At 54.1% G+C, this 70,167-nt stretch overlaps 1 protein-coding gene across 1 annotated transcript; it reads right to left on the bottom strand.

Moving 5' to 3' along the window:
• Window positions 1-34,893: 34,893 nt before the first annotated feature.
• Window positions 34,894-46,050, bottom strand: EPHB3 (EPH receptor B3). The gene is made up of 15 exons (XM_050780232.1): window positions 45,864-46,050; window positions 44,074-44,746; window positions 41,270-41,425; window positions 40,129-40,470; window positions 39,839-39,963; window positions 39,479-39,638; window positions 39,290-39,398; window positions 38,830-38,882; window positions 37,688-37,810; window positions 37,353-37,600; window positions 36,669-36,884; window positions 36,408-36,557; window positions 36,121-36,314; window positions 35,878-36,033; window positions 34,894-35,772 (listed from the first exon to the last, which is right to left on the bottom strand). Exons 1-15 carry the CDS (start codon window positions 45,918-45,920, stop codon window positions 35,664-35,666), a joined length of 2,871 nt encoding a protein of 956 aa, XP_050636189.1. The 5' UTR covers window positions 45,921-46,050; the 3' UTR covers window positions 34,894-35,663.
• Window positions 46,051-70,167: the final 24,117 nt, after the last annotated feature.

Raw genomic sequence — 70,167 nt, 5'->3', positions numbered from 1 at the left:
CGATGCTGGGCAGGGGTTCCGGGGTGTCAAGAATAGTGGACACAGTCCATTATAGTGCAGCTGACTGACTCTTTGTCCGGGGGTGGGAACAGGTCAGAGAAAGCCTCACACAATCTACATGTGAGCAGAATGCTGCCAGATGAGTAGGAGTGCACCAGGCAAACTGCGTAGGAGCTGAGGGATTCCAGCCACAGGACTCAACCCATGAAAAGCTATGTTTGTGCAGGTGAACAAATGGTTCAGTCTTCCTAAAGGTGAAAGTTCAAGGGTAGGCAATGTGTGAGATGAGTCCAGATCATTCAGGGCCAGGAATTTGGATAACAGGAGCCAACGAAAAGTTTTAATAGGAGACTGATTTAAATAAATACTCACTTTTAAGTGATTGTAGTGACAACGTGAAGGAATCTCAAAAGCATTTTGCTGAGCAAAAGAATGCAAACTATATGATTCCATTTGTGAGAATTTCTATAGAAGAGGGAAAACTAATCTAGGGAAGAGATCAGAGGAGAGATTGCCCATGGGAAAGGGGATTGATTGAAAAGGATTCTAAGGAACATTCATGGATAATGGAAATTTTCTCTATCTTTATTGGGGTGGCTACATGGATGTAATATATTTATTAAAATTCATCAGGCCGAGTGCGGTGGCTCACACCTGTAATCCCAGCACTTTGGGAGACTGAGGAGGGCAGATCACCTGAGATTAGGAGTTCAAGACCAGCCTGGCCAACATGGTAAAACCCTGTCTCTACTAAAAATACAAAAATTAGCCGGAGGTGGTGGCGGGCATCTGTAATCCCAGCTACTCAGGAGGCTGAGGCAGGAGAATCACTTGAATCTGGGAGGGGGAGGTTGCAGTGATCTAAGATTGCACCACTGCACTCCAGCCTGGGCGACAGAGTGAGACTCCATCTCAAAAACAAAAAACAAAATATCATCAAATTGTACACTTAAAATATGTACATCTTATTGTTTTCAAGTAATGCCTCAATTTTTAAAAAGGTATCCTGGTAGATGGATGGTAGGAGAATCTAAAGGTGGGGAACCATTGGGAAGGCTGCAGGCGTCACCCAGAAGGAGGACACCATGGCCTGGCTATAGCAGATGTTGGAGCCGAGTGGGGCAGGGCTGGAGGAAGGTGCTGGTACCATCAGGAATAAGGCTGCTTAAGGGGCTGGATATGGAGGTGGGGGCGGGGGGTCAAAACAAGACTCAAGACGGCTCCTGGCTGCTGGCTTAGGTGACAGACAGTCACTGAGACAGAGACCCCAAGAGGAAGTAGTTTGGGGGAAGAAAAAGTGAGCTCAGATGTGGCAACATTGAGTTTCTTTTTGTTTTTTCTAGACAGAGTCTTGCTCTGTCACCCAGGCTGGAGTGCAGTGGGGCAATCTCGGCTCACTGCAACTTCTGCCTCCTGGATTCAAGTGATTCTCCTGCCTCAGCCTCCCTAGTAGCTGGGATTACAGGTGCCCGCCACCACGCCCAGCTAATTTTTTGTATTTTTAGTAGAGATGGGGTTTCACTATGCTGGCCAGGCTGGTCTCGAACTCCTGACCTCAGGTGATCCTCCTGCCTCCTGGAATTACAGACGTGAGCCACCGCGCCCAGTCACATCATTGAGTTTCTGATGGAGATGTTCTTTAGGCCCTTGACTATGTGGATGCAGATTTCAGGAGAGATGGGCCAGGGAGAGTTTGGCCCTCAAATCTATGGAACTAGATGGGTCATCCAAAGGAAACAAACTGAATATGACAAGGTGGTAAGAGGCAGAGAGGAAGCTGGGAACAGAGGCCTGGAGGGTGCTGACATGAGTGCTGGTCGGAGAAAAGTTTCCAGTTCCTGAAACTAGGAAGGAAAGGTGAAATATGGGAGAAGTGCTGGGCTGGAGGACGTCGTCCGAGGCCGGAGGAAGAAAGGAGGTAAATAAGGGGGAGTGGTCAGTTGTGTTTAATGCTCAAAAATGCCAAACAGGATGAGGCTCAATAAGATGTGTGGATGGATCTGAGACCCACACACACGGACGAGAGCCTGCATTCAAACTCATGTCTTGACCAGCACACTTTCTATACTTTCAAACACTGGCTCCAAAGGAACATGGAAGACGTAGAAGAGGAATCTACAAAGGCCCTTCCTCATTTTTGTTCATTCAGTCGGTGCCCTTCATCAAGCTTCCAGGTTTAAATAAGTGATGGTTCAGCTGCACAGTGGAGTACTACGAAGCTGTTTGGAATCTTGGGCTAGATGTATATATACTTCTAAAAAATGCCCGTGCCAACTGCCTGTTTTGTAAAAGGAAATGATACATCTGGGAGGATATACATCAAAATGTAGACAAGGTTAACTCTGAATGATGGGATTATGCATGAATTTTTTTTTTTTGAGATGGAGTTTCGCTCTTGTTGCCCAGGCTGCAGTGCAGTGGTACCATCTCAGCTCACCACAACCTCCGCCTCCTGGGTTCAAGCGGTTCTCCTGCCTCAACCTCCCAAGCAGATGGGACTATAGGTGCCTGCCACCACACGCAGCTAATTTTGTATTTTTAATAGAGACAAGGTTTCTCCATGTTGGTCAGGCTGGTCTCGAACTCCCAACCTCAGGTGACCCACCCACCTTGGCCTCCCAAAGTGCTGGAATTACAGGCATGAGCCACCGCGCCCGGCATATGCATGCTTTTTGAAGCTATTTTAACACTTTTACTACTCTGTATTTTCTAGTTTTTCTAGACGTAAGAAATTGAATCTAGAATGTAGAGGAATGCTTAGCTGGATGCTTGGGGCGAAGAGAATAGGGCAGAGCCCAGGGAAGATTCAGAGAGTTCCTATTGTCATAGCCATGGGGGAAGGGAACGGACTAGGTCCGGAGCCTCCAGTCAGCACTGGCCCGGCTGGATGGAGAAAGCCTTCACTGAACAGGCAAGTTTGGAGCTGACAGCAGGTGGCTCTGGGAGCACTGGGCGCCCCTGGGGAGGCACTGAAAGGGCCCTTCCCAGAGCCATCTTGACATGATCCATCCAGACCAGTGGAGGGTTGGAAAGACAACAGGCTTTCATGGGGTTTGGAGACTCCGTTTGCCCGACACGGCAAGTCCCAGATGGCCCTCTCTGCCTCTGCACATCCTGTTCTGCCTGGAATGCTCCTCTACATCACCCTTCCTGGCAAACACATTCCTAAATGTAAAGGCCCTGCTGGAATATGGCTTTCGGGGAGCAGCCTCCTGCAATGGAACAGCAGAGCACATCGCTCCCACACCACTGTCTACATGCCTTACACTCGCCACCTTCTATGTCGTTAACCTGATTTCTGTGTGTATTACTCGCTGGTGCACTGCACCAGACCATTATTGATCTAACATTCAAGAAGGCTCATGTGCCTGGTAAGCCCACGCAGGCAGGACCCCAGACTAACACAGAGGTTCTGGAGGGAATGAGGGAGTCTGAGAATGAACAAATGGGTCTGTGAATGGAAGGAGCCCCTTATGGTAACCAAACACTCCTGGTAAGTGACCCCATCCACACTCCAGGCATCAGAAGCCAAATGCAGCTGCTGGTCCCCTCCCCATTCTGGTTGCCTGCTTTGTGAGGCCTTGGGGAGCAAGTCCTGACTCAGTTTGCTACTCACAAACTAAAGACACTGGGGGGGCCAGGCACAGTGGCTGACGCCTGTAATCCCAACACTTCGGGAGGCCGAGGCGGGCGGATCACGAGGTCAGGAGATCAAGACCATCCTGGCTAACACGGTGAAACCCCATCTCTACTAAAACTACAAAAAAAAAAAAAAATTAGCCGGGCGAGGTGGCAGGCGCTTATAGTCCCAGCTACTTGGGAGGCCAAGGCAGGAGACTGGCGTAAACCTGGGAGGCAGGGCTTGCAGTGAACCGAGATATCGTGCCACTGCACTCCAGCCTGGGTGACAGAACAAGATTCTGTCTCAAAAAAAAAAAAAAAAAAGACACTGGGGAATGGAAGGGAGCACTGAGAAAAGCTAGCACCACCTGAGAGAAAGGAAGAAAAGCAGGAACTCAAACGAGATCCAGATATTGGCCCTTCCTGAAAGCGTTCTGTACCAGGCTTTGAGATTCAAGATGAAAAACACAAAGACAGAGTTTAAGAACCAAGGGCACTCTCTAAGGAGAATTGGACATTTCCACATAAGGCAACAAAATTAGGAGAAGAGAATGAAACTATCCTGATGCACAAAGCAGCTAAAAAGAACCCAGTGATTACGTGTTAGTTATGCAGAAAGCTTCCCAGAGAACTAAAATGATAACGGACAAGCCAAAGAAAGTAGAAATCAGGCCAGGTTCCAAAGGAGGGGTACACACAAAGAAATTAAAAAAAAAAAAAAAAAAAGGCTGTGGAGATAAAATCAGAAAACTTGTTCAGAAAAGAAATGGGATATAACTTGCATGAGGCGGCAAAAGAATGAGAAAAACATTTGCTAACTATAATGGGCCAAAGAAAGGGGATAAGGGGATTGCTGGCACGTTTTTCGCTGGGAAGAGAAAGCTTATAAGCAACGACACTGAAAAAGCAGAGCCTTTTAATTTTTTCTTAGCCTAAAAAGGTCAGCTGTGATCTGAAAAACTGAAAGAGGCACCACGTGGAATCACGAGCAGGCAGGAAGCCAGGGGAATAAGGAAAGAACTTGTGTATTCCCATCCACAGGCCCTGATGACTTACATGCTTAGGTACTTAAGAAATTGGCCCACATTGGAGTCCAATCACTAGCTCTCACTCTGAGGGGATTTATGGAGAACTGGTGAGGGGCCTGGAGACAAGAGACCCAGGCAGCCGGTCCCTGCCTCTTTCCAAACCTGGGGGAAAGCAGATGCCTCTACAAGTGCTGGGCCCATCCACCAAGCTGCTATAATAGAAAACTACTGGGACACGTCGTCAAAAAATCAATCTGCAAACACTAGGTCATAAGGAATTAGGTAATAACCAGCACTGCTTTCCAAAGAACACATTCTGTCAGAGTAATCCAATTTCCTTCTAGGACAGAATGATGGGCCTGGTAAATCAAGAACGGCAAGAGACACATAATCTTCCTCAACTTCAAGAGCAAGGCATTTCATTTCATCTTCCAGGAGAAGTCTCAAAAGAGAAACTGGAGAAATGAGGTCTATAGTTGGCCTTTCTGGGGTTGGGCAAATGAAAAGAGGTTGAAGGGTTAGCCCAAATGGCAGTTCTTTATGTTTTAGGTAGCATGGATGGATTCGAATGGACAGAGGTTGGGGTAGGTGGGGTACTGGGCTGGCAGTGGTTAGACGTGTCAGGGGAGGTAAGAGGGGCAGTGGTGGTAGAAATGGTGGTGATAATTGTCAGGAAGGTAGTGATACTGGTGGAGGTGGTGATGATGGCAGAGATGGCAATTGTTGGGTGAGGATGCCGGTAGTGATACTGGTGGGGGTAGCTGGTGATGGTGGTAAAGATGGAAACAGTGGTTATGGTGGAGGGGGCAGTGACGGTGCATAGTGATGACCGAGAAGCTGGGGATGATGGCTGAGGTGGAGATGATGGTGATAGAGATGTTGACGATGGTGGGTATGGAGGTGGTGATAACAGTGGAGATGGAGAGGGTGGTTGAGATGAAGACAGCGATGGTAGAGATGGAAACAGTGATGGTGGCAGAAATGGAAATGTGACAATGGTGGTGGTCGGTGGTGGTCATGGCAGCAGCAAGCCAACTCAGACTAGTGATGGTAAATCTGGGCTTCACAGCCCTCCTGCCTGGCATCTGTGATGGCCACTCACACTAGCCTGTTCTTTCTATGTCTTGGCTGAGAGAAGCGGGCACAAGATTTTGGGCCCAGCCTTATTCTGGTGGTCACTATCCAGTTAGTCCTGGGACAGTGAGCCCCTCTCGGCCCACACAGGATGACTAGATATGGGCCCTGAGAGACTTATGTGATGGGAGAATTTTCTCTAGATCCAAAGGGGTGGGCCCAACCTGAGAGTCCCCCACAGCCAAAAAGAGAAGGCTCCTGGGGCTTGGTGGAGGCAGGCTGTCTGCCTAAGCCTGGACGCTTCCGCCCCTGTTAACTGAAGGCTATTAGAGCCCCACCCCAACCCCGAAGAACTAGGAGGCTGGGAAGGGTGAGCTAAAGACCTCCCTCCAACTTGGCTTCCGTCAGGACGTGGCTGTTTCCTTGAGTGAAAATCAGATGAAAACGCCCCCTAGGTCTGTGGGCCTGTGAGCCTCAGTAGCCTTGGGGGCAGGAGAGACGGTGGGTTGCAGAGCCTGCGTTAGGCTTCGTGGAGTGTGTGGTGGAAGAGGGGGTTGCCAACATGGGCTGGACCCCCCGAAACATTCCTGAGGCTGGGAGCTCAGCTCCAGATGGAAAAACATCTCGCCTACCTCCTTGTTCTCAGCAGGGCCCCCAGCTGGCTCTGTGATATTGAGGAGGCCCTTGAGCCAATTCAGCCTCCTGACATTCCCCTGTATCCTAAAGAGTTGGCCGAGATGATCTCTCAGGTCCTTCGGCTACAGGTCCAGTTCCCTAAACGTACGTCACACCCTGAACTCTCCGCACAAGCTCATCGCAGACAGCCCACTTCACTCATCCTCTCTGCCTAGAGGGCTGGACTCCTCCCCTGCCGTGGCACCATCTCAAGGCCCAGCTCAAAGCCAGTTCTGCTGCACCCAGCAGGCAGAAGTGACTTCTCCCTCTGCTGGCCCCCCATAGCCTTTCTCTCCCCTCTGCCTTGACTTGTCAGACAGGAGGGTGCCATGCTTGGCACCTTCACCAGCTTCGTCTTGTTCATCTCCTATCCCTCACAGCAGCCAGCACAGGCCTGACAGAGAGGATGCTGCAAAGTGGCGAAGAGTGAGTGAATTTTCACGTGGAGAAACTGAGGCACCAGTGGTCAAGTGGCCAAGGCTAGAACTCAGATCTCTGGGTCCCCAGCACCTTGGCAACCATGGCACCAGGGCAGAAAAGGCTCACACCCATCTAGTTCTTGCGTAGTGTCTCCCAAACCTGTGTAATGAGCAAACCTCTTGAAAGAAAAAGCAATTCTCAAAGATCCCATCTGTGAATTCCCAGAAGTTCACAGACCCATACTGGAGCAACGCCAACGTAAGGAACTGAAGTTCTAGTCTATGAAAATGTTTAACTGCAAAGAGTTCTGTCTTTATAACTGCTAAAATATTTTAACATCACTGAAATTTACATCCAAAATTTAAAACTCTTCAGAGCACTTAGGAACTCTGAAAGTAGATACCCTAGTTTGAGAAACACTGTCCCGGCTGAGAAACTAATTCACAGGAAGGTGTGAATGACTGATACATCCTTTTCACCAAGTTGCTAGGTCCAAGGGCAATTTGCACTCTTACATATACCCTTAGAAAGAGCAATGCTTCCAGTCTGGGCAACATGGCGAGACCCTTCTACAAAAAATTTACAAATTAGCCAGGTATGGTAGTGCATGCCTGTAGTCCCAGCTACTCCAGAGGCTGAGGTGGCTGAGGCTTAAGCCCAGGAGTTCAAGGCTACATTGAGCTATGATAGCACCACTGCATTCTACCCTGGGTGACAGACTGAGACCCTGTCTCAAAAATTAAAAAAAGAAAAAGACAGCCAGGTGTGGTGGCTCACACCTGTAATCCCAGCACTTTGGGAGGCTGAGGCAGGTGGATCACGAGGGCAGGAGATTGAAATCATCTCCTGTAATCCCAGCACTTTGGGAGGCCAAGATGGGTGGATCATGAGGTCGGGAGATCGAGACCATCCTGGCCAACATGGTGAAACCGTGTCTGTACTAAAAACACAAAAAAAGTAGCCAGGCGTAGTGGCATGTGCCTGTAGTCCCAGCTACTCAGGAGGCTGAGGCAGGAAGATCGCTTGAACGCGGGAGGCGGAGGTTGCAATGAGTCGACATCGCGCCACTGCACTTCAGCCTGGGTGACAAAAAAAAATAAGACAATGCTTAATTTAACAGGCCGCTCATATAAGGTGAAATGGCAGTCCTTCTCGGGTCAGCCAGTGACTTGGGGCTCTTCAAAAGCAGCTCTGTCCATAATACCAACTCTGCTTTTCTTTTTTCTTTTTTCTTTTTTTTTGAGACGGAGTCTCGCTCTGTTGCCCAGGCTGGAGTGCAGTGGCGCGACCTCGTTTTGCTGCAAGCTCCGCCTCCCGGGTTCACGCCATTCTCCTGCCTCAACCTCCCAAGTAGCTGGGACTACAGGTGCCCGCCACCACACCTGGCTAATTTTTTGTATTTTTAGTAGAGACAGGGTTTCACCATGTTAACCAGGATGGTCTCAATCTCCTGACCTCATGATCCACCCATCTCGGCCTCCCAAAGTGCTGGGATTACAGGCATGAGCCACCACGCCCGGCCAACTCATGCTTTTCTTAAGCTGGAGGTGGATATGGAGTGGATGGGGGTGGAGAGAGGTTCTAGGTTCCAGTAACAAAAGGGATGGCTTCCCCAGACTCCCCTCCCAAACTGCCACTCTGCTTCCCAAGCAGCCCTGCTGATAGAGGGGAGATAGTCTCTCCGCAGCACTGCATAGTGCTTTTCATAGCCTTTCTTAGCCCTTGGCCCCCTTGGCCCCCCTTCCCCCACCATAGAGTGCATAGATGCTGCCTCCAGGCTGCACTCACATACACTCATCTCTACAGGAAAGAGGCATTTTTAGGGGGATGACTATTCTGTGGTTGTGTGATTTCTCTTCTCATGTTGCAAAATATCCTGTAGTGATATGGAAAGGGCAGGGGCTTTTGATTCATACAGATCTGAGTGCAAAGTCTGGCTCAACTTCTTTTTATGTGGGTGATCTCAACCAAGGTGCTCAGCCTCTCTGAATCTCACTTTTCTTATCTATAAATTTAGGGTAGCACCTTCTATTTCAAGGCTTGTTGTAAGCATTAGAGACAAAGAATTAAGTGTTCTTGGCCCACTCTTAATTAATAGCAGCAGTCATTCTATTGGCTAAGAAAGGCTATGAAAAGCCACATGTGAGGTGGTTGGAAGTGTAGCCTCCCAAGCCCCCTGGCCTGGGTCTGAATCCCAGCTTGGCCACTTTCTAGCTGTGTGACCTTGGGTAGGCAACTTAGGCCTATGCCTCCATGTCTTCATCTATGAAATGGGGATCATAATTACAGCTACCTCACAGAATTGTTAAAAGGATAAGATCAGTCAAAACATTGAAACACTTAAAGCAGTATCTAGGCTGGGCGCAGTGGCTCACACTTGTAATTCCAGCATTTTGGGAGGCCAAGGCGGGTGAATTGCCTGAGCTCAGGAGTTCACCACCAGCCTGGGCAACACGGTGAAATCCCGTCTCTACTAAAATACAAAAAGTAGCTGGGCGAGGTGGTGGGCGCCTGTAGTCCCAGCTACTCGGGAGGCTGAGGCAAGAGAATTGCTTGAACCCAGCAGGCAGAGGTTGCAGTGAGTGGAGATCATGCCACTGCACTCCAACCTGGGTGACAGAGTAAGACTCTGTCTCAAAAAAAAAAAAAAAAAAAAAAAAAAAAAAAAGAAAGTAGTGTCTAATACAGTAAAGGCTCAAAAATATCAGCCATGTTATTATCATCAATAGGCTGGGGTGGATGTGCCTATGGGATGGGGGGAGTGCAGCCACCACTGCCCAGTCCCACCTTTGCTAAGCTTAGATTGGCCTCCCATTCCCTCCCATCTGCCACCTCCTCAAACTACTGACCTTCCTGTTTTCATTTAGCACCCAGGGCTAGCCTCCCCTGCCATGGTGACCCTCATCTTCCCTGGCTCTTTCAGGAAGCTGAACCCCTTCCTCTGCCCTCCCTGAAAACTGCCATCTTCTGTCCCATGCAGCCTGTTAGCTTGTCCCTGCAGCCCGTGGGCAGCGGGCATCTCTCAGTGTCTGGCTAACTGCCATGAGACCCTAGGTAGCCAGCCCTCACCCAGAGCTACTGGGGTCATGCGATCTTCCTTGCAGCAAAAGAATGTGCACAGAGACAGGAATTCAGGTGCCTCTGTTATCTAGGGAGTAAGTTCTTCCTCAGAGCTGCCCTAAATCTCTGCTACTCATCTTGAGCTCTTCTTCCCTTCACAGTGCTTTCTTCAGCTAATGGACCTTTGGCAGACCTGTAGAGACTCAGGGTAATACAAATGAAAACATAAGTGGAAAACTCTTTTTCACTCAGTAGATTGCCCCCCACCCAAACTTATCTATATGGAAAGAGCGAGAGAAAGAGAGAGAGAGAGCGCGAATACCCAGTGGCAAGGGTGTCAGTGGGTAGGCAAACTCATAGTTTAATGGAGGCAGTGTAAATTGATAAAGCATCTTTGGAGAGAAGTCTAGTACTATCTATAAGAATTTTTTAAAAGCATACCATTAACCCACTGATGTCATTTTTTAAGAATCTATCCTGTAGAAGTACTTGTGTCATTACACAGACATTCTCACAAGGATGTTCAGTGAGCATTACCAGTGAGCATTACCTGTAATTCCAAGACTGGAGACAACATAAATGTTCAGCAGTAGAGGAATAGATAAATCAGAAATGAAATATTTATGCAAAGGAGCACTACACAACTTAAAAAAATAGGCATATATATATATATATATGCATGGAAATATTAAGATAAAAATAGCATGTTGCAGAATAAAATATATGGTTTGATCTCATTTGGCAGAGGCGCAGCCTACCCTTTCCCCTCTCCTCTCAGCTGGGTTTGGGGCTTCCTGCTAAGTTCAGGCTGGCTCAGGGCAGCCTGTACTCAGTCAAAAATGCCCAGCCCCTTCCTCCCAGCCAAATGGGTCGGTGCTCCCAGGATGGCCACGCCCAGGGAGGGAAGGACTGCTAAGGCTCCACGGTCAGGACTCCTGCCCAATGGACCCCAAAGGAAGCAGTCTCATTTTGGGAGCAGACAGACCTGGGTTCAAACCATTCCTTCATCTCATTATCACCGGCTGAATGATCTTGGGCAAGGTCCTTTACTGCTCTGACCCTCAGTTTCTCTATCTGTAAAATAGAAATAACACGGACCACACTGGGTGGTGAGAAGTCAATGAGACCATGAATCCCAAGCCAATCTCAGTAAACGCTTTCTGTTTCCCGTGAGCTCAAAGGTTTCTATTACTTTGCTTTCAAATTCCTGTAACCCACCCTCAGTGGCAGCCCTGCTCATCAGCCCTTGCTGTCCAACCTTCCCTACTCCTGCTTGGGTCTCCATGGTGGATTATTCCAGACCCACTCTTTTTTTTTTTTTTTTTTTTGAGATGGAGTCTCAATCTGTCACCCAGGCTGGAGTGCAGTGGCACGGTCTCGGCTTACTGCAACCTCTGCTTCCTGGGTTCAAGCGATTCTCCTGTCTCAGCCTGCCAAGTAGCTGGCACTATAGGCATGCGCCACCATGCCTGGCTAATTTTTGTATTTTCAGTAGAAATGGGGTTTCTCCGCGTTAGCCAGGCTGGTCTGGATCTCCTGACCTCAGGTGATCCACCCACCTCGGCCTCCCAAAGTGCTGGAATTACAGACATGAGCTACCGCGGCCAGCCCAAATCTGCTCTTGATTCCTTAGTCTGTGAAACAACACTGAGGCGTCCTGCAATACTGAGCTGAGTTGAGTAAGGCCAATGGAGAGCGTTCCCTCCCTTCAAAATATCCTGAATTTCACCTTTCCTTCCTCTTTTCCTCTTCCACCACTTCCTCCTCTCCCCTTCCTCCTCCCCACTTCCAACCTGTCTCCTTCTACTTCTTCCAACCTGCACCCTGCCTGGTTCCCACCCACTAAGCCTTCTTCAGGACTTGACTCCATCAGTCATCTCCCTTTTCTCTCCTTGGCATCTTCAACCTATCCCGCCCCTCCACCCCAACTATTTGATTAAGCTCAAGTCGGTCCCACCATAGAATACCCACTCCTCTACAGTACTTCCCATCCACCTGCCATTTTCTTTTACAGCGGAGCACCTCCTGACCGCTCCCTCCAACAATCGGAGGACCTCTGTTCGACCTCCCTCTACTGCCCACCCCCCACTTCTGGACAACAATGGAGACAGTCGCAGGCCCTTGGCAGTGCGCACCCGGCTCTACTAGGACTCTGTCCCGCGAGGCACACCTCCGCAATTCTGTCCCCTCTCCAAGAGCCACCCGAGGGCTGGCTTTCCATCTTTTTACTGACAGTGACTGAGCTTGGGAAGAAACTTGACCGTGTTCTCTCTTTTTCAGAGGAGGAAACTGAAGCTCCTCCACGTCCCTAAGTAACTTCCCCAAGGCCACACAGCGGGTGAGCAGGAGAGCAGGAGCAGGGGTTGTCTTTTATCCTGGAATCAAGTGCCTCCGGAAGTTTCCCGCTCTCCGGAACTTCTTCCCTTCCACTCTACATACACTCTTTCTCAGCCCCCAGAAAAGCCCAGCCAGGTGCATATTAGCATAAAAACGTCCCGTCCCTAATTAGTAGCTATTTCCTCTTGGGTGGGTCAGAGCCCTCGGCCAGGGTCTCTGCCTTTAGCCCCAGTCTCCCCACACTCTCCGCGCAGGGCCCAGGAGTCTCCGAGCACCTTCCCCGAGAGGGGGCGGGAGGCGCCCCCAAGGCCAGCCCCCAGCCCACCCTCTCCCGGCCCCGCCGGGGACGCCCCCTCCGGCCCCAATCCCCGCTGCCCCGAGCACGCAGCGCGAGCCTCCGGAGCGTGGGAGGGTTTGATTGACCTTGGCAAGGGGCGGCAGCGCTCTCAAAGGCCTCAGCCCCTCGCGGTCGCCCCGGCGCCGGGGCTCCAGTTTCTGCAGCCACCATCTCGGTTTCTCGCCCAGCCAGGGCTCGGGGGAGGGGTGCTCGGAGCGGCCGGGTCAGACCCCCGGCAGCAGCGCTGGGCTTCGGGACACGAGATCTGATGAGAATGTCTTCCTGCACAGGAAGCCTTCTCCGGGCTGTCCATCCGGGACCATCAGCAAACCCGGAGCACTGGGAGCCAGGGCTGGGAGGCGACGCCGGGTGGGGGTGCAGCAGCTGCAGCGAGGCCTCCGCACAGTCCTCCGCTCCCCGCTGCCCCCCTTCCGCCTGCATCCAGGGTCAGGCCGGCTCGGAGTGGGAGGGTGAGCCCACCTACCTCTGCCTCACAGAAAGAGTGGCCGCTGTGCCCTCTGCGGCCCAGGTCCGACTACCGAACTTTTCCAAGCCACCTACCTCGCTTCTACCCCTTGCCTCCTGGGAGAAACCCCACTTCCCCAAAGCTCTAGAGGCGACACCCTGGGTTCCTAGACCGCTTTGTGGTCCTTGGACAATTGCTTCCACTTTTCCCCAAGTGTAAAACGGGACATCAAGACCCTTTTCATTTGGTTGTTGTGAGGATTCACAAAGCATCCGCCGCAGTGAGCCCAGGGTCCCACCCAGCATCAACCAAAGGTTTCAGGAGCTCTGAGACTCCCTACCCCCTCAACCCATTGTTTGTAAATGTTGCCTATGTTTGCGTTTTCCTGCGAAAAGCCTTCACCCTTAGATAGGAGGGGTCAGCAATGGGTGCCAGAGCTTCAAGTGTATTTGGAGGAGAAGGAGGTAGAATTTTGGAACATAGTTCTATCCTGGAAAAATCAGAGTCCAAGATTTTCTCCAGGAAAACAAAAAGCAAATGCCTGATTGAAAGAACACAATGTTTCAATATTGTTTAATAACTGTTATTATGCCCATTTTATAGATGATGGAACTGAGGCTCAAATGACTCCCTAGAGAAGGCAGAACTGTTTAAATAATGGAGTTAGTAGTTGAGTCCAGCTCCTTTCACTCCTAACTGTGTGCTCTTTGCTGCTCTGCGCTGCCCTTGGACATGACTATTTTGTGCTATTTATAGTTTCTGAGCTGATCAGTTTTTTTCTTAGTATTGGTGAATTTTTTTTAAGGGACTCCAGCCTGTTTTAACTGCGCTCAGGGAGGATAAAGAGGAAAGTGTGTATCTGCACTTGTGCCGGGTTTCAAAATACCAGGCAGGGTGTTGGGGGAGTTGGGGATGGGTGGAGTGGTAGGGAAGGAGCCTCCAGGGAAGGCGAGATTCCACCAGCTGGAGTGGCAGGGTGTCTGGGGAAGCCGCTGGGGATCCCCTCTGGCTCTAGCCATGGAGAGCCTTAAACACGGCTCTCCCACACACCTCCCACACCCAGGATCCAGAGTCAGCCCTCAAGTGCCCAGCCACAGGCCTGCCCAACGCAGCGGGAAAGGATGCTTGGTCTGGAGGTGGCCCAGCAATAGGTCTGCTCCCCTGGGGGCATCTGCCTGGCAGCCAGGGTAGGACACACCTCTGGAAGGACAGACAGGCATTCAGAGGTTGAGACAGGGAAAGACAAAGGTGGGGAGGAAGCGCTAGAATGAGAGGGAGAGACAGGAACACAGAGAGGGAACAAGAGTGCTATTCAGAGAGTGAGAAAGAGAGGGGAGGCCGCTAGGGAGAGAGAAAAGACAGAGAAAGAGGGGCGAAAAGAGAGACAGACAGGCAAGGGGGTGGTGGGCAAGAAAGGGAGGAGAGAAGGGGGAGAGGGAGGGAGGAGTGAGAAAGCTGGGCAGGAAGGAGAGACAAAGCAGAGATGAAGAAGAAACGGGAGAAAGGGGAGAGGGAGAGGTAAAAAAGAGAAGAGGAGAGGAGAAAGGAGAAAGTAGAAAATGTAGGAGAGGCAGAGGAGGGAAGCCCAGGGGCAGGAAGGCAGAGGCAGCGCCAAGAGCTAGAGAGAGGGAAAGAGTGAGGGGCAACGAGGAGGACCGAGGGGCGGTGGGTGGGACCCTGTGCTAAGCCTTTTCTTTCTCCTTTTTGGGGTGGGCGGCGGATCTCCGCCGAGATAACCCAGTCAAGCCCCCTGCCCCCAGTCCCAGCGAGGGGCCGCAGCTGTATAAATACCGGGGGTGGGGGAGTTGGGCTGCCGCCCAGGGGTCAGCGACACCGGAGAAGGCTTTGCTGTCATTAGCTAATTGAGCCCCAGATGTTAAGAAAAGGTTACGTCCTCCTCCGGAGAGTTTTTCTTTTTAAACACTTTACACAGATTCCCCGGCCAAAAATGGCCGAGACGGGGCCGCCGCCCCCAACCTCCCCTCCCGCCCCGCCCGCGGGCCCCAGCCCCAGGGCTCCCCGAAGCCGCCAACCGCGGCTGCTGCCCCTGTAATCCAAGTGGCCTGCCCGGAGGCGCGGCCGCCAGGAGCGGCGGGGACCACCGGCGGCGGAGCCGGCCCCCAGCCCGGGCCGCAGACTGGGAGGTCAGCCCGGAGGGAGGGCGTTGGGGAGCGGGGGACCCCGGGGAGCGGGACTCTCAGGCTCTTAATCCCCCTGAAGGTTGCAGATCAAAGGCGCTTGTACGAGGCCGAGGCGGGGCGGGTGGGTCGGGGGCTGGCTCGGCCGCAGCCTTCCCCTTGCTCTGCGGGCTGGGGCTCCCGGGCCAAGGACCCCAGACCGCCAGCCCTCGGGAGATGGCTCCGGCTGCGGGGAGGACCTTGGGCCTCTCCCGCTCGGGTCTGCCTGCGGGAAGGTGGCCAAGGCGCCCCGACGGGCCTTCGTGGAACTTCCTGCTACCCGGGGCGAGGGAAGGGTGTACGTGCCTGCCTCCCCCGACCCCAGAACAGAACCGCTGCAGTGCCAGGCACTTGACAGATATTCTTTCATTTAATTCTCACTGCGATCTAGTGAGTTTTTAAAAAATTGTTATTATTAGCTCATAAACGAGGAAACAGGTTTCTAAGAGGTTAAAGCCTCTTGCCCAAGGACACACACCGCTAGAAAGTGGCAGAGCTAGAATTCCACGGGGCTCAAAGCCCCGCCCTTCCCACCTGGCTATCCCTGCAGCCCCTCCACTCTTCCCTCTTCTCTCCCACCCTCTTCCTCTGTCCTCCCAGGCTCCTTCAGTCCCACAAGAACAAGCCACCCACCTGTGGCCCTGGCGAGTGAGGCGGGGGTGGGGGGAGCAGCACAGTGCCAAGGGCGCGGCCCATGTGGCAACAGCTACAGGCTAAATGTGAAGGATGGGGCTGGGCAAGCATGTGCCTGGGTTGAATCTGTGCTGAAAGAATGTTCGTGTTCCCCCTCCCCAGAGGTGGGGCTCCCTGCTCAGAATAGAACGGAGCAAGTCAGAGCTGGAAGGGGCCTTCAAGACTGCGGGATGCAACCCTGTCTTTGAGATGAGGAAGCTGAGACCAGGAGAGGTAATGAGTCCTGCCCAAAGTCACAGAGCTAGTTGGTGAGAGCAGGAATGAGAGGCCAGGCGATCAGTGAGTGCCTGTGTGGTGCCAGGCACTGGGATGACTGCCACACTGCAAGGTGGGCACTATCCCCTCCATTCTAGAGATGTGGAAACTGAGGCTTGGAGAAGCTAAGTGTACCCAGGGTCTCCCAGGTAGAAAGTGGTAGAGCTGGTTTTGAACCCGGATCTTTCTGACTCCAAAACAACTTCCCTTTCCGCCATCCCAAGAACACTGGGCTAAGGAGTAGAGATTGGTTGAGAGAGGGTCATGCACTGAACAGCTCTAGAGACAGGAGAGAAAGGGGATGCAGGCTGAGGAGCATCCCATTCTGCAACTTGAGTAATCAGGACCCTTCTCCACAGCCTCACTGAAAGGGCCTAAATACTGAGGTCCTTCCCGAATCCCCTCTTGAGAGTATCAGTGGGAGGGGAGAAAGTGCTCTTCTGCGTTGCAAAAGTCTCCTGGGGTGGCTCTTCTGGGTTGCAAAAGTCTGGAGATACAAGAGAGGGCTTCATCCACAGGCTTCCTCTGATTCCCAACCTACAGGAGGCCACAGTTCAGCTCCAGGCAGGTGAAGGGGCCTTACAGCTTAGCTCCTTCATCCCAGAACCATACCTGGCTTCCCAGGGGCCACCAAGAATGCAGTGTCCCTCCTCCCTGTCCCTATTGGATATGCCCTCCCAGCCCAGCTCCATCCACAGACTCCTGAAGCTTCCTCCTCATACTCCTCCCGCTTCCCAGCCTTCTCCCGTAGTCCTGTCTACCTCTTCGTAGCTTCCTGCTGACTCCATTACACTCATTCATCCACAAGTGTGTTCAACACAATTTATCAGGGACCTGTACTATATGTCAACGCTGTGCCAGGCACCAAGGATACAGCTGAAAGCCAACTGTCCTTTTCGAGCTTGCAGCCTGGGGGAGGGCAGAATGAACCAAGAAAATATGTGTGTAAGTGTCTAATAACGAATTGGTAAACGGTGTGAAGGAAAGTACCTGGTGCTTTGAGAAGTCACATCAGTAAGGACACTGTGTGTATGGGATGATTATTGGGACTACAGAGGCTAAACATTACTACTACTAATAATTACCCAAAGAGTGGAGCCAAGGCACCCCACTTGCAATGGTGCCCACACACCATCTGTGAGTCCAAGATGGATCTCCAGCCTTCCCCCAACGGGGAACTGCCCAGTCTGTCCTGGAGGGTCCAGCTGATATGGGCGAAAGTAGGATGATCTGATGGTGGCCTCAATGCCAACAGTCGCCTCCATTTCCTGGGGCAGGGTTTGGGCTGGCCTGGTCCAGAGGCGGTCAGGAGGCTGAGGGAGAGGTTGTCCACCCAGGTAGCAGGACAGGGCTCAGGCTTGGGATTAGGAAGACTGGGTGCAGGGAGGGAGTGCAGCTAGAATGGGAGAAGGTGTTGTGCACTCACCTCATGGGTATTTGGCATTGTCACTCAAGGAGAAATTACTCCCAGCTCTGCTTCCAGATCCTCCTATCCACCCTCACACTGACATACATGCACTCCCTCTGGCCCTTGAGACAGGCCTGCCTGGTATGGTGAGTAGAACTTAGCGTGGGAATCAGACAGCCTTGGGCCTAAGTCCCACTTCAGCCAGTTCCTGACCGTGTGACCTCAGGCAAGGCTCCTGGTATCCCTGAGCCTCCCTCCCTTTGTGTTCTTTGAGATGACATTACCCTATCATTGCCATGTGTGGCTGTAAGCATTTGATGAATCCTAGATGGAAAGCACCAAATACAGTACCTGGCCCATGGCTGGCCATTAATAAATGACAGCTGTCACTCTGATTATATAACAGGATAATTAATATATAATGGTAATAAAAGAAACCTCACTCATGCCCTTTGGGCTCCCACCTGGTTCCCCGAGCCTCTCTGGGAGGTCACTGCCACAGCCGACCTCCTGTGAGAGGGAGTTTTACAGATCTGTGAAAAATGTCTGGGCAGCCCCAGAACCTGTTGCGATAAAGGCAGGAGAGTCTGGGAGCCCCCATGTGTGCTGCTGGGGGTGCAGACAACGCTCCTGAGCACAAGGCCCTCTGCGCACAAGGCTAACATCTGTTCCACCATACTGGGAAGGGCCTGATCCAGCTCTACAGTTTTCACAGGCTGGAGGGCTGGGCTAGAGAGGATTGGCCTAGCTGGGTCTTCTCAGCCAGCCGGGCACAGTCACAGCCACCACCACTGCTGCCAGTTCAGGCGCTGCAGGGCACAGAGCACACCTGGAACCCATTAGACCCGGCCAGGAGCTTGTTCCCTCTCAGCATAAATAGAGTCAGTGGAGTTTGTTTTGACTACTTTAAATTGTGCAGATTTTAGAGCCTGAGAATTGGAACCCCCCAATGCCCTGATGGACAAACAGACCAAGAAACAGAGGGCTAAGGCAGCAGGAAGAGTCCAAGTCCAGGCTAGTTCCTTGTCACCTTCCCTGCTTAGCTGGGCCTCTGGTCATGATCACTGCAGCCACTTTTCATGGAGTACGTGCTGTGTGCATGATGCTTTTGCTCGTGGGCCTTATCTTCCCAGCAACCATGCAAGGTAGAAATTACAGTCACTGACTTCCAGATGAGGAGGAGCAATGACTTACTTGCCCAAGGTCATATGGCCTGTAAGTGGCAGGTCTGGATTCCATACCAGACCTGCCTGATGCCAAGGCCAGAGGGGGTCTTTCCAGGAACCACCAAGGTGGGGTGGGGGAAAGAGCTCTGGGTCACTGTCAGGAACACAAGGCACACAGAGCTGCTGTTGCTCAGACCCTGACCCCAGCCCAGAGGATGGGAGTCATCGTCTGTGCTGGGCTCCTTCTCAACCAAGTCGCCAGCGCCTGACCTCAACCACCCCAGGCAGTGGTGCCCCCCAGGTCAGGGTCAGGTTGACCTTGGCAGGAGGGAGAGCCTGTGGGCCCTGGGCTGCTGCCAAGACCTCTTGAAATGAAAGGGAACCTTGTCCTGTCCCACACAGGGCTCATTCTCTGAGCACTGTCAAGCCAGCCCAGCCCTGTGGGCCAAGGCCTGATCCCTCGCGCCAGCTATTCATAGACTCACGGAAGAGCATCCGTTGCCAGGGGCAGGGCCCTTAGAAGTCCCCAAGCCCAGCCCCCAAAGTTTACATTTGTGGAAACTGAGGCCCAGGGAGAGGAGGGACTCCCTCAAGGCCACACGATGAGTTAATGGCAGAGCAGAGACTCAAATCCCATCCCTGGCTTCCTAGGCGTGAGCCTTTTCCCCAGGATCCTGGGCCTCACCCTAAACAGGCAGCTCTGCCCCACACCCTCCCTCATGGAGACATCCACAGCTGTGCTCCCTGACCCCCTTTTTGCTCCCACAGAGGGACCAGCAATAAATGCTTGTTGGAGTCTCCACTTTGAACTCTTCAATCATCCCAGCTACCCCACCAAGAGGGGGCTGCCTTGGGAGGTCATGAGTACCCCGTCCCTGGGAGTGGCCAAGCAGAGTTTGGGTGTCATCTGTCATGGGGGTTGGAGAGGGGCTTTCTGCCCCTGGGAGAGGAGTGGGGATGCCACTATCAGAGAAATGGTCTCTCTGGACCTTTCCAGCTGGCCTGACTGGGCTGCTCAGAGCCCTGGGGCAACAGGTGAGACCTAGTAAGCTTCAGGCCCAGAGGCCCAAAGGGCCACCACTGCATAATGTATGGACTCCATCCTTGAGGGACTGGTATGCAGTGGGCAAGACAAATCTGGAAAGATTCTATCTGGGAACCTGTGCGCTGCCCACTCTCCCCCAGGGGCTTCTCACGCCTCTCACCATTGAAAGCCCACACCTTCAGACAATGGCAGTTCTGGTCACTACAAGAGCCACCCAGCAAGGTCCCAGCCCTCATAGGCCTCTGATTCCATTGTCCCTTGCATCTTGGAGCATGGATCCTTGGGGACACCATCAGTGAATAGAAATCTTGGAGGTAGACAAGATTTCCTGGGAAAAGAGACCACAGCTAGAAGTTTCAAGGGGGATCAGACCAGCCTGGCCAAATTCTCCCCAGCCTGTGCCCCAGGTTTGGCCCAGCCCAATGGGTTTGTTCAAACTCAAGAGTAAGGACCTGGCCAGGTATGGTGGCTCACATATGTAATCCCAGCACTTTGGGAGACAGAGGCAGGCGGATCACCTGGGGTCAAGAGTTGGAATCCAGCCTGGCCAACATGGTGAAACCACACATCTCTACTGAAAATACAAAAATTAGCTAGGCACGGTGGCACATGCCCAGCTACTCAGAAGGCTGAGGCAGGAAAATTGCTTGAACCCAGGAGGCAGAGGTTGCAGTGGGCCAAGATTGTGCAACTGCATCCAGCCTGGGCCACAAAGCGAGACTCTATCTCACACACACACACACAAAAAAGTGGGGACCTGGAGTGGCCCGACCCAATGCCTCCCCACATACCTCCCTAGGGATTTCCAGAGAGAACCTGAGGCCTAGAGAAGAAGGTGAGCCTTTGGGGATGGGAGGGGCAGGAGAGATGGGGGAAGCTCAGGGCAGGGGAAGCGTTGGTCAAAGTCTTACAATCTAGGTATGAGAAAACATTACTACCCGGGAAATGAACACACTACTGCCCTTCGGCATCCCCTTGGAGGAACAGAACATACCACAAGCATCAGTCTCTTCTACTGGTTGAAATATCTCAGTGTACCTGAATGGGGATCTGGCTGAAACCAGGTAAGGTCTGGGCCGAAGCAGGGAGAGGAGCGCAGTATAAAGGGGTGCTGGGTGGCTCAGTCAACAGCCAAGGAACCTGGATGGGGAAGGAGTGAGGGGCAGGGATTGGGAGGGGAGACTAGAGGGGAAGGGCGCAGGAAACAGCCCGTGATGGACATTTGTGGGAGCAAAGCCAGCAGCTGGTGAGACTTGGGGGTTGGAACAGCAGTGGCAGTTAATGTTCAAGTGCTCGTTGTTGGCGGCGCTGGGCTGGATGGATCCTTCCTCCATGGCGCAGACCTTGGTGATGGCCAGCCAAAGCACATCCTAGGCCTCACGTGTCCCCTGGGGCAGTGGCCAAGTGGGGCAACACTCAGTGCAGGAAGACACCAGCCATGGCAGGAAGGATGAGTGGGTGCAGGAGAAGCAGGCTTGGAAATACTGAGGGAGTGGCTTGCAAGGGTTTCCTATGTCACCAGTTTGGGAGCTGCATCCACTTAATTAGCATCAGTAAAGGACAGAGGGGATCTCTGGATGCTGCGAACACACAAGAGGCAGACACAAAATAAACCATGGCCTTCCACTGAGAATCTGCAGGACCAGGCACTTTCCATACTGGCTTAATGGCACTTCACTCACTGGCATAATGGCCCTGCCAGAGAGCCAATATTATGCCTATTTCACAGATGCAGAAACTGAGGATCTGAGAAGTTCTATGACTTGCCCACGGCCACAGTTACTAAATGGTGGAGTCTAGACTTCTCACTGTTGTCCTACCAGCTCCAGAACAATATTCTTTCCTCTACCAAGCATTGAGAGGGACTGTGGTGGAGTGTCAGAGGGTGCCAAAGTGAGGTGGGACCTCTATAAACATCCACTTCAACCTCACGGCCCAGCATCCTGCACCCTGGGGGATGGAGACAGAGGCCCAGAGGGGTGAAATAACTTGTGTGAAGTCGCACGGTTCCCCAGGAGTTGAACCAGGCCTCAATCCATGGCAATAAAAGAGTTCTGAATTGTAGACAAGTGGGGCCCCCCTTCCCCATCGATCTGTCACAGCCATGAGGGCTGTGCTCCCGGAGTTGTGAGGCCTAATTCTCAGACCCCTCCCCCACCACACAAACACCTGTTGTTTTGGGGGGCTAGAGGCAGAACCCTCTGGGCAGGACGCTGCCCCTTGAATCAGCCTTTCCTCTCCTGAAGTCCATCTGATGGTCTGCGCGGCGCCCCCACACCGGCCCCCAAGGGACCCTGGGTCTCTGGTTTTCGTCAGGCCTGAGACGTTGGTGGGATTGATTTATGAAAGGAGCCCCTGCCCCTCCTCCCCCTGAGCCCTTGGTCCTCCTCCCCCTTCTCCTCCTCTTCCTCTTCCCACTCCTCCTCCTCCGCCTGACTGCCTGCTCAGTTTTCCACAGAGTCAGGATTTCCCTGGGGCTGGGGGCTCCAAGCCAAGAACAACAGAAGACCGGTTCCCCCACCTCTCCTGCCCCTCCCATCCCCCTCCAGCTCACTCCCCCGCCACAGCAGGTCCCCACTTAGTTGAGAGGAGGGGTTGAGAGTGGAGGTCCAGGTCCAGCCTGATCCTTAAGGAAGGGCCAGAAGGCAGTCACCTCCCAGCAGGCGCCAGGGCTGGCCACCCCCTCTGTGGCCTGAGAAGCGCCTTTCTTTCAGGGCTCCCCTGGGAAGTCCACGCTGGGGTGTGGAGACAACAGAGAGAATCCTGAGGGCTCGCTGAGGTGGGGTAGGGGGTGTTGAGAGTAGAGAACGAGACTGAGACCCACACTCGGAGGGGCAAGTCGGAGAAGATCCTAGAAATCCACGTGGTGGGGAGCAGAGAAGATTCTGGAAGCCTCCATTGGGGCGGGAGCGGGAAGGTCAGAGGCCTCTGAGACCCCACACTGGAGGCGGGTAGGAAGTAAGGTCCCCTCTGGATGCTTAGTGGGCACAGAGAAGAATAAGAAGGGGGTTCCCATCCAATCTCTGGTTCTCTCTCCATGGGGTGAGACTTGAGTTAAAGGAAAGGCTATGGGGACAGAAAGTGGGAGTGCCTGTCATGGAAACAAGGGCAGAAGCCTGCATGATGAGGGCAGTGTTTAAGGAACGGGATGCCAGACAGACCCCAGGACTGGGGTGGCAAGAGGGAAGGGTCGGACAGGAAACGAGAGGTCACGGCTTGTGTCTGAGTTCGGCTTCTCTCTGGCTCTGAGGCTTGATTTTGGCTCTTCAGTCTAGAAGAGGAGGTGTGGGGGCTGGGTGGCCAAGGAACCCTGTTTTCCTCCCTGAGAAGGGGCGCAGACACTCAGATCACTATAGACAGACAGAGAGAGCTTCTCCCTAGAAAGCTCTCCCTGGGGCTCTGCCTGTGGCCGGCCAGCTGGACAGGAATCTGGTCCTGGCCGAGGAGCCAAGTGTCCTGCGCCTGGCCACTCCCCGCTTAGTCAGTCCATCCCCAGCTGCCTCCACCGCCCCTCCATCAGCCCAGACCTCCACCCCTTCAGTGGCATGAACCTGGGTGACCCTCCAAGGTTGCCTGTCTCACACAACAGCTCCTTCGATGGGTCTCTGAAGGCCTCGTTTTCCTCCATGCATGCTCCTGCCTGGCCCTGCAGTGAACCCCTAGTGCTCCCCCCTCCCCCCCTCAGTGTGTGACCCAGGCCTATCCTCAGCTCTGACTAGAGAGGAGAGGCATTCCCCAGCAACCCTGCGAGAGGCCCCCAGAGACCCCCCTAGTTAGGACAAGGAGTGAGAACCCACTTGTTAAGGCATACCCCAAAGCCTCAGAGATTCACCCCTCCCTCCCTAGCCCCCAGCCCAGTTCATCCCTGGAGCTGCTGGCATGGGACTTAGAAGGGAAAGAGAAAAGTGAGAATGAATACTCGCTGAGCTGGGGAGCCACAGGGCCTCTTCTGCTCCATAAAAGAGCAGTGACAGGACTGTGGCAGGGTCACAGCTGGGTGGCCCTGGAAGGTGTCAGCGATGGACTGGATCCCTTCGCTCCAGGACAGGCCAGAGGGTAGCTGGGGCTCCTGGCAGCTCCCTCCTAGGTCGTGGCAGGCAGCCCACAGAGTGGCAGGAAGAACAGGGACGACTGCCCCCTTTTTCCCATCACAGTCCAAGACTGGGCTCCTCTTGGGGCCACACATCAGAGCCCTGTCCAACCCCTCCCCTGCTCAGCCAGGGCCCAACCTCCTCCACTCCCACTGTACTCTCGGCCCCAGGCCAAATCTGGCCAATTTGTTCTGAGACAGGGTTCTGGTTTCATAGCCTCATTTGAATGATTTCCAACCAGAATTCCTGCCTCCTCCTTTGCAAAGCTCTGCCCTCCCCTCCCCCCAGCCTCCCTTCTGCCTGAGCTGCCGCCTCAGCCAAGGCTGGTGTGGAAGGAGAAGGGATGACCCCCACACACACTTGAAATGACACCACTGTCCCCGCCACCCCTTCCTGGGCACTTCAGCCTCTACGCAACTTACAGTCCCCAAAGAGAGGCCCCTGCAGGCTGGCCACTTGCACTGTCTGCCTCAGGCTTGAGAATGTGGGAGCTCAGGCTCTGCTGGCTGCCCCTTTGAGTACCTCAGTCACCCTGCCTGTGCCAGGAGCAGATGATCTAGAACTGAGCCCAGTGTCCGGCCTTGACCACAGGAGAGTTTAGCTGCCACAGCAGAGCCAATCACTATCCCAGGAGCCATCCCCGCCTGCCCCTTAACACATCCTCTATTCCGCAGGAGCAGAAAAGGCTCCCTTTCAGATCCCATAGCAAGGGTATCAAGAGGAAGCTGCTCCTCATGCACAGGCAGAGCTGTGAAAAAAAAATTCCAGGCAGCCCCCAGGGTGCTGTTTCGTGCTTCCTAACACTCCTTACCAATGGGCAGATCATGCAGAGCTCCCGTTCCCCGACCTCTTTCCAGAGACTGGGTTGTGATCCACAGTTAGATCCCCATGGAGTAGGAGGTCTCTTTCTCCAGGCCCTTTGCCCAGAAGGTAGACAGAACACATTTTCTCCTTTTGTTTACAAAAGAGGAGTATGAGGCCCAGAGATATTTAGCAAATTGTCTAAGGTCACATAGCAGGACCCGACCCACAGGCCCATGTGCCCACCACACTACACCGCAGGGTCTGGGCCATGGAGGGCACTCCCACCCAGGAGGCCTGGACCTCCTCCCTGCTAGGGGCTGCTGAGCCACCATCTGCAAACCCCTCCCCTGGGAGGTGATCCTGGAGACGGGTCCAACAATCTGTTCTACATTCAGGTGTGTCATTTCCCGAGCCCTCAGGTGGGGGCTGGGGCTGGGTATGGCTCTGTTGGCACTGCTTCAGCATCTTCATTTTGCACAGAGAGCTGGGGCTCCTGGCGCAGAGCTGCATGCCGAGCCAGGAGTCCTGCCGCTGAGTCAAACCGAACAGTACCCAGGCCCTCATGCCTCTAGAGCCTCTCACCACCTCTCTCAGATCCCTGTGTGGTCCCTGTCCTCAAGGCCCTCTCTCTAAGGTACCACTCTAGTCAAGAGTCAGACACCCTGGGTTCTATCCAGGCTTTAACCCTTACCAGACATGTGACCTTAGGTAAGTTACTTCCCTGAGCCTCCGTTTTCTTGTCTGTAAAATGGAATGGCCATGCGTGGTGGTTCACACCTGTAATCCCAGCACTTTGGGAGGCCGAAGCAGGTTGATCGCTTGAGCTCAGGAGTTTGAGACCAGCCTGGGCAACATGGTGAAACACCGTCTCTACTAAAAATACAAAAAAAAGAAAAAAAAAGTAAAATTGAGTAATAAAGTCATCCTTGCAGGATTGCTGTGAAGATGAAATTACATAAAAAGTCTAGTGTAAGACAGTCTTTCTTCACCTATCCTATGTTCAAGGTCAGTACAAGCCAGTTTAGGAGGAGGAAATGCCTCCAGCAGAGCCAAAAGCCCAGGTGTTGAATATTGTCAATATCTGCAAGACCCAAGGCAAGCTTCCCAGCCTCTGTTCTTCCATCTGAAAACGTTTCAATGTGATGGAGAGAAAATGAAAGAAGGGAAGTGAAAGAAAGTAGCGGGGAGGAAAAAGGTACAAATCCCAGTTCCTGGCTCCCTTTTTTTTTTTTTTTTTTTTTTTTTTTTTTTTTGAGACAGAGTCTTGCTCTGCCACTGGGGCTGGAGTGCAGTGGCCGGATCTCAGCTCACTGCAAGCTCTGCCTCCCGGGTTTATGCCATTCTCCTGCCTCAGCCTCCCGAGTAGCTGGGACTACAGGCGCCCACCACCTCGCCCGGCTAGTTTTTTGTATTTTTAGTAGAGACGGGGTTTCACTGTGTTAGCCAGGATGGTCTCGATCTCCTGACCTCGTGATCCGCCCGTCTCAGCCTCCCAAAGTGCTGGGATTACAGGCTTGAGCCACCGCGCCCGGCCTCCTGGCTCCCTTTAATTCACACGCTCCACATCGAGGTCCAGCTGTGGGAGAAGTCCTGTTCCTGGGGATGGGCTGGGGGAGGAACCCTCTCCCCACTTCCTCCCAGGGCCATTCTGGGGTCTCCATGACTCATCCTCCACAACGAGCAACTCTTCTTTGTTTCATACAGAGCTGAGTGCCCTGCCTGCTGGCACCTGGCCCAGAGATGGAGGGTCGGGCTAGAGGGAGGGGCTCCAAGGCTAGCTCCTGCCCCCACCTGCACCCTGATGCTACTTCCTCCAGCTCTGGCCTTCGGAAATCTCCAAGGACCTGAGCCTGTGGGAGCAGGAAGCAGGAGGGGGCTTCTCAAGGAGAACGCTATGAGGCTGTGCTAATGCCCAGAGGCCATGAGGACCCTAGACCATGATGCCATCATCCCCATACCAAACTCACACTTCTTCCTAAACAGGCACAAAGTGAAACTTCCTTAGTTTATCTTCCCCTACCAAAAATGAAATCTACATATTTTATTATTTCTTGAAAGCATTTGTGCTTTCTTTGCAACATCTTGTTTTATTCTCTCAGTGACCATGTGAGGTAGATGTTACTGGTTCATTTTACAAAGGAGGAAAGTCAGAAAGGTTAAGTGAAATTGCCCAAGGTCACACAGCTCCTAGGTAGTAGAACTGAACTGAAGGCCTGCAGCTGGGCCTATCAGACTATGAACTGGGGATTGCCACCACTACTCCAGATGCCTTTGGGGGTAGGTCCTATCTTTTACCTCAGCAAGGCTTCATTGCTTCCTCCCTGCCTGAATGCTACTTCCTAAAAAGCACTTTTCTACCTGGGAATAGATATGGCTGTCCTGGCAGCCCCACAAAACACTCCTCCTCCTTTCTGTGATGCCGGTAAGTTTCCCACTCTAATCACAACCCTCCAAACCTGGCATCTGCTTGTGTCCTGGGGTTTCAGGATTAAGACTGTTAAAGAGATTATAATAGGGGAGAGAGAGAGGAGCCATCCACACATCCATTCATCCATCCTTTTACTCATCCACTCATTGATCGAACCATTCATTCATCTAGCCATCCTGCTATCTAGTCCTTCAATTATCCATCCATTCATTCATCTTTTCATCCATATGCCCATTGTCTACCCATTCATCCATCCTACCATTCATTCATCTTTCCATCCACCCATATATTTATCTACTCATCTATTCATTCACCAATTCATCTACTTATCTTGTCATTTATGCTTGTGTATTGATTTAGTTTTCATTTCTTCTTTTTTTATCCTTCTTTCTACCCATCCATTCCTCTATCTATTCATGTATTTATCTACCTACCCATCCATCCATCCATCCATCCATCCATCCATCCATCCATCCATCCATCCAAGCATTCTCTCATCCACACACCTGTTTGTCTATTCTTTCATCCATCCACCATTCATTCAACCCTCTATCCATTCACATGTCCATTTCTCTGTCCACTCATCTATCCATCATCCATTCAGCCAACTATTCATCATTCATACATGGTTTACTCCTCTAGTCATCCTTCCATTTATCTTCTGTTCTACCCATTCATTTACCCATCAATTTACCTACTTGTCCATATGTACATCAACATACACATATTTTACTCATCCATCCATCCAGGTACTATATCCTAACATCCATTATTTCATTCACCTATTAATTCATTTATGTTAAATGGAATAACCTAATAAGGTTCTTAGCACAGTGCCTGACACAGTAAGCGTTCAGTAATGGTAATTGTAGTACTTCTTATTCTAAGATTTCATTTGAGAAGCTGATGGTGTGGGAGTAGACAAACAGGAACATTTACAATGCGGTGTGGCGAGAGCTCTTGGAGAGGCGTGAACAATGCCTGCATGAGCAGCCAGGAGGCATATTCACTCATACCCACCTCAGCCTCCCCTTCTCTCCAAAACTCTCCCAGGCAATCCTGCCCACTATCTGTATTTCATCCCGGGCTTCCATGCTGTGCCTAGTGGCTCCAGATATTCAATGGCTTACGAGGCATCTCTCCTTGCAAGCCTCAAACTGAACTCATTATTCTCCTTCGCACTTACCATTCCTTCTCCTGTGCTTTCTGGATCCGCAAATGGTGCCAAAGTATGCCCTACTGCCAGTCCCCAAAATCACCCAAGCTCAGACATCTATTATCTCTCCCCTACCACACCCCATCAGTCACCAAGCATGTTGTTACTTATCTTTGCAAGATCATTCACACCTGCCACCTTGGCAGCACCTCCTCCTCACCCCATCTCCAACCAGGACCTTCTTACCCTTCACCTAGACTGTGGCATCCTTCTCTGCCTTCCTGCCACTATCTCTACATCCTCCAGTCCCTCCCACACCTGTCTCACTCCACTTCCCTAAACACTGTCCTCATGATGGCACGATCCTCAAAATCCATCAGTGACACCCGGAATATTCCTACATCACCCTATCACATTTTCTTCTCCTTCATTGGCCTGTGGGCTCCTCAAGGGGGCTCACTTATCTCCATTGCCTGGCAAAGAAGTCTCAGTGAGTATTTGTTGAGAGGCTGCATTATTTTAGTACATTTGAAGGTGAGAAACTCTGCTGAGAATGGAAGAAGGTACAACTGGGGGCTTGAGTAGTGTAGAGAAGTCTGTACCAGCTGCTGTGGGGGAATGTTCCTGGAAATTAGCAAAACAAGAAAAGGATTATTCAGTGAATGGTGGTGGGGATGTTTGGGAGTGGGTGTAATCCAGGTTGGGCTGGGAGAGAGGAGCATCTCAGAAGGTCCACAGTTGGGGAGAAGAAGGGGTTTGGGGACCAGATTTTGAAACTAGGCAGAAAGGAGGAATGGATAAGAGCCTGCAATATCTGACTTGCAATCTTGGAGGAGATGGCTACGTGATGACCAGGCTCAAAGGGTAGCCCAGTGTGCTGTCAGGAGGCCAACTAGGAATGGAGGAAGTCACGGCAGGTGAGAGGTCAGCATCTGTGTAGGAAATCCACGAGGTTGGAGCCAAGAAGAATCTGGTCAGCCAGATACCAAGTTTCAGAAGCCGGAGTGTGAGCTGACCTGGGCTTGGAAAGGCCATGGGAGGTGATGCTGGGAAGAAGGCAGGAGCAGGGAATCTAAGGGAAGACCTCTGTAGCAGAGGGGGCTTCGAAAGGAAGTGCAGGGGATGTTTGGAGAACAATGGCCAGGAGTGGTGCTGGGGTGGCTGTGGGGAAGGAGTGGCAGGATGTGTGGGAGGCAGTGGTGTCTGGCCAAAGCCAACTCCAGTACCCCTCACATTTCTGCGGACACACCCTTTCTGGTCCCTTCAGGCAAGTGCCACCTTTCTTACCTGTCCCAAGTTCAGTGCCCCAGAAGGGAGAGGGATTCAGGGACAGTTGACTCTTCCCTTTCTCCTTCTCTCTGCCAAGCCAGGACGAAGTAGGGAAGGAGGTCTCTTCAGCCCCCAGTAGTCAGGGTCAGGGCAGCCACCTCTGGGCTGATGTCACCACAGGCCTCCAGCCACATCCTGAGTCTGTTTTCATTCCTGCTTTATGAGATGGGAATAATGAATGAGAAACAGAGAGGCGCAGGGAGAGACAGCGGAGGGAGAGAGCCCCTTGCCCATCTGCCCCACCCCAAGCTAGAATCTGGGCTATGCTCCTGAAAAGTGCCTTCAGCGCCTGGGTGCCCAGCTTCCCTCTGATCTCTCTCCTCCTCTCTCTGAAAAAAAAACAAAGCTGAGGCAGCCCTTAAAATGTGTGCAACTGGGGGGCAGGAGGGGTCACTCTGAGGTGGGCAGGAAGGGCCTGAGTGTGTCACCCAAGTGGAGCACTTCTGGATTCCCCTGGACCCCCTTCCTAGGTATCCTGATGTAGGGGGAGGAACACAGAACTGGGGACAGGGTAGGTGGGATCTGGATTTTGTCTTTGCCAGGAACTGCCTCCGTGAGCTTCAGCAAGTCATTTAACCTCTCGGAGCCTTTTCTTGGAAACAGGCATAGAGTGCATCACGTATTCAGAAACCCTTGTGGACAGATGTACCTTGCAGCAGGGAAGAAGTGGAGCAAAGGGCTAAGGAAGCAGCAACAGAGAGGGTGCCCAAGGAACTCTGTGGAACCAAGAACTGCTGAGGCCAGAAGCCCAAGACTGCTCCTCTGAGCTGTGAGAAGCGGGTGGCCCCCGGCTGGGAATGACTTATGGAAAAGGGAAGACTTGGGCAATATCATATGTTCATGACCCTGTTCCTTCCTCATCCTCTGAGTTGGAATGAGGGCCCCTAGTCTGCTCTGCTCTCATCGGCCCTAGAACTTTTACACACAGCACTCCCTCGTCTCTTCTTGCTAACTGCAACACAGCCACCAAGACTGAATTCAAGAATTAGGCTCAGTGGCTCACGCCTGTAATTCCAGCACTTTGGGAGGCCAAGGCGGGTAGATCACTTGAGGTCAGGAGTTTGAGACCGGCTTGGCCAACATGGTGAAACCCTGTCTCTACTAAAAATACAAAAAAAATTTAGCCAGGCGTGGTGGCAGACTGAGGTTGCAGTGAGCTTCGATTGCGCCACTGCACTCCAGCCTGTGTGACAGAGTGAGACTCCATCTCAAAGACAGGGAGAGAGAAAAAAAAGAATCCCCTTCTTGGGCAGCCCTTTTTGACAGTATTTTGGCCTAGGTCCCTTCCTTACAGCACTTGGAAGTGCTTATCCAGGTATAGAACTTACCCCGTGGCACTTACCACATTGTATTCGTTGCTTTACATATCAGGGACCCTCTCAGCTGTGCACACCTCCAGGGAGTGGGGGCTGTAAGCTGGTTTATCCCCACATCCCCAGCTCCTTACACTGGATCTGGTCTATAGAACCCCCCCAGTGAAAGTATGTTGAATAAATGAATGAGTGGGGGAGTGAATTAAGATATGCTCAGGGTCAGACACGAAAAGATTAAAAGGACCTGGAGGGTAATGGGGGGTCCCAGCTCCCTCTGCTGGGCATCAAATAACTGGTCAGAGAGCCCCCAGCCCTGCCCAAGACTAGCTGAAATCCCTAGAACTGTGATTTAGTTCCACAACACTCAACTTGGCTTCTGTAACATTTACCTCCACCTGTAATTAGATACAATTATCTGCGTGTATATTTGAATCACATCCCTGTTCCCTACTAGACTTGAAGCTCTTTGAAGCATCGATCTTCTCTGTTCTCCCTCATCGCAGTATCCCCAGTGCCCAGCACAGTGCCTCGCACACAGGAGTTCTCTAGTATATGCTTGAAGAATGACTACTGGGGGGAAACAGTTCCATTTCTCCAAGCAGGCCCAGGATCAGTGTGCTGAGAAAAAGCCAGAAGCCATGAACCACACTTGCCCTCTCAGCAATGCACCACATTCCCATGGCCTTCAAACCACCCAGGCCCCAGCAGCCCTACCCCAGGAACTGATCCAGGGCCTGGGGTAGGCCTGCAGCAAAACGTCCAGGAGCCCCGTGAGTGGGACCTCTTTCTCTGCCCCTTTAGTTTCCTCACCCTCTTCCCTTCCAAAGAGACCTGAATGGAGTTGGTTGATTTCTCCAAGTGCCTTGGTTTATTCTGCCCCTGCTATGTGCCAAGCACCCATCAGCATTTTCCTATTTGCTTCTGTATTTTCTTCAAACCTCATACAAATAAAAAATAGCTAACATTTTTGAGCACTTCCTGGCACATAGTTTACATGTATTAACTGATGTAACAATCTCATGATATAGAAATGATAACGATACCTTTTTATCACTGAGGGCATTGAGGCAGAGAGGTATAGAAACAAAAGAGCTGGGCTTTGAACCCCGGTCTGCCCGTACATAAATAGGCAGCCCTTCCCAGGGCACTACCCACATTTTCTGGATTATAATCCAGGGTCTGGCCACTCAGGCTTACATCTAAGGACTCGTGTCCAGGTCCCTCTCCCTCACCTGCTGTCCTGGGCACCTCTCCCTGTACTCAGGGGCTGAGCACAGACTAAAGCACCTTTGCTCCCTAGCTGTTCCTACTCTCTGAGCTCAGGCATAGAGAGGGCAAGAAGTGGTTCCTCTGGGGCTATAACTGCCCCAATGGGGCAAGTGGAATGAGGGAATCAAGGGGGAGCAGCCCCTTCCTAAGACTCAACAACCCCTCACCCCCACCGGCTTCCTTTTAGCCCTAACTGGGGAGATCGAATTTTCTGCCCCCAGGAAGTGTGTAAGTAACCAAAGCTAGGCCTACTAAAATCTCATTCCCTCTCACTCCTTATCTGTCCCCAGAAGAGCCAGACAACTCCTGAGGCGCCCTCTCTCTTCTGTCTCTTCCTCTGCTTTAATCATAGCCCTCCCTCCTTGCAACCCTGCTGGGGGCTCTGGGGACTCCTCCCAGCCCTTTCCAGGGAGACACAGGTTAGTTAGGTTAAGCGGTTCGGATAGGACGTGCGCTGGGGGCGGGAGGCGCCTTCCAGGAAGGGGATGGCTTTTCTTCCCTCTCTGCATCCCTTCCCCTAGGCTCTGAGGGCGTCGGGGCTTGGAAGGTGGGGCCTAGAGGGTCAAGTAACTGAGGACGAATGACTGTGAGTGAGGGAGTAAGGACTATGGTGTGGTGTAGCTTGATAGTGTACAAGCTACACTCAGTGTAGTGTGCCCGTCAGCTGTTTCTGTGGGCCAGCGGCAGGAGAGGGCGCGCATGCAGGCGAGGATACCTGGATACAGGAGGAGCGAGGTATGCGTGGTGGCTGCACAAGGCACAGCCGACAGAGTACCTTACTTCCCCTCGACCCCTGGGCTCAAGATGTCCCTCGAGATCCTCGGCCTGGGGCGCACAATCCAAGAGTTTCCCTGATTGTCTGGCTCCCAGGGCCCCTCTCGCCTTGGCGCTGAACGACCAAGATCTTGCCCTCCCTGCGGACCCAGTAGAGGGCGATGTCATACCTCTGCGGGTGAAGCCCCCACCCCAGCATCTCCGCGCCCTAAACCGAGACTCCAACTATAAAAGTCAAGGCGAGGGCATAGGATGGCGAGGGCGGCTTCGCAGGACTCAGGGGCCACGGATCCCTCCCCAGCCCCTAGCTTCCAGAGTAGGAAGTGGACCCTTGAGCAGTTGTTCAGCGCGCCCCCTCCGCTTTATTTGCGCCTGCAGCCGGGGTATGCCGAGCGGCTGTGCAGGAGGCCATTCGGCACCGCGTCCCCTCCCCCGGCCGCCCGCCACACCTCGCCCCGTTGACAGCTCCGGCGCCTAGTCCAAGGGCCACCTCGGGCCCCCGCATCGCCCGCCCCCGCCGAGCCCCTCCCCTACTGGGGGAGGAAGGAGGCCTACGCCGAGAGTCTGCGTCCCCTCCTCTCCCCTCCCCTCCCCGCGTCCTCTCCGGGGGACGCCTAGAGCGTAGCAGTGCGGGGCGCCCCTCCCCCGGGCCGGCTGCGGCGGCGCGGCTGGGCTCCGTGGGGGGAATACTAAGGAGCGGGCGCCGCCGAGCAGCCCCAGCGCGGGAGCGCGCGGTGAGGGACAGGGGCGGCCTGTGGAGCCCGCGCCGCCGCCAGCTGTGCGGGGGCCTCTCCCAGGCTCTTCCGATCGCCGCCGGCTTCCGCGGCCGGGAGTGCGCCACGCAGCAGACCCTGCAACCTTCGCCGGCGGCCTCCTCCACGCGGCCTCCCTGGGCCTCCACCCCGGAGCCTGAAATCACGGTCGCATGCTTCCAGGCCTGCGGCTCCGCCGACCCCTAGGTGCAACCTCTCGCTTAGATTTCCCCTGGGAAGCTCTGCGCTGCCTGGACGTGTCCAGGGAGAGGTGCGGGGCCGCGACACGTGAACCTCTCATCTACGTGGCGCGGTGTCTGTTCATGCCTCTGTGCAGACCCAGGGACCCTCTAATTTCGGCTGTGCAGATCTCTCGGAAAGCACAAAGGTTTGCTGCCCAGGGATCCCTCCCGACACTGGGAACATGACTGCACTTCCCCCCTCCCCCAGCCTGTTCCTGCGTCCGACGGGCCTCTGAGGGCCCCCCACCACGCTTTCTCCTTTGGCATTTCCAGAAGCTGTTTTCCTAACCCTCTCCCTGGTTCTTGTTATTTATCCTCTGAACCTTTCAAGTATGCAGGCAGTCTCTGGGTGGGAATCCCAGGCGCGGGCCTCACTTACTGGCTCAGCGACTTTGGGCAAGTTACTTAACCTCTCCTTTTCCTCTTCTGTAAAAAGGAGTTAAAAATACTTCCTTGCCTGGCTGGGTTGTTGTGAAATTAAATAAGATCCCTGTATAAATGGGGCATTTAGCCCAGTGCCTGGGCATAGGAAGCGCTCAGCGAGGAGCAGCCGGACTTCCGGGCCTCCGCCTCTGAACACCAGTGGCTCTCCTTCCCTTTGTCCATGGTCACGTGACCCTGGGAACTGATCAACCCCCTCTCCCCCCAGCTCCCTTAAAGACAAAGGCTGGGAATCGACTCAGTAAAACACCATCCAGACACCAGAGCCTGCCCCCACCCCAGGAAGCCCTCTGCCTTAGAAGGAAGGAGCTCTGGGGTAGTTTGTTCTCTGTTGCCACTGACCCACTTCCAAGAAGTGTATTAGATGTTCAAAGCAGTGAGGTCCAAGCACAAAGGGGAAACTGAGCCTGGATGGGCCCGCGTCTGGTTTCTCAATGCCTCCAGGGAGTTGTGAAGGATTGCCAGCCAGGGACTGTGAACTCTCAATCAGGGAATCTTGCTTTGGGAGGAGGAATAAGAAGGGGCAAGAGAATCATCTTATTGCCTTTATTCTGCTGTCGGCCCAGCTGGCCCCATTGCAGGGCACAGGGCCAAGCTTTTACACGCTCACCCATGCTCTCTGTGCAGGCCAGTGCGTGCACACACACACACGCGCGCGCACACACACACACTCACACATCCCATCTCTGGCTCTGAGAGTCAGTCTCTGGGGGGCAAAGGGCAACTCCTCAGCCTGCCCCTGCCTGCCCTTTTATGACAGCACCAAGGGCGGGGGTAGGGACAGGGCCCTCAGCCCCCAGAACAAATCCCTGTGCAAACTGGAGGTGCCAGCTGGCTTCAGGATGGGGGTGTCACATTTGCCCATTCCTGGAGTCCCCTCCTCCAGTTCCTGAGGGAGGGACTGCTCTCCACCTACCTGGGGGGCCAGACCCCTGCCAGGGCTGGGCCCTGTGGAACCCCAGCTTACCCCAACCTGACCCTGCCAGGCCTCCAGCACTGAAGAATAGACAAGTGTGAGGTTGTGGGGATCCCCTGCTGGAGAGCAGGAAGGTCTGGGCCCTGAGGGGCTTGGGGAGGGGTCATCACCCCCTCTCCTAATCCATCTTCAATATGAAGAGGTTTGGGGCACTCTTCCTGGGGAGGGAGCACAGGCCTGGAGAAGTCCCAGCTTGGGCCTTTCCCAAACTTCCAGCTTCTGGGCCACAGCCTAAGGCCAGGCATCCAAAAGTCCAAGAGTCCGAAAGTCCAGCCGGCTGCTTGGCATCCCTGCACGGTCCTCGGGATCCCCTGTGGGAGCCGGTGTCAGACCTGCACAGGCAGTGTCTGGTTCATCTGCAGCCGCATGTCTTGGATACTGCTCAGGATCTTCTTCTGGTGGCCGGCCAGGGTGACCCCGATACGGAGCAGGTCTCTGCAGATGGAGCAAAAGCAGGATTAGTCCCTCTCCTCGTGCCCTCTACTCTGGGCCAAGTCTAGGGCCCCCTGCCCTGCTCCTCCAAATCTGAGGCACACTTACTCTGCAGTCATCTGGGCCACCAGGTCAAAGGATGCAAACCCCGCACTGACGAAGCTCTCCTTGTACCTCCCCATCTTGATGGCATCCAGCCAATCACCAACTGTCGTGAAGGTTGTATAATCTGGGACTGTGCGGTCCAGGAGAGGCTGTGACATGCTGTGGGAAGAAAAGAAGGACCTGGTGAGTCTCGAGGGCAGGAGATAGGGCTACTGGCTTGGTGGGAGCAGAGGCAGAGGTACCAACCCAGACTGAGCGCTGGCGATGACCTTGAGGCTGGCAGCATTGCGGATGAGCTTGTCCAGGGTATTGACAATCTGGGAGAATTTGGGCCTGAGGTTCCGGTCCCGCACCCAGCAGTCCAGCATGAGCTGGTGCAGAGCTGTGGGGCAGTCCATGGGTGGTGGCAGCCGGTAATCCTGCTCCACAGCATTGATGACCTGGGCCGACAGCAGGGAAATGCAGAGTGAGCTGCTGCTATGATCCCCAGCCAGCACCCACCCACCTAACCACTCTGGCTTAGCCTCACTCACATCCTGGTTGCTCATGTCCCAGTAGGGTCGCTCTCCATAGCTCATGACCTCCCACATGACAATTCCGTAGCTCCAGACATCACTAGCAGAAGTGAACTTCCGATAGGCTATGGCCTCTGGGGCTGTCCAGCGGATGGGGATCTTCCCGCCCTGGTGAGGGGGGCACAGGCCCTTCACCCTGTGACTCCAGGCTGCCCCCAAGGCCCGAGCCCCTGGCTGATAGGCCCCGCCCCCAGTCTCCCTCCCAGCGGCTTCCTGTACCAGGGAACTGGTGTAGGTAGGATCGGAGGGGTCATCCTCCAGGAAGCGGGAGAGGCCAAAGTCTGAGACTTTGCAGACCAGGTTGCTGTTGACAAGGATGTTGCGAGCAGCCAGGTCGCGGTGCACATAGTTCATCTCGGACAGGTACTTCATGCCAGCAGCAATGCCCCGCAACATGCCCACCAGCTGGATGACCGTGAACTGCCCATCGTTGAGCTGCAGGCAACAAGCAGGCTCAGATGGGCCCATTGCCCCCATCCCAACCCGTGGCCTGCCCACCTGCCTGCCCTCTCCAAGTACTCAGACTCTGCTTCATCTCTCCTGCAACCATGTCCAGAGTGCCCTCAGGGTAAGTGAGCTGCCCTACTAGGTGTCAAGTATCTTGTAGATAACATCCCAATTAATCCCATGAGAACCCACTAGCTCTTACCACTCCCATTCTACGACCAGGCAGCTGAGACTCAGAGAGGTTAAGTCACTTGCCTGAGGTCACACAGGCAGTAAGGAACAGTCAAGATGTGACCTCCCATACTTCTGGCTCTGAAGACCCTGCCATTTCCCTGCACCAAGCCACCTCAGTAAATGCTTATGGACTTGAATAGGGGCTGTCTGACTTGTGGGAGGGGATGGTTAGCCCAACCCAACTTTCTGGGGGAGGGAGAGGGCCTGGGGGCTGGCTCTTACCCGGAGGAAGGAGTCCAGGGCGCAGTTTTCCATGAACTCAGTGAGGATCATAACCGGCCGACTTTTGGTGACCACGCCCTCGAGCCGGATTATATTGGGATGATCAAACTGACCCATGATGGAGGCCTCGCTTAGGAAGTCCCGCCGCTGCCTCTCGGTGTAGCCCACCTTCAGTGTCTTGATGGCCACAAACACCTCCCGGCGGCCAGGCTGTTTCAGTCGACCACGGCACACTTCCCCAAACTCCCCTGCAAGGCACAGGGAACAAGCTATGACTCACCCCTGTACCCAGCCTGCCTCAGCTTCTCATCTCTACTGTGCCCCAGGAGACTCACCAGCTCCGATCACCTCCTCTATCTTGACGCAGGACACGTCGATCTCCTTGGCAAACTCTCGAACAGCCTCATTAGGGTCCTCGTAGGTAAAAGGGTCAATATAAACCTTCATTCCAGGAGCAACTGGAAGGAGAAGAGGTGGGCGTGAGAGGGCAACAGTCAAGCCAGCTTTTCCCTGCACAGCTCCAGCAGGCCCAGCAGGCTCCCGGCTGAGGCCAGCCCCATATTCCTCTATGTTGCTGCCCTAACCCTCCAGCCCCCGTGAGAACTCCTGGTGACCATAAAGGCTAGACACCTAGGATTCTACTCCTAGTTTTTCTCTCTCATCTCTCATCACATCCAGACCTCTCTCAGATTCATCCCTCCCCTGGTTCCCACTGCCCTGACCTTGTCCAGGCCTTCAACACTCGCACTATTCCAATAGCCTCCCAGCTGGGCTCTCTGCCTCTGGACTTTTCCCACTGAGCTATCCTGCATACCGCTGTCTTCCTAAAACAATCCTCTCATTGTATTACTCCCCAACTTGAGAGCCTTTCCAATTACCTATGGTGGAGTCAAGTCCAAACTCCTCTGCCTGCCTTTCACGACCCTCCGAGGGCTGGCCACAACTACCCAGCCTGGCTTCCCAGCGGCTGTCAAACCAGTCTTCCCGCTGCCCCCACAGTTGGGCTCCCTCCCCACCCCACCCACTACCTTCCAGAGGCTCCTCTGGCCAGGAATGCTCTCCCTCACCTCCCAAAACCCTGCTCATCCCGCCCAGCTCGGCTCAAGTCCACCCCCTCCAGGAAGCCTTCCTACTCTCTAAACTCTGAGGGCCCTTTACAGTAGGAGCACCTGCTCGAGCTTAATTGTTCTTGAATTGTTTCCTGTGTGTATGCATCTTGTCTTTCCCACAAGACTAACTGCCTTTACGGGGAGGGGTCACATCTCAGTCATTTCTGGGGCTAGCAGGAGTGAGTAGGGGCCCAGGGTACCTGGAGTGAGATAGGGGTCAGGAAATGGCACTTGACTGGAAGTGGGAGGGGGCCTCAGGGTTTATCTCTAAGGAATGAAGTCCCAGGAGGGGAGAAGGGTGTCTGCGAGCCCTGCAGGGGCCTGGGAGAGCTGGGAGAGCTTGGGGAGGGCGGCGGGAGCAAACTCACTGTACTGCTGCAGCTTCTCCGTGTACTCCGAATCAGAGCCGTGTCGCTGCTTCCTGTAGGGTGGCAGGGTGGAGGGCAGGCCTGAGACAAGTCATCTGGCTCCCTTTGTTCAGGGGACCCTTGGGCTCACAGAAGGGGCAGAGAGGACACAGCGGATGGCCCGGGGCCTAGTCCCACAGTTGGTGGTCACAGCAATCTCTGGGTCTCTGAGCAAGGGGCTCAGTGGACTCAGTCCCTAGGGAACCTGCCCGGAGGTTCAGGGAATGGGGTGTGGAGAAAGGGCAGGATGAAGACACAGGCAGGGACGGGAGAGGGCTTCTCCAGCAACGACTGGCCCCAGGAGGGCTAAGGCCCTGGGTCTGAGGGAGGTGGTGGCAGCTCACCTCCGTGGCAGGAGGGCTCTAGGATGCTAAAAGGCAGTTCTAGTCAACCCATGAAGCAACAATGGGCCTGGGAGTACCTGAGGCAGACGATAGCGATGACCACGACAGCCACCACGAAGACAAGCCCAGCTGTAGCGGAGCCCACGATGAGGGGAAGCTGCTCCTGGAGCTGCTGGGCCCCGGAGCCTGGAGATGGAAAAGGGGCTGCTGAGTGGAAGGACAGACAGTGAGGGCCATGATGGCAACAGGCGCAGGGGGCTACTAACCTCTCTCACTTGTGGTTTCAAACTCGGCGGGGCGGCTGTACTGCCCATAGCCAGCTACTGTGCGGGCACGGACCTGGACCACATAGCGGGCGTCAGGCCGAAGCCCATCCAGCTGCACAGAGTTCATCTGGCTGGTCACTGTGGAGGCGATGCCCTCACTCTGCAATGCCAGGAGGGAGGGGGCATCCTCAGGTGGGTCCTGAGGCCGACTGGCCCCTATTCACACCCAGGCCTGCCACATGTCCCCTCCATACCCAAGGCCTTGCTCCCAAGGGCCCCATCGCGATCTGGGGGTAATTTTCTCAGCCCATCTCAGCCCATCTCAGCCCAAGGCCTCCTCCTGCCCCTTGAGGTTCTGACCTTCTCAAAGTACTTCATCTCGTAGTCCAGGATAACTCCGTTGGGCCGTTCTGGGGGTGCCCAGGATAGGGTCAGGCTGCTGCCTGAGCTGCTGTGCAGGCGTAGTGTAGGCACTTCAGACGGGGCTGGGAAGAGCAGAGGGCTCACCAGGGGCTCCCTGGACCCTGGCATCCTTCCCAAAGACCCACTTCCCATGGGACCCCCAGTGGTCCCTTAGCAGGCCCGAGGACACCTCAGCTCGATCCAGGGGAAGGTGACCCAGGCCCTGCCCTCCAGTGCCCCCTCCTCACCAGCCTGGTTTGTGGTGATATTCACAGCTGCATAGCGGGGCGGCAGAGGGCTCTTGCCCGAGACACCGTTGACCGCCTGCACCTCAAACGTGTAGCGCGTGTGGGCCAGCAGATGGCTGATGTGGACCCGGCGCTCCGTCAGGCCCAGCTGCCGAGGCACAAACTCCACGTTGTCGTCACAGCGTGAGCAGACTGAGGCCCCTCCAGCCCCATGGCACTTCTTGCAGATGACATTGTACAGGAGGTCATCCCGGCCACCGAGGTCCCGGGGCTCACTCCACTCGAGGATCAGTGAGGTTTCATTCACGTTGGAGATCACACCTCGCGGTGGAGATGGCACAGCTGTGAGGAACATGGAGGGAGAAGGCAGTGAGCTGGGGTCTCTAGGACCATCCTTCTGCCCAGAGTTCCTGCACACCCCAACCTGCTTTCTACCTCCTTGCCTTGCCTCTACTTTGATAAGCAGAATAACTTTCCTACATTTCTTCACTAGGCAGACTCCTATCTATCCTTCAATACCCAACTTGTGATGTCACTTCCTCTTGGAAGTCTTCCTTGATTCGTCCTTGCCCTATACTCTGTATGTACATAAAACAATTCCTAGACAGCCTTCTAGCCCAGCTCTCAGTACATTATGCTAATTATCTGCTTTTACACCTATTTCTCCCACCAGGTTGCGAGCTCCTTTAGGACAATGACTATATTTTATTCACCGTCAATACCCAGCACAATGCCTGGCACACCAAAGGCCAGGGCAGAGAGGAAGTGGGGCACCAGGCCACCCTCAGGATGTGAGGCTCCCTCCATGGTTAGAGTGGGGCTGGGGAGAGGCACTTCTATACAGAGGGAGGGGCCATGGACTAGAAGGCCAACTGCTAAGCTCCTAGCCAGTCCCTACTCGTGGCTAGGAAGTGGTAGGTGCTTAGCAAGTGTTGGTGGAAGGGATGAGCTGGCTGACCTGGATTCTGGCTCGGGGCAGTCACCTCCCAGTTGTGCCATCTTAAGCACAACATCTAACTTCCCTGAGCCTCAGCTCCTCCTCTGGAAAATGGGGCTATTCCTAGTGACTGCTTAGGCTTCCCAGGTTGGCCCCCCAGAGGGAAGGCCTGCAGAGGGGGAGAGAGGATGCGCATTCACTCACTGGTGCAGGCACTGTCCGCAGAGTCCGAGTCTGCGCGGTAGAAGTTATTGTGGCAGGTGCAGATGCTGGCAGCTGGGGAGGTGGTACGGCTGTTGGGGGGACAGGGGAGGCAGGGCCCCTCTCCCTGCTTCGCCTTGTAGCTCCCAGGGGGACAGGCTGTGGGGGAGAAGAGGATGGATGGGGCTTATCTCCCTTCACTGCAGACACCAGACCTCCACACCTCCGTGAGAACCTGGCTTCTCCCCAGCCTAGGTCTGGCCCCTCCACCTCCTAGACTGTGGGGGCAATGCTAGGATTGCCTAACTCCAGCTGCAGCTACAAAAGGCCCTATTGCCCCATGGAAACCCCATGTCAGCGGATTCCTCCCCGCCCCTGCCCCCCTCACCCCTACCCCGGGGCCTCATGGACGAAGACGTCAGCCCCATCGCCTGGACAGCCTGGGCTTGTTGAGGCAGGGAAGACAGTGAAAGGCAGAGGAAGAGGCGGGGATGGGGAAGAGACCCCCGGTGGGCTAGCAGCACCCGGCACTGTGGAGATGCCCCACCTCTCCCCAGGCTCCAGAAAAATCATTCCTGAGGACCCTGAAGGACACCCTAGAACAGCCAGGAGGTGGGGCCTTCACAGGGAAGCTCTCGTCCCACCCACCAGGCACAGGCAGCAGCTCCTGTCTGCCCTTGGGCAGGGATGGGGGCTGAGGACGGGTAAGAGGAGGAGAGAAAGAAAGCAGGCAGGAAGGCTGGGGTCACCTGGAGTTCAGAGGCCTCAAGTGTTCACAAGGGGACTCACCCCAGAGCAAGCCCAGGGCCTGAGCATCCCTTCTCCCGGGTCTCCCCTCCTGCCATCTACCCTTGGCCCCCTGGACACAGGCTCTGTGGATTTATGGTAGCCATATCGTGTATTCTTCACACTGGAATTTGCAAGTCAAAGGAGGCACTAGTAATAACTGTGTTAGGAAAATGGGCACACACCAAGACCCTTCTAGACACTAAAGTGGGTCAACGCCTCTCCATATGACTGCCTCTGGAGGGGGACACCCACAGGGGAGAATGCCCAGCGCTAGGGATTGCCCTTTTCTGGGGTTTCATCTCCCCTCACGAAGGTGATATTCCACCCTAGCTCTTTTGAGCCAGTGGGGGAGGGGGCAGAGGCCAGGCCAGCCTGGTTGCTATGGGAACCAGCATGCATTTCCTGCCGGGGACCTGCAGAGTGTTAGCCCCTCTTCAGTCTGTCAGGCTCATCACCCCACCCCCTTTCTCCACTTAGGAAGAGGAAATCTCAGGACAGATTCCCATCGAGAAGTGGAGAGGGCCCGGGAAAGGCACTGTTCACCTTCACATAACAACACTGGGCCTCGCAGCCAGGTTCATGCTGCCAAGCCCCTCACACCTAGGGCTGCGGTAAGAGCCATCACCTACGCCTCAGAGCTGTATGTAGGCTGCAAGCCCCAAGGAAGAGAATCGGGCAGAGGGAGCGAAAGACAGGGCCCTCAGCGCGCTGTCCTGCATGGCAGAGCACAGGAGGAGGCTTCCATGTCAGCTTCCACATTCCCTAGCTACAAGGCCTGTGCACAGAGCCTCTCCAAGACTCAGCTTCCTTATTGGCGAAATGGGGAGATGGCAGGAATCTACCTCACAAGGACTGGTGAGGCTCAGTGAGAGACCCCCTAGGTGGACAGTTTTGATAACTGAGAAGCCTCGTACATAAGTCTTGGCAAGCCATCGGAGGCAGGCCTCCTGAACTCCTCATGTACAAAATGAGGGCAGAACAGCCCAGCTCTCATGGATCCCAGGGCTCTGGAGACTCATGGCCAACACTTAGCTGGTGGCTGTGCTCCCATGTGCCAGACACTGTTCTACGGGCAAAGCACTGCTCACGTAAGCCTCACTACAGCTCTATGAAGGAAACTTGATTATTGTCCTCATCTTGCACATGAGGAAACTGAGGTTCAAACAGTTAAGTAACTTGCTCGGGGCCAGGCGTGGTGGCTCACGCCTGTAATCCCAGCACTTTGGGAGGCTGAGGCGGGTGGATCACTTGAGGTCAGGAGTTCGAGATCAGCCTGACCAACATGGTGAAACCCCGTCTACTAAAAATACAAAATTAGCCGGGCATGGTGGCACACAGCTGTAATCCCAGCTACTCAGGAGACTGAGGCAGGAGAATTGCTTGAACCTGGGAGGTGGAGGTTGCAGCAAGCCGAGATCGTGCCACTGCACTCCAGCCTGGGCAATAATTGCAAAACTCCATCTCAAAAAAAAACGTAACTTGCCCAAGGTCACGTCAGTGGTAAGTGACAGAGTCCGGACTCAACTTCAGAGACTGGGTCCCTAACCACTGTGCCATTTATATACTGCCACCCAAGGGGCAGAAGAGAACCCAGGGTAAAAGGCCATGCACAAGGTACCCACAGCCCCTATGCCCTCAGTCCTGGGGCCAACCTACCACTTTCAGGGTGAAGTATACACTCAGGCCAGGACAAAGTGAGCATCTCTGCTGGCCTCCTAAGCCTCTGACTGGGTTCTCCAGGTGCCTGATTGCCAAGGATTCTGCACGCTTCTCTTCCTCTCTCTTCAGTTTCATTTTTTCTCTTACTATCCTTGTGTCTCTCCTGATTTTCTCTCTCTTCTCCCTCCTTGCACCACATTCTCTGCATCTGATCCCCACTCTTCCCTTTCCTGCCTCCACTGTGGACCTGCTCCCAGACCTCCTAGTCAGATAGCAAGCAGGGGCGGGGGTGCAGGGCAGTAGGTAGCTGTGGCCCAGGCCCTCCCCACAACCCTTTCCCCAGGACAGTCCCCACTCACGGCGGCACTGGGACTCCTTGGCAGCTGGCTCATGGCCGGTGGCACAGGTGCAGGCACCCACAGGCACCATCCACTCCCCATCGCCGTTGCAGTAGAGCTTGAGTGGCACCGACACCTCCACGGCGTTGGGGATGCAGGTGCCAGGAGCAATGACCAGCGAGGTGGGCTCCGCCCCAGTGAGGGTCTCGGGGAAGAGTGCGAAGCCTGCGGTGGTGGATGCACACTTCTTGTAGAAGGCACGCACGGAGATGAGCGACATGCAGGCGCCCTGGTCCTGGAAGGCCAGGTAGAAGCCAGCCTTGGAAAGTGGCCCAAAGCTGCGCACCTTGGTGTTGACGCGGCCGGCGTCCAGCCGTGAGAAGCTCTCATCTGGTGCGATGGTGTCCACTTTCACGTAGGGGTTCTCCATCCAGAAGGGGGAGGAGGCTGAGGCCACATCGCTGTCAGCCTCGTAGTAGAAGAGGTTGAAGGTCTCCTTGCAGGAGCCAGGGATGTTGGGGATGCTGTTGCAGTCACGCACAGTGAACTTGAGCTCCACGTAGACCCGCTGCACGTCCCGCCGCCAGATGAACCCTGTGCGAAGCCAGTTGTTCTGGCTTGACTCGTGTACATTACACACCTGGTATGTGCGGATGGGATTCATGGCCTCATCGTAGCCACTCACCTCTTCCCACTGTGCATGGACCAATGAAAAAAACAGAGTGAACGCCTGCATTTGCCAAGTGCTTCCCTCATGCCCAGATCTGCTCTATGTACTTCACGGGGATGCTTCTATGGTGTAGCGGCTGAGGATACAGGCTATATGGGTTCAAATTCCAGCTCTCTGCTTGCTGTGTGATTATGGATAAGTCACTTAACCTCCATGTGCCTCAGTTTTCCCATCTGTAACATGGGGATCATAATGATGTGTAAGGAATAATGACTTTAACTGAATAAAGCATTTAGGACAGGACTAGCAACTTGTTAAGTACTGTGGGAACATCAGCTATATCTGCTATCTTTATACCTCAGTTTCATCATCTGTAAAATGGGGCTGATTAGAACTAAACAAGGCTGTGAGGAATTAAATCAGGCTAATAAATGTAATGGGCTTGTAACAGTGCAAGCACTTCTGGGATACTGGCTGTCACTATTAACATCGCATTTAATCTTCACAGCAACTCCATGAGGAGCCGCATCTGTTGTCCTGATGTTTAGAGATGACGAGGCCAAGGCCCACAGAAGGGAGTTTTGCCCAAGGTCACACAGTCAGGCATGATGACTGCAGGGCCTGTGGTGCCATCGTACTCCAGGGTTCTAGGGCTTCGAGCAGCCATGAAGGCCATCTAGGGAGATTAATTAGAATATTTGAGAGAGGTCCGGACTGCAGGAATTCAACAGTCAAGAAGTGGCCACCCAGAGGGGTAAACGGCCTTGCCCAAGGTCACACAGCAAGTTAAAGATCTGGAACTAAGGTTTCCAAGCCAGTGCTCTCTCCAGGGACCCAGGGAGGAGGGAGATGGTAGGGATGGACATGCAGAGGGCTGTCTGGAGCAGAGGGAGAGGGAGTGGGAGCTGGGGGTCACAGGCAGGCAGAGTAGGGAGAGATAGAAACACCCACAGAGAAGGATCATGAGGTGCTTCAGAGGGTGACAAGTGAGGACGATGGGGATAGCACAGGAAGTGAGGGTGACAGCAGAGGGCAGAGGCAGCCCTCCTCCGGGCCCTGGTGAGGTGAGGGGGCACGCAGGCTGGAAGTGGGGGGAGGCCTAATGGCAAACAACACTCAGAGAATGATGGGAAAGTCTCACCCCACTTTCTGGATGAGATGTCCACGCCAACTCAGATGTCACCCATTTTGTGTCCATGAGGGTCTCTGGAGGAACAACGGAGTAAAAGGTCAGGGACTAATCTCAGGGTGAGGAGAAAGAAGAGATCACAGCTGGGCGACGTGGCTCACGCCTGTAATCCCAGTACTTTGGGAGACCGAGGCAGGTGGATCACTTGAGATCAGGAGTTCGAGATCAGCCTGACCAACATGGTGAAACCCCGTCTCTATTAAAAATACAAAATTAGCCGGGTGTGGTGGCACACACCTGTAATCCCAGCTACTCGGGAGGCTGAGGCAGGAGAATCGCTTGAACCCGAGGGGCGGAGGTTGCAGTGAGCAGAGATTGCGCTGCTGCACTCCAACCTGGGCAACAAAAGTGAAACTTTGTCTAGAAAAAAAAAAAAAAAAAAAAAAAAAAAGAAAAGGAAAGAAAGAAGAGATGGCTCAGGAAAGGATTCCCACCAGGCTCCACTTTCCACAAGTCCTGAAAGCTCCCAGTTTCCCTATCCTAGAGGAGACCCTGCAGCCATCCCCAGAGATGTCACAGCCCCAGAGGTGTCCCCTTGGGCAGGCTAGGGGTGGGTGCCCTGACCCCAGGCCTGGGTTAATGAGGCGGGAGCAGAGGCCCGTCCACACACCTACAGGCTCTGCTAATCTCCACACAAAGGGGCCGGCAGGGCCTTTATCCTGGAACAAAGGGCTGTGTGCTTCAGACCCTGGCCCTGGCCTCCCCTGACTCCGTTCCCAGCACAAAGGCCCAGCCCCACACTAAGGCCCAGGGGAAGGGGAGGGCAGTGAAAGGCCAGAGCCAGCTCCCACCCAGCACCTACAGGTGATGGGGCAGGGATGCGCTTTGAGGGTGGAGAGGGGACGCTTTGAGGGTGGAGAGGGGACAACCAAAGCCCCAAACCAGCTCTTAGTTCAATTTTTCTTGCAATCCTTGCACGAAGGTACTGTTGGTGTATCCTTTTTACAGAAGAGAACACTGATGCCCAGACAAAGAAAATATACTGCCTAAGGTAAAGTTGCTAGGACTTGGGGTGAGGGGACAAGAGTGGCTCAGATTCAGGTGTATCTGACTCTATAATTAATCCCTTGCACTCTGACTGCAATATGCCCCTCTGTAAGGGAGGGATGAAAGAAAGTCGAGAAAACTGCCTATTATTTAAGTCCCAACAGAGCTGTTGCCTCCTCCAGGAAGCCTTCTGTGAACCTCCAAGTCAGGGTAAGATGCCTTCCTTTGTGCATCAAGGGCCAGCGGCTTTGTCACAGTACCCGGCCTGTGTTCTGAGCTGGTTTCTTGCCTGTTTCACTTTGTTTGGTCATAGCAGGGGCCCATTAAAGTTTCTTGCTCTCTTAGGAACCTGGTTCTGGGCTCTGGCTGGATGTCACTACTCTCTGAAAGACAGTGTGACCCCCAGATTAGACCTGGGGCAGGAAAGGAAGGAAAGAGGTGCCAACTCCTTTCCCGTGGCCTGGAAGACAGTGCAGCCAGCTCTGAAGCTGGAATGGGGCAGGGTTGCCCCAGGACCTCTGGAGGCCTCTACATCACCCCCTCTGTGTGCCCAGGTGGGGAAAGACCCAAACCCCACGGCCACAGGCTTGCAGTCTTCAGTGGTTTCCTGAGGCTGGGTCTGAGTCGAGGACGGCGGAGGACCCCGAGGGTGGACAAGGCAGCTGTGACCCCCGATGTCAGGCAAAGGGGCAGCAGGTAGCAGCCATTCATTGCAGGGAGGGAGGCTCCTCCTGCTGCCGCAGCCGCTGGTCCCCTGAGGGCCCGGGTGCAAGGGGAGTGATCCTGGCCTCTGGCGGACAGACAGACAGACACAGACATTTGGCCGGGGGGTACTCGAGGGAAGCCGAGATACTCAAAAGCCGGGGCCCAGAGACCGGCGGGGAGGGAGGCGGGAGGGGTAGCGACTCCGGCAGGCGGGCGGTGGGCGGCACGGAGCCGGAGGGATGTGCGGAGCCGGCTGGCGGGGATCAGACAGCCGGGATGGCCGGTGGCTGACTACAAAGACAGGGAGATGGAGAGACGCGGAGGCCCGAGGAGACAGAGACAGAGACAGAGGGAGGTTGCCAGGCGGCCTTGTTTCCAGCCGGCGGCCCGAGTGTCCGTCCTGGGAGCCCTCCCAGCGAGAGCGCCCTGCACCAGCAGCTAGTCCTCCCGCCGGTCCGCCCGCCGCTGCCCGTCCGAGCAGGCCGGGGCTCCCGCCGCTCCCTCGCGCCGCCTCCCTCCTCCCGCTCCCTCACTTCCTTCTGCTCAGCCTGTGCCAAACCCATCTGGAACTGTTTAAACCCAAATATTCAGCCCCCTCCCCCTCCAGCCAGATTCCTCCACAGTTTAAAACAAGCCCTGCGCTGGCTCCGGGAGGAGGGAGCGGAGGGAGGGGACGGCGGAGAGGCGGCGGCGGGAAGGAGGGAGGGAGAGAAGGAGCGAGGGAGGCAAGGAGGCTCTTCATTTCTGTTTAATTTTGGGGGAGCGAGAGAGGGAGGGAGGGGATCGGCCCCTGGCCATCGCTCAGCCTTGGCCATCGCTCAATCTCGCCACATTTTTCCCATTAATGAAGAGAGGACTTGAGTTTCGAGTCATGTGTGCCTGAAGAAGGGCTCCGGTCACTCCGGTGGGGAGGGGGCCGCGTGCTCTCGGTTTCCCCGCTTCTCGGAGGGGGAGAGGAGGAGCCTGCTCCCTTCAGCCTGCGCGGGCACAGGAGACAGGGCAAGGCCCTCCTCAGCCCTGGGGTGCCCGTCCCCGCCTTCGGCAGTAGGTGAGGGGGGTGTGTGGGGGGTCATAGAACCCATCCGTCCGTGGTATTGGGAGGAAGAGACCCAACCCACCTTTTCTGTGCTGTGTGTGCATGTGTGTGCACGTGTGTGCACGTGTGTGCACGTGTGTGCACGTGTGTTGTACATACACACGTTGGGACGGGGGTATGAGGGGCAGCGGGTAAAGACAAAAGAGGAGTGAGTGAGCAAGCTCCCAGCTCCCCCAGGTGCCTGCTGCACCCCATCCCTCGCTGCCCCCACCATGTATCTGCAGGAGGCAGAGGGGAGAAGAGGCTGGCCACCCTAGACACTGGGCTCTGTCGGGGGGCAGGAAACAACAACTGCCCCGCAAAGTCACCAGGGAGGTAGGCACCAGGCCCAGGGTCTTTCCAGGACTGGAGCTTTGATGCTCAGGAGCGAAGCAACACCTCTTTCAGGTTTCCACAGGGCCATGGAGAGCAGCCACGTGGCAGCAGCTGTGTGGCCCCGGCCCATGCACAAACACACAGATGCACTCACAGCATCCAGTCGTCGGGGGCTGGGCTCACTCCCCACCACTGGGGCTAAAGAGCGACAAGTCAACACATATGGTGGACAAAAACACACAAAGCCACAGCCGCCCACAAACACACACCCAGCTTCACACAGAGCCACGGTCTGTCTTTCTCAGACACACGGATGCATATGGTACAAACAGATTAGTCTTCCTTAGACATTCATATACAGGAATCTTTCTTACACAGAGATCTGGCTTGCCTCAGGCAGACCCACGCTTCCAGCCTGCCTATGTGCAGATTTCCTGAAACATATGCACACACCGAGGGCATGCACACCCAACCCTACAGTATGTTCTCCTTACACACCCAATTGCACATGCTATCACCAGCTGCAAGTCATACAGTCTTCAGTGTAAAGTGCAAACACAAACACCAGTTTCCCTGTATAGACTTGGTGACATGCTCTTAGTCACACAAACTACAATCAGCTGCAAAGTCACAGATGCCCAATGACACTGGAACATGCCACAGTCCCTGCAAAAGAGCATCCTGACATGGTGTAAGTATCAATACCTAGATTTGTGTAAAGCCTCAGAGGTGCATCCTCCATGCACCCGCAACACACACACAGCCTGTAAGCATGGTTCTCTCTACGGGATGTCTTCCAGTGGGGTAGAGGAAGAGTTACTGGGAGAGGGCAGTACCCCTCTCATCCTGCCCCAACACTCTGGTGCCTCTCGCTCAGGCAGGGCAGCCACATGGGCCACTCTTGCAAGGGAAGCAGAGGTGCTGGGGCAGCCTTAGCCAGAGGTGTAGGGAAAGAGCCCCAGCCCTGCTTCCTGTTGTCCTGGCTTGGGCAGGAGCTGTCAGTCAGGTCACGAGGCTGGGGTGGGGCAGGGGTATGAAGATGATTCTGGGTGTGGCTGGGTGCGGCCTCCCCAGGTATAGCCCCTGCCCAAGTAACAAGCCTCTTCCCTGCCAGCACAATGGCACCGTCTCAAGGGCCCCTGAGCCCTTGGTAGAGGGTAGCACCCTGAAGAGATTTGGCTTCAGAAGCTCTGGGCAAGGCTCTTCCACTTGCAGATTGAGGACCTTGAGCAGGGCATGAGGAGGACATCATGGCCACCCTGGCCTGCGGGAGGGGCACCAGCTGAGGGCCTGCCACCTGCCCTGGTGAAGGGCCAGGCCCCATAGCACCCTGGGAGCAAGAGTGTCATTGAGACCCAGGAAACAAACAACAAAAAGAAAACCAAGCCAAAACCAAAAACAGAAACACAAAACAACTAAGGACAGAAGCAGCAAGCCTTCAGCCCAAATTCCAGACTAGGGACTTAGAGGTGGAAGGAAAGGTCAGCACCAGGGCTGGGCCTGCAGAGTGTGCAGGAGGGCAGGAGGACAGAGGGCCAGGATCTGCACAAGGAGGAGCACCCTGGAGCAGTGCTATGCCACCTGAGTCGGACACCCTCCTCCTCTTCATGGAGTCCCTTCCTCAGCTACCAAGCTGAAGGATTTGGCTCCCCTCCCATGGGTCAGGATGTGTACACACCTGTGCCAGCCTGTACACACAGGGTGGTCAGCGTGAGGATCAATGGGTCTTGAGGGGAACCTGCCGTGGGGCCTGGAGAAGATACATGTTGTGGGGGAGCCTAACTCACCCAGGACCACTTCCTCCTTTCCTGCCACAGCCCCTTGGCCCCCATGTCTGGGATGGAGGGGAGGGGAACATCTCAGAACAGAGAACACATTTTGTTTTTCATTCTTCTCCTCAGATCATGGGGGTTTATAATTAAATAAACCTGAGAGGGAGGAGAAGGGGGAAGAAGCCCAGGGCGGGGAGCCCAAACGCCTGGGCGCTCATCCATGCCCCCACCCCACTCGTGGCCCTGCCAGCAGCCAGAAGAACGGGTGGACAGCTAGCCCTTAACCTGAGCCCTTCAGCCCTTCCTTGTGATGCTGGCCACACTGGGTCTGGCCAGGAGGCTGGGGGCAGAAGGGAATAGGAGACCTGGCACCAGGGCTAGCCCTTGGGCAGGGGGCCTCTCCCAGCCCATCAGGTGCCCAGCTGTATCCAGTCTCCCTCCACCCCTCACCCCCCCAGCTGCCCAATCCCGACAAACCAGTTTGACTCAGCACAACAGGCAGGGCTACAATTTTCAAACTATGCAGGCCTGGTGATTCAGCCTCTTCATGCTGTTTAATTAGTGGAAGGCTGTGCGGCAGAGGCCTTGCCCACGGCAGCTTCGGCTTCAGCTCACAGCCGCTGAGGCTGCAGTGGCGGCAGCAGCAGCTGTGGCTAAAGACAGGGCAGTGCCGAGCAAACTGGTTCTTCCAAATACCTGCCGGCCCTCAGCAGCCGCTCAGAAGGCCAGCTCCTGACAGACACGGATGGGGTTTGGGGGTGCCAGAGGCAACTCAAACAAGTGAGCAAGCCCCCCAAATCCCAGCCCGCTGTCCTCTCTCAGTTTCCATGTTCTCAGGGGTCACTCCTGCTGTCCCTGTGGAGGAGGTGGGCTCCATGCTGTCTTGTTCCCTCAGGGACAGGTTCCACTGCAGTGACAGCTCCGTTACCATGGCTTGGCTGGAGGGGAACGTGCTGGCCCCACCTCCTGAGATCTGGTAACTGTTTCTCTTTTCTCAAAAGGGTCTCTTCCCAGCAGGGACCTCTCCATCCTATCCCAGGTATAGGGGCGCTGGGGTTCAGGCACCATTCCTTATCCCAGGCCCCATTCCTAGTCTGCTCCCCATTGGACCCCACTCCCCGACCCGTTGATGGCCCTGAGGGGAGAATAATCTTGGCTTTGGGGAACTGGGAAACATTACTCAAAAGGCCAGTGGGCGACTAGGTGGCCCTGTTTCCCTGTGTCTGTGGGTAAAGCCCAGGGCAATTTGCACGGGGAAAGGGGGCAGTCAATCAGAGGGCAAGGTGAGGGCATGTTTTCATCCACGCGGACAAGCAAGGACCCAGGCTCCAGCCACACAGAAAACTGATGGCAGCCTTGGATGCAGAGTCTTGGTGACCCCCAAGTGTGCAGGGAGGGAAGAGGAACCAGGCACTAGACAGCATCTAACTAGTGGGTACACGAGAGGTAGCAACCAGGGCTCAGGGACCCTGAGCCTAAATAAATGTCATGCCCCAGACACAGAGAGCCACAAGGCCAAAGGCAGACCAAAATCCTGACGAAGCCAAATGGAAGGCTGGATGGAGAAAGCTGGACCCCCCACCTGTCAGGCTGGAGGGGCTGAAAAGCTCTTCAGTGCTATGAAACCCACGTTATCCCGGTCACACCCCAGGACCTTGAAGTCCACCCATCCACACGCCAAGCCCCAGAATACGGGAGGGAGGACAGGCAGAAAACAGCTACCCACTGGGCCCGCTCTCTCCCCATTCCTTCCCTCCCTGGAGTTGCAGAGATGTGGGGGAGACAACCCCACCCTCGGCCCCCTGCACCAACCTTCCCTTTCCTCTTTCCTCCCTCTAACTTCCCTCGGGCAGGATAAGGGCACACACTCCTGAGGCTCCCCAAGGAGCAGACCCTAGGGTAATAATAATAACAGCTACTCCTTGAATAACAATGCCTATGTGCTAAGCACTTTGCACACATTAACAATGCAGTTCTCAGAAGAACCCCATGAGGTCGATGCCGTTCTATCCTGTCTCCCAGTGAGGGAGAGCCAGAGGGTGGGTAGGTGCAAGGTCTGCCCTGGGGTCAGCACCTTGCATTTGTTCTCTCACATTCTCCTGTGCACGAACTGGAGACCAGAGGGCCTGAGGTATTGCAAAAGTGAAGGAATTGGTGAAACCACCCTTGTAGGCACCGCTGCTTCCCAGAGGCATCCCATGCTGGCCTGGCCTCACAGCCAGAGAGTAGCCCTAGCTCCCACTTCACAGCCGAGGGGAGGTGGGCAGGCCGGGAACGGGGAATGAAGGGCCCTGCTGCCCCCTCTTCCCAGGCTGCCCCAGCACATAAGGACTCCGCCTTCTGGACAGCCCTCCAGCTGCTTGGCCTGGAGGCTTGGAAGCTTGGGCTCCTGCTAGGGCCTGGACTCCTGAGGGTCCAGTAGGTGATGAGGGTTGAAAAAGATAAAGGAAGGGAAGGAGGGAGGGAGAAGAGAGCCTCCTCAGGTAGCACCTGTGCACCTGACCCAAACCACACCCCCACTCCACTCTCAGCACCAGCACCCACCACACCCACAACAAGGGCCTTGCGGCACGACACACACAGGTGACACACAGCCCCGTAAGTGTATGAGGGTGTGTGTACCAATGTCGTCTCTCCTGGGCTACGACACAGAGACCCAACACAGATCTGGCAACTTGAACAGGCTCCCTGGCTCACACCCTCAAGGCAATCAATGACAAAGCCCCACACTGGGTTCTCACGCCTGCGATCCTATCACACACATGTGGGAGAATGTGTGTGAGTGTGGGCGAGACCTCGGTGTGCCGGTCTGAATTTGCATGTGTCCACCCGTGGGACTGGATCTGTCAGCACAGTGGGCTCAGAGACGAAGGGGGTGGGGGATCATAGGAGATCTTTCCCCTGGAGAACATTAGAACGCACCAGAGGATGCCTTTTTCTCTGAACTGTGTTCTTTTTTCCTTCCAACCTTTAAGTTTACCGATTGTGAACATAAGAACAAGCCAAGTTCCACAGAATTCTCTTTTCGTTCCTAAACTAAGAAAGTGACTAGATCTGTTAAAGATGCCCCAAATAAGTACTGCCTTTATTCCAATTGCCCTCGAATTTTTGGGGCTTCCCTCCCTCCACTTTAGGGAAGGTTTTGACCCCCTCTCATTTAATGGCTCCGAAATTCTTGGAAACGGGGCCTGAGTGTGTGTGGGCCTCCCTATTGTTTGTGGCTGGTGTTGGGGCCTCTGTCCGCTGCAAGCTTGTGTCAAGTGGCATGCGTGTGAGCTCTCCTGCCAGGGCCAACAACGCGGGGCTGTTCATCCAAGTACAATCATTTGGAAGTTGGAGCTGCCCCCCACAGCAGTCTTGGCAGGTTTCACAGAACCCAGAGAAGCCGGGCCTTTTCCCACCGGCTACTGAGGAAGGCGCAGGGCTCTGGTGCTACCTGGGGCAAACCCCACAACTTCAGGGGTTCAATGGAGACCCAAGCCCTGCTAGAAGGCGAGAGGGAGCCTCTGAAAAGGGTGCGGGGCCCGCGCACACAGCACCTCGGGTGTAATTGGCGCCCGGTAAACCATAAACAATAACAGGCCACCGCCTGTCCGCCCCCGCAGCGGCCCCCTGGCAAAGCGGGGTGCTCGCACTCACACTCTCACAGTTAACTCCAACGGGCTCCTAATTAGCGCCCCCCAACCCGGAGAGTCCCGCTTCGCCCCCACCCGCCACAGCCCCGCGGCCCTCGCCTTGCCTGGGGGGTCGCCTACACATCCCCGACTTCGGGGGGTGCCGGGAGCCCCGCTTCTCTGCCGTGAGTGTGGGGGACTCCCGCGAAAGCTCAAGGCAGGGCCAGGACTTTCGGGGACGTTCGTGCCAAGTCTAGCTCCCCTGGATCCCCCAACCCGCGGGCTGCTTGCCTCCGAGCCAGTTCCAGCCTCCGAGGCGGCTCCGGGGGCGGCCTCCCCACCCCATCCCTGGGTCCCGGAGCGGGCGCCGGTGGCGGGGCCTCCTCCGACGTGCGCTCAACCCCAGTCGGACCCGCGCTACCAGCCTGTAGCCCCGCGACCCCGTGCACCTTGCTCCCGGGCGCGCCCCCCCGACGCCGCTCACCTTCTAGCGCCCGGCAGCCAGCGGGCAGCAGCAGCGGCAGCAGCAACAGCGGAGGGAGCAGCGGCAGGAGCCCCGGCGGCGGCGACAGCGGCGGCGGCGGCGGCGTGCGGGCTCTGGCCATGGCCGGGGCGGCTCTAGGAGCCGAGCCGGGCCGCGCCTGGCCGGGCCGCGCCGGCGGGGCTGCAGGCACCCGAGAGAGGGTGCGCTTGGCGGGCTCCGGGGCAGGCTCGCGTCCGGTCCCAGGAGATCCGGGCGAGAAGGGAATGAAATCCAAGCGGGCGGCTCCGGGACCGAGGCGGCGCACCGAGCTCGGCGATCCTGGGGATGCGGACAGGTCGGTCCCGCGGGAATCTGGACGGACCGGTCCAGGAGGATCCGGGGCGCCGGGGAGCTCGGTGCAGGAGGACTCGGGGGGCGGGCCGGGGCGGGAGGGTGCAGGTGGTCGTGATTCGGGGTGCACAGTAATCTGGCGGTCCGCTGCGGGCCCGACTGGGATCCCGGGCTTCGGGGGCGCGCGCCGTCCGGGGTCCGAGCTGGGATCTTGCTGCGCCGCTCACGTACTCACTTCTGCTGTCCCCAGCGCTGGCGCGGCCGCTCTGGGTGAGAGGGGCGGGACGGCCTGCCTGCCCGTCAACGCTAAGGCCCCGCCCCTAGCGGCCTGCCACCCACTCACAGACCGCCAGGCCCGCTGGTTCGGCCTCGAGAGCACTCAGCTGGAGTTCAGTTGGCGGTGTCTCCGCCAGGCCCACCCTCGGGGTCTCAGGGGCTCGGAGTGGGCGGGACTAAGGAAAAGATGAATTAGATTGGGCGGAGCGATGCTGTCCATCAGAGAGAGAACCCCGCTCCCTGGCGCCCATTGGCGATTGGTAACTGAACCTCAGTCCGAGGAGATGCCAACCAGCTAAGATGGACCGGGGGCGCCCCCATGTGGCCCGCGCCTGCCCTGCAACGCCCTCATGTGGCTGTAGCTTAGCCCTACCTGGGGGAACCCCCACCGCGATGTATCCTGTGACCAGGGACTACTTTATCGTTTCTTCATTCTTTCATTGGGCTGAGTATTTAGTCATTCATTCAGCACATCTTTGTAAGCGCCCACAATGTGTCAGACTCTAGTACCTGCGGGTGCTACTGCAATGGACAAGACAGTGGAGGATGTGGGATTAAGTCATCGCTGTAGAGTGTAAGGAGCTTTTTTGCCGAGGAGGAAGAGTTCCCGAGCGTACGTGAGGGCGACGGCCAGTGTCCGGCCCTGAAGAACTGGCATTCAAGCTGAAATAGGAAGGATGAGTAGTGAGTGACAGATGTGTGTTCCGGAGGATTGGGGAGGGGAGCAAATACTCTTTGTATGAAGACCTAGGGGCAAGAGAAACTGTGATTCACTGGAGGAATCCGAAAGAAGTTCAGAATAGCTTGAGTGTAAGAGGGACTGAAAGGAGTTCTTAGAAGTAGGTGTTGGGAGAAGGAGGAATTGTTCTGGACTCATGATAAGGCCTTCCTGAGAGTTAAGGTTTGAAGTAGGGGCATGATCTTGGATGAGCATGGCTGCTCTGGGGAGCATGAATGGGCAGAGGCCATGGTGGCAGCAGGGAGACCAGTGAGGGTGCTGTGCGGTGCGCAGGCAGGGGAAGATGGTGGCTTTGGCTAGCGTCATGGCCCTGAGGATGGAGAGAAGCTGGCAGGTGTGAAGTGTATGTAGCAGATAGAGTTCACAGGAATTTGTGATTGGTTGGTGGAGAGATGTGGTAGGTGAGGAAGTCAAGGAGAACAGTAGGTTTCTGGTTTGGGCAAATAGACTTCTGTCCCATTCACTCCACAAACATTTACAAAGTGCAATCAACACTCTGAAACAATAACTCGAACTTATTGCAAGTTATTTTATACAGCCTCATTTTACAGACAAAACGGACATCCAGCAAGGCTCAGTGACTTTCTCAAGTCACATAGCTAAAAAGTGGCAGAGGTGGGATTTGAACCCAGGACTTTATAGCTTTTAAATACATTTCATCATAAACCTACAGAGGACCTAGGTCCTTGTTTAAAACTCAGAATTCTAAGCTATCCTTTCCTACCTCAAATCTTGGGACTCAGAACCTCTGGAGTTTGGGGTCCAAGATTCTGTATTTTTAACAAGCAGGTGGTTCTGATGCACCTACATTCTGAGAATCACCATCATCATGCAGCTCTCCTGTCCTAACTGGAGAAACCTCCCTCCACAGTCCCTCAGAGCCTTCCCCAGCTACCCTGATTTCTGCAGGCAGAGAGTGAGAAGTTAGATTCTGAATGACCTCAGAAGCAACACAGGCACACTTAGTCCTCTGACTGTGAAGTGCCCTAGCTCTAGTCCTGGAAGTTCCATGAGAGTGAATGAGGTCATAAATCCAGTGCTGAAGGACATTTCTCTGAAAGAGGTCAGTCCTGCTGGTCAGAGACACAGGCATGTGTGGGTACATGGGGCTGGGGCCTGGACTGCCATGAGTCAGAAGCCTGGCTTCCAACCCCACACCACCCTCAGCATTTTGCCACCAAGATCTGTTCTCAAGCCCTAGGGGCTTTCAGAAACATCTCTCAGGGCTCCAGACCACAGAAGGGCTCTTGGAGATCATCTTGTACGACTCTCTCATTGTAGAGCCGAAAAGCCTAAGGCTCAGAGATGGCTCCCCTTGCCCTGCAGTCCTCCATGCCCTGGAGTGCTGGCTGGGGTTGGGCACAGTGATATTTCGGCAGGTGGCCTGGCAGCAACACATCCCCTAAAGTCCCACTCATTGTAAGGCGGATCTGTGAAGCCGCACTTCTGTTTGCTCAGCATCTGTGCCAGGCAAGGCCTCACCCTGGACAAACACAGCCAGCCAGGCGGCAGGCACCAAGCTCCTTTGTTCTTGGTTCTGATAGCAGAGGCAGCAGGGCCAGCAGGTAACGGAGGGCCTGTCCTCACCGGATGTTGGCACTGTGGTTCCCACGGGAATGCTTCCTGGAGAAAACTGGGGTACTGGCTATAACAGCCCAGGGCAAGAAGGTGACCACCTGGCAAAAGAAGGACTTGGGAAGGTGCAGATGGAAGGATGAAGACTGAAAGCTAGGAAGATAAGGAGAGCTGGGATGCCTCATTTTGTTGGGGTTAGGTGGGCAGAAGGTCCTACCCCTCCTGTTTCCAGGCTGAGGCGGTCCCAAGGAACCCAGGGAGCAGGTTCTGACCTTTGATTTTGGTATAAAAGGGAAACATCTGGACTGAGGTTGAGGTGTCTCTTTCTGAGCCCATCATTCTTTGCCCATCTGAGTCTAGGAGGAAACTTGATGCAGAAGTAAGAGCTTGGGCTTTGGCATCAGAGAGACCTAAGTCCAAATCCTGGCTCAGCCATTTACCAGCTCTGGGACTTCTGATAAGAAGCTGAACCTTTCTGAGTCTAAATCTCTGCATGAATGAAAGTGGGATGAAAATCATGCCGTCCCTGCAGGGCTATTGTGATGCTCTGGCCAGGGAGCCAGGAGCACTGCAGGGGCCTGATAAATGGTCCTGTGATCATTAATACCCAGTCCTCATATCCACTCTGGAAACACTGTTTGTTTGGGGGCAACTAGAGGAATATGTGTGGATTGAATTGGTGCTTAGTGCTCTTATGGCTATAACCAACTTCAGATTCTCTTTTTAAAAAGATGATAAAGTATCTGTTCCTGGGTTCGTGGGTTCATGGGTTAGGGATAGCTGCAAAAAAGACAAAACTGGGAGGAAGAGAGCCTTGGGCAGTAAGCAATGAGGGGATTGGTTTGATGAGTGCTTTGGGGGCTTTTGTAGAGGATTACGGGGAGGCTGCAGGAGAGAGTTGATGGTGGCATGGCCAGGGTTGTAGCACAGTGGACCAAGCAACAGGGTGGGCAAAGATGTCATTTGCTGGGAAGGGAAGGGAAAGACCTGGGGAGGAGCAGGTTTTGTTGTGTGTGAAGCAGGGGTGATGGGGAAGCAGACTGAGAGTGTCGTGCTGGACTGGCTAAATTGGGGGGGCCCGTCAGACATCCGAATGGTCACACTGAGCAGGCAGCTGGCTTTCTCGCTGCTCCCATCCCCTCCACTGGCCCCCTTGCTTGCCCTCTAAGCAGCCTCAACTCTGGTCTTTCTGTCTCTTGGAGAGTCTTTGCATTGGCTGTTCCCTCTGCCGGGATGCTCTTCCTCCAGCTCCTCACAAGGAGGCCTCCTTCTCAGCATCTAGGTCTCAGCCTAAATGTTGCCTGCTGGCTGCCTTGATCTCCTCCCTCCTCTCCCACACCACCACTGCCTATCCCATTGCACTATTTTATCTTCCTTATACTTCTTAGCACTAGCTGAGATGATATTATTTAGTCATTTGTTCACATATATATTGTTTGTCTCCCCTTCTAGAATGGAAACTTCCTACGGGCAGGAGCTGCTCTTGTTTATCACTGAATCTCCAGTATAAGGACCAGTGCCCTACATGAAGCAGCCTCTCAATAACAATTTAGTAAATAATTAGTAATTACGGTAAACATGTGGTGGTCTTGTTGCCATTTCCTCTTTCCAAGCGTGTGGCAGACATTGCTAATAGAACACAGACTCTTTCCTCCACATGATGCTCCCAACAGCCCTTGCCAATCTATCAGAGTTGGGCATGAAGGTAAATCTACCTGCCATCCATGTAGTAGAGAAAGCTTCCATGCTCACTACTTGTGTGACCTTGTGTGAGTCTTTTAAAGCTCTTTGGGCCCGATTCCTTCATGTAATGACTCATACAAGATGTAGGGGTAGACCTGCCACCCCTTTTATATCTGAGCCCCCAGTCTAGAGCCTGGATACCACTGTGAGGACATGCCCAATCCCCCAGACAGGGGCTCAGTGCCGGTCTTTGAGTTACAACCACTCCTGGGCTTTCCCCTCCTGCTTCCCTGTTTTCTCACCAGCCCCAGGAAGCAATGCTGAAGAGACCTTTGATATCTGGTCCAAAAATCCCTTCATTTTCAGATAAGGAAACTGAGCTAAGAAGAAACGTCAGTGGAGCCAGAAACTCAGCAAAGACCACTTGTCCACACCCAACACTTTAGCAGCAGCCATCCCTGTGCCCCAGCTCTGCCGGGGCAGCTCTCAACACCTCCTCTCAGTAATGGGGAGATGGGGGCTGCAGCTCCTTATATCCAGGCACAATCCCAAACCCCAGGAGGTGAGCGCCTGGCCTCCCTCCAGGCCCCAGGCAGTTGGCGGGAGAAGGATGCCCCATGGATCCCTGGCCCTGTTTCCCACTTCCAAGCTGCCCATTCAGAGGAGGTGAGAAAGGGGCAGCCTCTTCCTCCACAGTTGCTTTCGGAAATTGCCTCGGGGTTTTTGGGCCAGGGTGAGGCTCTTAGCTGTTCCAAAGCCAATTAATGCCCTGTTGGCAGCTTCTCACCTTCATCTTCTTCCGCTCCAACATGTGTCATCCCCTCTACTCTCCTGAAGCTGTTCTGCGGCCGGTACCCTCTCTGACAAGAGCTCCGTTCTGGCTTCCTCTTAGGAAGGGTGGAGGAGGAAATGGGTGAGTATTGACTAAACTTCTCTGTGATCCTAAATGAAGGTGCTTTAAACATCTCCCAGAGAGGGAACCGCTTCAGCTGCCTTTGAGCCTGCCTGTGCGGAGCTCTTGTTTGCAAACTGTCTTTTCTTGTGGAGAAGCTGTGCTTCCTTTTCTAGGAGCTATTTGGGGAAACACTAATGTTTGCAGGAACAGAAAGCCAGCTCCCTGCTCAGGAGGACAGGGAGGACCCAGCGGGATTCAAAAGCGCTAATTAAGGGCCAATATCCATAGACATTTGGGGAAAGTTAAAAAATGGAAAAGAAGTGGGTTTTCACGTTTAATTAGGAAGGTGGGAACATCAGGGACTAAGGGAAATTTTTAGGAAGACAGATTTTTAACTTGATATTTAATATTTCAGCCCATTTATTGAACAGTCATCATATGTCAGGTGCAGGAATGCAACTGTGAACCACCAGACAAGGCCCCTGTCCTCAGGGAGATCACAGTCACAGGGAGAAAGGTGAGTGTCAAGCAGTTCCGGACAATCACAAGGTGCCATGGGAACACAGGCGCAGATGGGCCACCCAACCCGTTGTGCCAAATACAACTCTGGGAGAGGGGTCGGGGAGGGCTTCCTCTGGAACAGACCCCGCACAGAGACTTGGCTGAGGCCTGGAGAATAGGAGGATTTGGGCAGGAGAGGATGACGGAGAAGGCTGAGTGGCAGGGTTCTCAGCCCTAGACACACACGGAATCACCTGGGAAGGCTTTTAGGAAGAAGGATGCCACCCCCAGAGATACTGGTCTGCCTTAGGGCCTGGGCATGGGTGCGTTTCTAAAGCCCCCAGGGGGTTCTCATGCTAGGGAGAAGGGGAAGGGAAGTTTTGAGAACCACTGCATCATGAGATATGTGTTGGAGACACGGACAGTCAGGTGGGGTCAGCAGCGGCCACAGCACACAGGGCTTTGTTAGCTGTGTTAGGAGTTTCCAGTTCAGCCTGAGAGAGACACGAACTCCTAGATGGGTTTTAATGTTTCAAGCAGAAGCCTCAGTCAGTCACAATGCTTTATAAAACAAAAGCTTTTAGAAAAATATCAGTTACCTCTTTCTTCTCCCTCCCTCTCCCACTGCTGATGTAGAAGGATCCCTGGAGAGAGGTTCACTCGGGGCCACCAGGGCCAACTGGACCTTCAAGGTCTCCTGGCCCATCTCCTTCCCAAAGGAGGCCTTCTCAGGGCTTCTCCTTTCCTCTGCAGAGCTAAGGCCTTTGCCAGGCCCTGCCCTGTGTCTCTGGGCAGCACGAGTCCTTTGCATCTGCTTCCGGTGGGGAATGGCCATCTGAATGTCAGGTCTTTTCTCGCCTTTTGTCCCCACTCTGCCCAGGTCCCAGGTCTGGCCAGTTTCCCCCTGGGTTTCTATTTTCTTGGGTTTTTTCTTTTTTTATTTTGTTTTTTGAGACGGAGTTTTGCTCTTGTCGCCCAGGCTGGAATGCAGTGGTGTAATCTCGGCTCACTGCAACCTCTGCCTCCCAGATTCAAGTGATTCTCCCGCTTCTGCCTCCCGAGAAACTGGGACTACAGGCGCCCGTCACCACGCCCTGCTAATTTTTGTATTTTTAGTAGAGACGGGGCTTCACTATGTTGGCCAGGCTGGTCTCAAACTCCTGACCTCAGGTGATCCCCCTGCCTTGGCCTCCCAAAGTGCTGGGATTCCAGGCATGAACCACTATGCCCAGCCACCCCCTGGGAAGTGGCTGGCACATGACCTGGCCCAGCATGCAATACAAATGAGGCAATTCCTTTACCCTGGTTTCTGAAGCTGCCACTCCTGGACCAGGCCTAACAGCCTTTTCCTTCAGAATCTGTTTTGTCGGGCCTGTCTGGGTCCCTCCTGCTACCCACAGAATCCTCGCTGCACCTCCTGCCACCAGCTGGAAGGAGAACAGCACAGTAAAAGGAAGAAGGCCTTAGAGACGGACTTGGGTTCGAGTCCTTGACCCCATTTCCCATTGACTTTGTGAACTCTAGCAAGTCACCTATCTCTCCCATTCTCGGTTTCCTCATTTGTAAAATAATGGCATCAACGTCTTTGGACAACTGCGAAGAATGAGTGATAGAAACATGTAGAAGCCTGAATGGAGTACCTAGCACATAGTAGGTCTTCAGTCAATGGTAGCACCATTTACTATCATTCATTACTGTTAATTATTGTTACTCGTGCTGGGTATTCTGCCAATGATAGGATTTCTTTGAGCTTGTATCCCCTTTTGTAAAACAAGATGTGCCACCTAGCTTATAGGACTGATGTGAATTCCAGCATGCAGGCAGTTTCAGAGACTTTTTTTTTGTTGAGACGGAGTCTCGCCCTGTCACCCAGGCTGGAGTGCAGTGGCACGATCTTGGCTCACTGCAAGCTCTGCCTCCCAGGTTCATGTCATTCTCCTGCCTCGGCCTCCCAAGTAGCTGGCACTACAGGTGCCTGCCATCACTCCTGGCCAATTTTTTGTATTTTTAGTAGAGATGGGGTTTCACCCCATCAGCCAGGATGGTCTCGATCTCCTGATCTCATGATCCGCCCGCCTCGGCCTCCCAAAGTGCTGGGACTACAGATGTGAGCCACCGCACCTGGCCAGTTTCAGATAGTTTTAAAGACATTTTATTAGATCTGGAGGCTACTCATGGGCCAAGAAAATGCTGAATATCTAACAGACCCGGCAGACGTTCCAACCTGCGCTTGGTTTTTATTTTTATTTTTTGAGACTGAGTCTCACTCTGTCACCCAGGCTGGAGTATAGTGGCATGATCTTGGATCACTGCAACCTCAGCCTCCCAGTTTCAAGCGATTCTTGTGCCTCAGCCTCCCAAGTAGCTGGGGTTACAGGCACCCGGCACCACACCCGGATCATTTTTGTATTTTTAGTAGAGACGGGATTTCACCATGTTGGCCAGGCTGGTCTCGAACTCCTGACCTCAAGTGGTCCCCCCGCCTCAGCCTTGCAAAGTGCTAGGATTACAGGTGTGAGCCACTGCGCCCAGCCCAACCTGTGCTTAGGTTGCAGAGGTTTATACCACTGTCTGGCTGGCAGATTGACAGAGGAGCCTTCCAAATGCTTGTGGGAACTGCTGTAACAGGGCCCATTGTCTGCCACGCAGTACCATGGGAGCAAAGCCCTGGATCCATATGGTATCTGAATGGTCTAGGACCAGATCTCCCCAGAGACACTCTTAAATGATCATGACTCTAGAGTTGAAGCTCTGCTCTGTGCATCCCTTTCCTCCTTCTTTCCTTCATTCACTGAACAGGGGTTAAACAAGGGAAAGGGTCTATTCAATGGGATTTCACCAGAGGACCTGGGAATGGCCAAATCTTGGCCTCCAGGGATCCCTCTTTCCATAAGGTTCCCAAGGCTGTGAGGGTGAAAATAAACGAGAGACCAAAGTGCCCCTTTGTTACAAGTTTGGGTGACTGTGTGATTCCCCAAGACAGGCTGCTTTTGGCATGGGGTGGGCCATGTGCTTCAGCCTCACAGCCCAGATTGGGTCTTACCAAGGGCTGCAGCCCAAACGAGGAGCACTGCCAAGTACCCAGGCACTCTGTGGGAAGACAAGAGAGAGAAGATGCCAGCTTGCAAGAGAGTCCAGGCTGTCTTCCTGACCCAGTGGGCCTGATGAAGGAAGCTGAAGAAGGACCACAGAAATGTGGGTCAGTTTCATACACTGATTGTGATTCTGTCCCCGTCTGCGTCTTGGAAACTCACCCAGTCAATCCGCATCCCTGGAAAAGGTGGGGCACGGGAAGAGAGTGAGAGGGGGAGTTTCTCCACCTCCGTCAGGGATACAACAGTGAGCATGGTAGGCATGGCCCCTGTTTTCAGGGAGCTTACAGTCCAGCAGGGGCGATCGTCACGGACATGATTTGGTTATTGCAAGGTAAGAAGTCCTGTGCTGGAAAAGCATGGGAGCCTATGAAAGCATGCTTGGGAGGCCAGGCAAGGCTGTGCCGAGGAACGACTGTGGAGGCTGAAATGTTAAGAATGACTTACCCTGGCCGGGCACAGTGGCTCACGCCTGTAATCCCAGCATTTTGGGAGGCCAAGGTGGATGGATCACCTGAAGTCAGGAGTTCGAGACCAGCCTGGCCAACATGGTGAAACCCCATCTCTACTAAAAATACAGAAATTAGCTGGGCATGGTGCTGGGCACCTGTAATCTCTGCTACTTGGGAGGCTGAGAGAGAAGAATCGCTTGAACTAGGCAGGCAAAGTTTGCAGTGAGCCGAGATTGAGCCATTGTACTCCAGCCTGGGTGACAAGAGCGAAACTCTGTCCAAAAAAAAGGCTTACCTGGGCAAGGCAAAGTTGGGGGAGTGGACAGGGAAGGAAGAGGCTGACAGAATCACACTCATGCAAGGAAAGAATGAGCTACTGATGCTTTCTCACCTGAGAAGGCTTCCCTGCCCCTAAATGCCATGATGCCCAGGCTCTGTCCTCAGGCCTTTGCCAGCCTCACACTATACCATGCCGTTGGGGGATACCAGCTCCACCTATGGCTCTTTCTCATGCTCCACACCCCATGGACCCACTGAACCCTAGGCATTTCCACTTGGGTGTCCTGCAGGCACCTCAAACCCAACATTTCCAAAATGAAACTCCTCTCTCTCCCACCTCCACTGCCACCGCTTCCTCCTCCTGGGCTTTGCATCTCAGTGAAGGGCAGTTCCATCTACCCAGTGCCCAAACCAGAAGCCTGAGGCCAATGTAGATCCCACTCCTTCCTCCCTTCCCAGTCCTATGAGTTCTCAGTCGTGACAGATTTCTTCTCACACTCTCTGGCATCTACTGATTCATGTCCTCCTGTCATCCTAGCTACTTCCTTGGGACAGGCTAGTCCTTTCCTCTCTTGCCTGTTTAACTGTAGTGACTTTCTAACAGGTCCCCAAACTCTTAACCACTATGTTATTCTGTTAAATTACAATTTGTGATCAAATGAGGTGTCCTCACCAGGCAGCCATCCCTGGTAGGATGGGGAGCAAACACAGTGATTAAGAATGTGGTGCTGCAGTCAAGCTAGTTGGGTTAAGTACTGTCACTCACTGTCACCGTGATGTTGACAAGTCCTGCCCCCTGCCCAAGCCTGTCTCCTTACCTGGAAAATGGAGCTAGCGGGGCCTGAGAGCTGCTGGTTTTGTCTGTCCACAATAAACTTCCCTCCTTCTCACCCTTCCTTTGAGTGAGCGGCCCCTCAAGTCCGCATGGTGGAGTGGTCAATCACAGAACCTGATCCCTGATTCCAGGGGCAGGAACCGGCCCGTGTTAGTCCTGGGAACTGGACTCCCGGGGCAGTCACAGGGACTGAACGGAGTTGGCCCTGGGTCGGCAGAGCAGGAGGCCTCGGTCCTGCGCCCGTTTATCCCGAAAGCAGCTGTTCATCTTTTCCTTCAACTATCCCGTGTCCTTCCAACATTTTCTCTCTCTGCCTCCCTTTCTCTCCTCAGTCTCTCCTCTTCTCTTTCCCTCCCACCCTCTCTCTCTTTCTCTGCTTAATTTAGGGCCTGTTTCTGATTCTAAATCCTAACATCTACAAGATAGCACATGTGGCAGGAGGCAATGGGGCAGTGCCCGGGGAGCCTGGTTCCCAGAATGTTAACTACTGCTGTGAGGGCCACCACCCGGTCATCCCGGAGCCAGCCTGATGGGAGGAGGGCCTCTGTGGGGCCACTTAGCGGACCACGGTCCCCCAGCAGATGAGCAGGGGTTGGCCGCTGACTTCCGGTCCTGCACAGGACCTGGCCGCTGGGTGTCCCGGTGAGGGTCCATTTGCTGCTGCCTCATGCTCAAAGCCTGCAGATCAACCACTCACGGTCCTTTCTGAGGGGGTGGTCTTTGTAAACCTGCCCAGCCCAAGCTCCTCAGCCTGTGGTGGTTGGAGATTTCAGTCTTTCCTCTCACAGGAGCCCTCCAGGTCTCCAGGTCAGAATCTGTTCTCCTAGAGGTCCCTCAAGCTCAGTGCTTTTCTCTTGGATGTCTGTTGTTTTTGTCTCTCAGGGCCACCTCAATCGCCCCACTTTGGGGAACTGCTATACCCCAATCCAATCATGGCATTCTAGTGGACCCGCTAGTCACTGCACCCCACCCTGTGGCCACAGGGGTGATCAAGGGACGGGGGAGAGACCATGGAGCTGCCCTCATTTCCAGAGCTGCAATGTTGCCAGTTGGGGGTGCTGGTGGCCATCTCCCCCAACATGGAGAACATTCATCTACAGTAACAGAAAAGAAAAGAAACAGAGAAGAATTCAGGAGGCAAAAGGAGATGAGACGATATCATCTGAATAACTCCATGCAGTCTGCTTCTGGGCCCAACCACCTCCAGGTGAAAGACTGACTCTGTTCTTCATTTCACAAGCTTTTACTGAGTTCCCAGTGCAGGAAGGAGAACACAGAAGAGTAAGGTAGTGTCGCTGTCCCTGGGGGAGTGATTGTGCTGTGACAGACATATGGACATGTGCATGGAGGCACATACACATATGCACACACTCACGGGGATAACACAGGGGGCACAAAAGCAAGAGTGTGCAACTCTCATCTGGGCGAACATCTGGGAGGCGGTGGCTCCACAAAGACTTCATGGAGTTGGTGGCCCCAGAGGAGTCTTGAAGCTCCATTGGCAAGAGCAATCCTCAATGGGCCTGCCCTTCCAAGTAACAGCCTAGGTTTCCAAAGCTGCTCAGTGGGAAATCCTTTGTGGACCTATTGCTAAGAATAAGCCCTTGTCACACGAGCACACTGCCAGCTGAAGGCCTTCTCTCAGAGGTGGCACAATACTTACTGGAAGGGAACCATCGAATGCGGATGCCCTGAGCTGTCACCCCCACAGACCTCCCATTGTGTCCATCATTTCCTCCGGAAGTTTCGATGTTGGAAGGCCGCCCTGACCTACCTCTTCAGGTTGAACAAATGATCCAATTATCTATGTACGATCCCAGATTGTCTTGAGCTGAATGGATGGGAATGGGGGGGCGGCTGTCTTGAAAAGAAAATGCCAGAGGGAGTCCAGCCATCCACAAGCTGTTAGCTGGAGCCGATTGCCCACAAAGGATCCCTTTGTTATTCCAGGAGGTGTTGTCACAAGAGCTTGGCCACAGCTCTCGAAGCACGTCCAGGAACTGTTCTAGTGAGAGCGCTGGCAGAGAGCTCTGTCTGGTGGCCTGGAACAGATTCTAATCTTGAGGAGACTGGGAGGGGTAACACCCGCCAACCTGCTCAGCACCACCTGCCCCGGGAGCTGACCATCCCATGGGCAGTGACCAGGGAGCATGGCCAGCACTCCACGGGCCAGATCTTCACAAGGAAAGGGCTTGTGAGTTTCTGGCTAGCTTCTTCTCTGAAAGCTTCCAAGGGCTCGTGCTTCCATCTTAAACAATTGCGGGACGATAGCAGAAACAATGGCAAATGTTCCCCTGTGGTTTGTATAACACAGGCTCTCCATCATTCAGTCATCCCCACGTTGGCCACAGCAGAGTACCTGTGGATAGGAAATTGCTGTGAATTGCCACCCTCCTACAGAAGGTGACCATATAAATTATCTTTCAAGTCTGAACACCTTGAAGAGTCAAAGGTGGTACTATTAATAATTACACTGGGACAACTGGCCTGAATTGGGACTACCCTGGGTAAATATAGGAGTTTGGGCTCCCTACTTAGTCCCTCAAAAAAAAAGGTCAAGACGAAAGAATGATACCTTGAAGCAAATTGTTGGTGGAGATGGCCAAGAAACGTTTCCAAAGTCCTCTTTTGCTTCATGTCTTTCACTCCATGTTTTGCAACAGGATGTTCTGAATCAATGTTGGCACAGCTTGCCTCAGTGACCTCCGTCCGGGCTTTGCCAAGGATGTCATAGCCAAGAACATGGTCTAGCTGCAGTTCTCTGTGCAACTATTCTCCCAAAAGGTTGTTAGGGACGGTATAAAGAATATAGGCTTGTGGCCGAGAGCGGTGGCTCATGCCTGTGGTCCCAGCACTTTGGGAAGCCAAGGCGGGTGGATCACCTAAGGTCAGGAGTTCAAGACTAGCCTGGCCAACATGGTGAAACCCCGTCTCTACTAAAATAAAAAATACATATACAAAAATTAGCAGGGCATGGTGGCAAGCACCTGTAGTCCCAGCTACTCAGGAGGCTGAGGCAGGAGAATCATTTGAACCTGGGAGACAGAGGTTGCAGTGAGCTGAGACTGTGCTGCTGCACTCCAACCTGGGAGACAGAGGGAGACTCTGTCTAAAAAAAAAAAAAAGAAGAAAAGAAGAAAAGAAGAATGTAGGCTTGTATGTGTGAAATGTGGTGATACCAAGTGTGAGTGAGGGCACAGAGCAACAGAAACTGGCTCACGCTGGCATGAAGGTAACCTGCACGACAGACGGGAAAAGCACCGTACTCCAAGCCCAGTAACCTCCCCAGGTGTACATGCTTGGGAAAGTCTCACGCACGTGCAGTATACCAGAACAAAAATGGTTGTAGCAGCATTATCTGTAACAGTAAAAAACGGGAAGCAACCTGAAACTTCATCAGCAGAGTCATGGATTTTGAAAAGCAGTAACAATACACAAATTAGAGATATATGTATTCAAATGGATAAATGTCACAGACAATTTTAGTAGACAAAAGCAAGATGCAAGAGGAGGATTTCTTTCCTATGATGCTGTCTATACAAGGCAGAAAAACATGCAATCGGATGCAATGTACTGGGTATGGAATCTTTCATATATGGCAAAGGCATATAGACGGGTGAAAATGATCAACACAAATTCAGGACAGTGGTTGGAGGGGAGAGAGGTGAGAGGATCAGGAGGGAATACAGACAGCTACACTCTAATAGTTTCCTCTTCCTTTTTCCTTTCTTTTTTTTTTTTTTTTTGAGACGGGGTTTCACTCTTGTTGCCCAGGCTGGATTGCAATAGCGCGATCTCAGTTCACTGCAATCTCTGCCTCCCAGGTTCAAGCGATTCTCCTGCCTCAGCCTTCCGAGTAGCTGGGATTACAGGTATGCACCACCACACCCGGATAATTTTTTGTATTTTTAGTAGAGACAGAGTTTCACCATGGCCAGGCTGGTCTTGAACTCCTGACCTCAGGTGATCTGCCCGCCTCGGCCTCCCAGAGTGCTGGGATTACAGGCGTGAGCCATCACACCCGGCCAGTAGTTTCCTTTTTCACTTGGGCATGACTCATTCCGGGGTGTTGTATGAGATAGGTCTACATTCTAGTTCCAGTCCAGCCCTTCACTTCACATGGCCTTAGACAGACTATGTAACCGTTTCCTTCTCTGTAATGGGGGTACTCAGTTCTCATGTCATAGGGTGGCTGTAAAAATCCTTTCATGTTTTGTAAGGGTTTATTTTGTTGCCTACATAAAGTTGTGATCTTGGCTCCTTCTGCAATAAACCCTGACAGCAGGTGTTCCGCAAAGGAAGACGACTGAGCAGGTGCCACAGCTGTACTGGCGGCCTGGTGTACTGGGGTGCAGCTAGGCCTGGTGTGATGTGACCATTTGCAAAGACACCCCCAGCCCCGCCCTGGTGTTCTATGGCCAGGTGCACTGCTCAAGCTATTTCTCCTTGTTTCCCTCTCTCTCCCTCCCTCCTTCTTGTTTTTTTCTCCTGCTCATTCACAGGACTAGAGAGGCAGATCCATGGCCACTAAGCTGTTAAGTGGCAAAACTGGGATTCGAATCCAGGTGTCTCAGAGATGAAGCACTTCCCAACTAAGCCAGGGGCCCACGACTTTAGTCACCTTAC

Source organism: Macaca thibetana, chromosome 2 (assembly GCF_024542745.1).
Source record: "Macaca thibetana thibetana isolate TM-01 chromosome 2, ASM2454274v1, whole genome shotgun sequence".
NCBI lineage: Eukaryota > Metazoa > Chordata > Mammalia > Primates > Cercopithecidae > Macaca > Macaca thibetana.
The sequence above is the reverse complement of the archived record's forward strand: the minus strand, read 5'-3'. Positions and strand labels throughout refer to the sequence as shown.

Bases quoted from the DNA above. Each gene is read 5' to 3' on its own strand.
- EPHB3 (XM_050780232.1), bottom strand. From the start codon at position 45,920: ATGGACACAAAATGGGTGACATCTGAGTTGGCGTGGACATCTCATCCA. The intron at 38,883-39,289 runs GTACTCCCAGGC...GCCACCCTACAG, and splicing joins ATCGCTATCGTCTGCCTCAG to GAAGCAGCGACACGGCTCTG. The intron at 36,034-36,120 runs GTTGGTACCTCT...TTCTTCCCACAG, and splicing joins ATCGCCAGCGCTCAGTCTGG to CATGTCACAGCCTCTCCTGG.